The sequence below is a fragment of the Manihot esculenta genome, chromosome 18, assembly GCF_001659605.2.
Source record: "Manihot esculenta cultivar AM560-2 chromosome 18, M.esculenta_v8, whole genome shotgun sequence".
Lineage (NCBI taxonomy): Eukaryota > Viridiplantae > Streptophyta > Magnoliopsida > Malpighiales > Euphorbiaceae > Manihot > Manihot esculenta.
The window spans coordinates 3,617,410-3,672,277 of NC_035178.2; the positions used below are offsets into that span (position 1 = coordinate 3,617,410).

Sequence of the window (54,868 nt, forward strand, 5' to 3'; positions counted from 1 at the left end):
TATCTTCTACTCGATTATAATAGCATCCATTAATCATTTGAGTGCTTCGATCCACCAACTCTTTCCATATATGGCGAGTCCAGAGGTGCCGTACCATTCTTGAACGCAAACCACCGGGAAGTACAGCTTTAGTTCGGTGTAGACAAGTAATAGTGGTAGATTTGCTATAGTCTCTTTATGTGCTAGACGTTTACTTTTTACCCTACTCCACATTATTATTATTATTATTTTGCAAGCTTCACCTTCATTGTATTAAATTTTAAAAATCCAAGCATGTCAAAAATTTTTAGAGATAGGAATTTTTCGAACCAACTGTATTCCATCATATGGATAAGGAGTCTTGATTGGGAGGAATTGGAAAAAGCTTGAACCCAATGATGAATACAAGGTAACATTCATCACACAATGCAAACAGTGGAAGCTAGCTCGATGGCTAAGCACTTCATCCATTTGGTTTGAGATGAAGAAATGGCTAGTATTTTGAGCAAGCTTTAGAAAAAATTCAAATTATCCATAAATACCTGAAGATTGTATATAAGCATTCCAAAAAAAAATTATATATATACTATCTTTCCAGGATGAATTTTGCTTGCTCTACTCCGAAATATAATGCAATCTCGTCTTGATTTAAACAAAAGACGGAAGGAGCAATGTCAACTGGGTTATAGCCATGGACCTCTTCTTAATCCTATCTCTCTTCAAAATGTGATGAAAAGGGAGAGAGACTCTTGTTGCTTGAAAGCACAATCTACATACAGACTCCCATTTGGAAGTTATTACCAATGTGTAGTAAAAAAAATTAAAATATTAATGGAAAAAGAAAAACATGGATTTAAAGATGAATACAAGGTTACACACAACTACAGTAATCTGATCCATGTTAAGTATCTTATTACTTAGATTCTTCTATGAAACCACTACAACAATGCGAGCATTCTATTAACTATTGCAACAAGGAAGCATTTTTTTTTCCACCCTCCAATTTTTTACCAACATCTTTTCAAGCAGTTGAAGTTTTTGATTGGAGATGACCACATCTGGTATACTGGATGATGAAATACCCTTGAATCTAGGGCATTACTATGTCGAAGTAGGGCAACTGTAAGCTAATCAAGCATGTCAAGCACTGCATGGATAGGCTCATTCTACATTCCTGAACATCACAGTTGGCAACACCAGTAGGCATAGTGCTCATCTTTGCGATGGTTACTAACAAGACCTCCACATTGTAGACAGATGAAGCTGCTGCCATCTGAAAATGCGTCCAACACAATTTGCATCCTGCCAGTTTCCGCAAGTATAGAGTTTCCATGAGCATCTGACGATCCACCTACATGAAGAGATGATTGTTCCACTTTACAAGGCTGGACTTCAGCAATTGCACACTCAGCAAACAAAGTAGAAAGTTGATCCACAGCAGTGTTCTGTTGCAGCCTGTTTCTATACAGTTCACGAGCACGGTGCAGGGACTGAAAGACAGCCTCATCCCCACCTCTGGTCCGCATTGCCATGACAACCTGTTCCAATCAATAGGTCTGTAATACGTTCTGAGGATTTCTATTCAAAATTTCAAGCCCCAAATATGAAAGTCAACATCCTCTGCATGCTTCATGGAGACCTTTGAACTATGTGTATATGCACCTTCATTTTAAATCTCCTCAAAAAAGTCATTGAACGTTCTATAGATAGTGAAATGAAGAACAAAAATTTAATTAAAATATGGTTGAAAGCACTGGCTAAAAATATCCTGAAGAAAAGCACAAAATAGACAAGAAGAAGGAAAAGAGTTCAAATGCTTTGCCATTAAAAATCATTTTGCTACCCCATACTTTACTGTTCAAGCCGCAAGAAAGAGCAGCAGTTCATAGTTTTTCACCATGATTTCGAGATAGACATATATTGCCACTCCAAATCTCGAGCAATCAGATACGGTGAAAGCCTTAAAAGAAGAAACTATAATCCTACGACCAAGGGACTCACCATTGCCCATGGATATCCCTACTAAGGCTTTTCTGTTCTCCGGCTTTCAGAGATTCCAGAAATGGCAGGATTCTTTTCATACTACAACGTGATCATACTGAAAGTCTGAAATCGAGAGCCTTCTTTAAGAAGCTTACTAGTATAACAAATATACACGATCCCATAGTCACATGCTGTAGTAGCCAAACCTCCATAGAAAGCCAATTTACTCCATAAGCAATACTTTTCAAGCTAGTTCCGATAAAGAAACAAGCTTTTCAAGCACATGCATACTAGCACAATCAAATTATCTTGCGATATCTAATCTTATATACAATTACCCGGCGAAATAATAGTGAAGCGAAGTGATTACGAAAATGGGGATTGGGGCATTGGATAACAAGATTTACCATACGAATGGGTTGTTTCAAAATACGGGAAGCTAGCACAACCAAGTGCTTTTTTGGCCTCCACATTGAAGGAAAGTATATATTTAGGCATCCAGACTAAAACTCTATCAAATTACTTTTCATTTCACTTTCCTCTTATGCGTTGATTAGCTACGGATAAATTTCAGCGCCACTACCCAATTAAAAAAGAAACAAAAGGACCTCCAACAATAAGCATACTAACCAACTCCTTTTTATCTTGGCGATTGAAGAAATTCAAAAGAAGATTGATTCAATCAGAAAAACACCATAAATTAGTCATGACCACTTAATCAAAAGATCAGGGAAAAAAAAACTGATATATCATTAGAAAATTACAGAAAGAAAGAAAAACCGGAAAGGGGGGAAAAGAAAAGAGGAGTTACCGCTTGGAGAGCCTGAGAAGGTTTCCCCTGGTTCATGAGCCGACGAGCCAATGTGATCAGCTCTTTCACTATATCATTAGCGTCTTGCTGAGGCACCGCCGTCGAAGCATCTCTCTCTGTCATCTCGGTATCAGCGTCCATAGCATCTGGCATTTGAAATGCCCTTCTCTTTAGAATTCAGTTATCAACGTTTTATAAGTTGGACAAGTGCATGTCTCTTTCAGGTCTCTCTGCTTCACCTTCGTCTCCTTCCTCCTCTTCTGTTGAATTAATGGCTAAAAATCCAGAAATGCCTCATAAATATTTAGGTTTTTGATAATTGATCCTCACTCCTGATAACCAGAAGATTCTACTAAATTCCTCTCTTCTAAAACTTCTACTCTCTTGGAAAGGCTCCTGAATACTGGGCCCTCCTTCCTTAATGGGCTTAATTTAGAATGGGCTTCTCCTCACAACTCAAAGCTTTGTGTTTTTTTTTTTCAAATTATTATTTTGCATCAAATAAATTATTCAGACAGCAGTTTAAGATTCTAATTGTTAATTAAGAGAGTTTCCTCGACGATCACAATATGAAAAAAAGATTAATTCAATTGAAAGAATGCATTTTTAGAATCGCTGAAAGAAATTATGTCAATATAAGAAAATTGTGTTAAGAATGTAAGAAACTAGAAAAGAAAATTGCAAAATCAGGAATAAATTTTGCTTGTTTTGGCATAAGATTGCAAAGAAACACAATTGTCCATCATGATGCTGCTCCTGGATGCAACACTATTATTTGAAGTTGAACTAATTTGATCATTTTCCATGTGACTTTCACGTGGCATGACCTCATTCATTTACACGTATAAAAGTTAGAAACTATTCTCCGTCTTCAATTTTTTTTTTTTTTATAATCGCCAAGATGGCTATGCAATAATAAGAATTCATCACTTCTCAAGGGTAAAAACATGGAGATATAAAACCCAAAGAAATAAATATACTCACAACCAACTTCAATTACTAAACTGTAGAAAGTCCTACAGTGGTCCAGGGGAGCAACTGCCCTTCCTGAACCTATCTTCACATAAAAAGCCTGGGCCTTGGTCCAGCCATTGACAGATTGCACATCACACACCCATGAGTCCATCACCTTCATAATTACAAGTGTGTATATCTGCGTTAGGTATAACTAATAATGGAAAGAAATGAAACTTTTTCCAGGCCCACAAGTAAAATGCTAGATTGTACAACACAGACAAATGCGACCAAGCTGTGAACTTTCTTGTTTGAACAAAATAAATCAGGTGGAATCGTTCAATTCTACTTGCTAAAATCTACCCTTGCCTTACTCTCTTTGTGAAAGTTTAAACAGTTGGATTAACTAACTGAGAAGGGTAGCTTCTCTTTAATTTGTTCCCACATTAATGTGGCAGCCAAGGACCCCACTGGTTATTACAGCTTACAGGCCAAGGGCAGTGGCACTATTTGGCAGCACAATGATGGATGCATGACTGTTGATAGTTGTCAACATCTCATTGTGATGCGGAATCGTGCTTACATCACATTGTAGCTTTAAATGTTGCCAATTCGCAAACTCTGAACAAAGTAAGATAGTGATACTTAAGTTCATTTTCAATTTATGCTTCTAACTGGTTCAAGGATTATCAATCTACTAGCTGAAGAGGTCACACCAGAGAGAGACTCATATGGATAGGGAAACTCCATGTTTTCATTTTCAGGCTATCCAGTGGACATGAAAATTTCAGTATCTTAGCTGGGCAGTTTGATATTATGCAAGAATTATATCAGCATCTATCTAACTGCAACGCCACAAGTAATGTAGCAGAGTTGCTAGGGAAAAAAGGCAGCATCGCATTTATATCACCTATTTCTTTACTCTATGCATTAGTAAAACTTGTGGTACAATTATGATAACTAGGAGATGCCCATATGCTGGTCCAATTCACTATCCTCCATTAATACACTCTCTTTGATCTCCTGTAACATTTTCAACACCTGCCACATAGTGGGTCTCTGCTCCGGTGAGGTCAAGCTACAAGATATAGCTACTTCAAGAAGCATCTCCAGCCTATTGTCTTCTCCACCATCATCTTCCCTCGTGGACCTAACCCAATTCACCATTTCATTTGGCACTAAAAAAGGAAGCTGTGATGGAGACTTTCCGGTTAAAAGCTCAAGCAACAGAATTCCAAACGAAAACACATCAGATTTAGAGGTGGGTTGGTGATTTGAATTGCGACTTTCTGGAGCTTTATACGCCAAGGCCTCTGGATCATCCTCCGGTAATGAAGTGGCGAGAAGAGCGAGGCAGTAGTCCCCAATACATGCCTCGAAATCGGGCCCGAGAAGGACATTAGAGGACTTGAGATTGCCGTGGACGAGCCTCCATGCTTGGTGGATGTAGGAGAGCCCTTGAGCTACGTCCTCTGCTATCTTTAAGCACGAGGTCCAGTGGAGTGGTTTCGCTCTCGACGATTTTGAACCTGCAAATGCCAACAGAAAAATTCGTAAGGTAAAAATCAAAGCCGTTGAAAAAGGTCGGGTCCAGCAAAATCCAAGCCGTTCATTAAAATTTTGACTTTCCAGTCAATTCAGTTGAAGACGGTCTCATCAGCAGATGGGGCCCATCCGAATCCAATAAATCAACAGACAATTTTCTGCTAGTGAGCTCATCGCTAGGCCAGTAAATTCAGCACACTTATTACAACGGACAAGAGTACAGGTGGGTCCTTTTGGACATATGCTCACCGGAGGATCCGCGATGCCTGAGAAATCAAGCAATCGACGTCGGGCTCACGTCTTATCAGTGAGTTCGCCACATGCAATGGAATTATATCAGGTGGTGCTTTCCACGCGCTCTAACCTCACAGCTAACAGGATTCTATTTCGCTTATTAAAAAGAAAAACCCTTTCTTAATGCGCAACCAAGGAATAAGGTTTATGCAATCGGAAGTGCATTCCACGCGCTATAATTTCAGAGATAACAAGATTCTATTAGGTTTATAAACAGGAAAATGCTTTGCTTTAATTATTAATCAAGTAATCAGGAATTTAAAGCCAATTCCCAATGTCGTCAGCAGCGAGATTCTCGCTTCTTGGTGTTCGTGGGTGGAAAACTAAGATACTGCCAAATCGAGTAACTTTAAATACATACGACGACGCATATTTTTTGGACTAATGTGATAATCATCGACTTAAATTAATCAATTGTGTTAATATTTCGGTAAGCAACGTCAAGCACAGATCCCGGTTGGACTCATTGAGTTAATAGGCGTAATTGAACTCGCTCACCGAGTCAGATGGGAACAGAAATGCCAGAGAAAAAATAGAAGCTTACCGTGAATGAGAGAGAAAAGGCTACCGTTGGGCTGGTAATCATAGATGAGAAGTCTTTCTTCCCTGGCTTGAAAATATGCCCTGAGCGGAACTAAATTTGGATGCCTGAGTCCACCCACTGATTCCATGTGCTGCTCATAGACATCTTTGCTTGTGCCCGCCAATTTAGCACCATCAAGCCTCTTTACGCAAACAATCAGACGGTTATCTAACACGGCCTTGTAAGTGGTCCCCATGGTGCCTCTCCCCAGCAACTCAGCTGAAGCTCTCATCAGCTGATCCAGCGTGTAAAGTTGTGCCTCACCCGCACAGAATACCAAACTCCCACTCTTGCCTACATGCATCCCTTGCACCCTCTTCACCTTCTCTTCCAACTCATTTTCTTGCAGGTCTATTTGCATCACTGTGGCAGCTTCTGTCGCGGCCGCAACGGCAGCGGCACCATCAGACGCAACGGCAGCCGTTGATGGCTTTTGGTTTCTCTGTTTCCTCGTAGCCATCACAAAGCAAATAAGCGAACCAATGAGAACAAATACTGCTGATGAGAAACCAATGATCACTGCGGTTTTCTTGTGCTTGGTTTTGGGGCTCGGTTCTGACAAGTCTACGCCGTGCAATTCTTCACTTTGGCCTAGCGCAACAGCGGGCGGTGGCGATACTGGTTGTAAAGACGATGATGGACCGAAAAATGGGGGACTGGGATGGCATTCTTTGTGTATAATCTCTCCACAAAGACTTGGATTAGATAAAAATGAAGAGAGTTCAAAACGAAGTAACGTGGGGGTAACTGGGATTGCACCAGTGAAGTTGTTATATGAAATGTTGAAGGTTCGGAGAGATGACTGGTTTAATGGAGGTACAGTGCCATTGAATCTGTTCCAGTCGAGGCGCAGGTAGTACAAGCGGTCCAGAGAAGTTAGCCAGGTGGGTATTGGTCCAGTTAGATTGTTGTGGGAGAGATCGAGAGTGCGGAGTCTATGAAGGGAATGGAGTGAAGGAGGAAAAGAGCCAGTAAAATAGTTATGATCGAGAAAGAGGGATTTAAGATTGAGAAGCTTGGACAAATCGGGAATGGGTCCGTTGAGCGAGTTGTTCTGGAGACTGAGGACGCGAAGCTGATCAAGCCGAGTCAAAGAGTTGGGGACAAAAACACCGCCGAGATCTAAGCCTTGGAGAACAAAGTGCACCACTTTTTGCTGGAAGCATTTCACTCCTGGCCATTGACAGAAATGGAAGCTTGTATTTTGAGAGTACGGAAGATGGTCGTTCAAATCAGCTTTGGACTTGAAATCTAGAAGTGCAGAGGCATCAGATGGCTGCAGTAAGTTCACAACCGAACCAGAAGAGCTAGAAGCCCCTAGTATGGCGATGAACGACAGTAGAAAAAGAGCATTTGATAGAAGAGGATGAATCATTTTCACAAATATTTGAGGGGGTGAAATGGCGAAACTCAAGTAAACGGCTTCCTCACTGTTTCTGTTGCGTCTCCTGTTCAACAGAATAAGGGTGATTGGTCCATTTCATTCCCCCATAGGTAAGAGCCAAGGAATCGAGAGTGTGAGAGAGAGAGGATGATAATGGGAGAGACGAGGGAGCGCTTCATGACAAAGCAGGTAAGAACTGAGAAGCAGCTGTCAGGGCTTCATGGTCAGAGTCACGTGAAGTAAAGAGAAAAGAAGGGCTAAAACGCTATGGTTACTAGTTTAGTTTTATGTGTAAAAAAATGCAGTAATTTGATGAAGGGTTACCATCTTTAAATTTGGAAGATAGGTTTGTCTCCCACCAAGCAAATCGCCTCTTTAACGACTTACGAGGTTAACCTACAAATACCCTCGCATCACTTTAACATTTTCTGAACGCACTCGGTAAAAAAAAAAAAAACCCGTTCTCCAAGGCATTCACTTGTGGGAGTGGGCTTTTTTCTCTTGGTTACTGTTAATTTGACATTGGGCTTCTTGTAACACTTACCCATCTAGGTTTTAATGCAACCATTTTTTAAAAAATTTGAATGCTACATGTATTGCAGTTCAAAAAAATTACATTACTTGGGACAGGCAAAGCTTGGAGAATGGACATCCCTTTTGCTTCTAATTAGCGAGTCCCGTGCGATTCGTCACGTAGATTGCTTTTAGTGTGAAAATAGACGGTGGCATGTGAGTTTACAGGTAGTGAATGGTAAATTTTTTATAAAAAGAAACATTGATCTGTAATGCTTTCTCGGTCCTTTTCCCAATGCTTGTAATGGGTTTAGACTTTTTCTAGTAATGAATTTTCTTTAAAAAAAAAAAAAATTGCTTATGAAGAATGGATTTGTTGATTAATTTTTGAGGCTAATAGGTAATTTGGTTAACAGTTCAGAGTGAAAGGTATACAGTCAGTGTTCTTATTTTAGATGTCACCTAAAATTATTGCCATTGCCTATCATCGACGAAAGGCACTTTACTATTTTCGACCCAAAAAAAAGGCAACGCAGCTAAGATAATAATGATTGCCTTTTCTTTTTTTATTTTTTTTTCTTGATAAAGAATAAGGAGAAGGCCGAAGAAGATGACTAATTTAAAAGACGAAGGCTGAAGAAATGGTATGGTGAAGAAGATAAATAGTATATTAAGGTTTTTTATAAACCAAATGAATTTTTGTTAAATCATATTCTCTATAATTTTTATTTATTTTAACTTTTATATGTATTAATAAATATAACTTTTTTATTAACTTTATAATTATATTAATTTTAAATATATTAAATTTTATTAAAATTAAGAGATATTTTTAAAAAAAATTAAAAATAAAATAAAATTATAATAATTAATTTATATATTATTATAGTTTAAAAAAGAAGAGTGGATAATAATTTTAAAATATTAAAAAAATAATGAAAATATAGGATAATAAAGTGATTTTTTATTTTTTAGTATGAATTTTTAAATTTAAAAAATATAATTTTTTATTTTTAATAATAAAATTAATAAAAAAAATATTTTAAATTATAGAATTTTTAATTACGAACAGATAAATTATCAAAACATATCACATGCCATTAATTTAGTATTATTATTACTTTTCCTCTCTTTAAAGCAATACATAGGGGTGAGCATTCGGTCGGTTCGGTTCAAAACCGAACCGAACCGAATAAACCGAAAACCGAAATTTGAGTGTTTATGAAAATCGAACCGAACCGATTTTGGTCAGAAACCGAATCGAACCGAACCGGTCTGATTCGGTTCGGTTCGATTCGGTTTGATCGGTTTCGATTTTTAATATTTTTTTATTTTTTACACTTTATTTTTAATATTTTAAAATTTAATTAAAATATTTTAATTTTAATATGATTTAATTTCTATATATTATTGAAAAAACATATTATTATTACTAATCGGTTCGGTTCGGTTTTTTCGGTTTTTTTCTGATCAAAACTGAACCAAACCGAAATAATCGAAATTTTTAAAATTGAAAACCGAACCGAACCGAAATATATAAAAAACCGAACTAAATTTTTAAATCAATTCGATTCGATTTATTTTTTTAATTTGAACCGAATACTGCTCACCCCGAAATACATTAATGCGATATCTTTATTACTACCGCATTATTATTAAATCAGAAGGCAGAGAGTGAATTGGCAAGAAATATTAGTAAGGGCGAAATTGGGTGCGTACGGTATCGTCCAAAGTCCCATCACATGTGATCGCATACTAATTTTAGGCACTATTCCATCACGGAGTACTAGTACTACCCTTATAATTGTTAGATGATGGCTTCCGTGACTCCCACACACACACCAAAAATTCTACCTCCACCACTTGCAAAGTTGCCCCTTATTGCGGCTGTTTATTTTATGCCAATTACCCAAAAAATTCCAACGTTTGTATTGATTTACTTCTTAATTTAAACCTTTAAATTTTAAGTTAATTGACTCAATTTTTTTATTATAATTTTATTAAAAAATATAAAAAATACTTTTTACTTTAGTTCATTTTATATTTAAATAGTAATTCATAATTTATTTTTATTAATAAATAATTGTAAAATACTAATACTATCAAATATTATTAACGTGACAAATATTTTTATTATTTTTAATTTATAAAATATTTTAAAAAATAAAAAATCATATATAAATTACTACATTAATATTGATTTAATAGTGTCAAGAAGTTAATAATTTGTTTTTTTATTAATTAAAATATTAAAAAATAATAATTAAAAATTATATATAAATTATTATATTAGCAATATTTAAAAATATTAAGATTTCATAGTCGTTTACTAATGAAGGTAAAACACTATGTACTATTTTAACACAAAAAATTACGTTATATTTTTTATATTTTCTCTTAATTTTATAAATTATAATTTTTTATAAACTTTTTTAATTAAAAATAGAAAAATAAGATTCAAATTTAAATTTTAGAAGAATTTCTTAACATGGTTTCGATTCCCTGATTAAATAGTAGATTTGGTTCTATTTTCAATCTAAAATCACACATCTAGAATCAAACTAGCGCAGCTAATTTAATTGTTTTTTTTATTTTTTCTTCAAAGGTAAATAAACACAAACAGGTTAGAAATAGAACAAGGTTTGGATTAATAGTTATGGGGCGGTGCCGTAGAGCTTCGGCCATCCTTTCATTCCATTCTGGGTTTGAATTAATAGTTATGATACTAGAGCTCAGGATCCACGGCCCAACCTCGATCACTGGAGAGTCTCATATACCCAATCCCCACGAACGGTAAAGAAGTCTTACAAATGATTATATTTTTGAAACTAGACCATGAATGATTAATGCAATATATAAAAATCAGTTGGCGTGCAAGAAACCAATTTATTAAAATAAAATAATTACATTGAAAGAATTAATGCCATTAATTTGACACGTAAGGCTAACATCATGCCCATCCTAGAATTAGTTTATTACCAAAGCAGTGCTCTGTGGATTCTCCTACTTTCCAAGGCACGATGATTATGGTCAATACATGGGGGCCATACATGTATGGCCTCTCCTGTTCCTTCCTCTGACAGGTTTTCAAGCATCAGGATTTAGGACCTAGCATCGCATGTTTGGATGTTCCTGCTCTGCTGCAGCTGCCATTAGGTTTCCTAGATAATTTCTTATTTGTTTATATAATCACATTTTGATTAAGCAATTGAGTAGATTAAAAGTCAATAAGAGTGAAGCCAAGTTGGCCATGACGATTCTAGATTTCATAAAGTGATCACGAGTAGCACTGCATATAAATTATGCCAACATTCTTTACATTCTTATTAGTTTATGAAGCTGCTTATCAAAGCACAAACCCCAAGCCATAATCCAATGAAACATCCTTAAAGCTTATCGCGAAACACAGAGACTTCCACCCACTTAGCATCAGCACTACTCCATTAGCATTAAAAACATATAATAAAATCAACAAGTGACCCACGATAAGGCCGGTGCATCATTCAACAGACTTTTCAATGATATCTTATTGTTTGAATGGACTTCTTTTTGAGCTGGAACACATGGTTGCTCGCAGTAGGAGACAGTAAGGTGGGTTATCTCAGTATCTTTCTAGCTTTCCCTAAACTTATATGGGACCTTCAAAAGTCTCAAACACCAATCATCATTTGGATTGCGGAATGGATTCAGATAGTGTCCCAATTGAAAGTAACTTTCAGTAGCCAAAGGCAAAATGGGCAGTAGAAAGTAGTTGCTCTCAATCCCATTCTCAATGTGCACACAGTTTGGGACCATACCCTTTGAAAAAAGCAAATTCTTTCTTTAACCTATGGCGTGCATGATATATTGATTCCCCATTATTTGCTGCAGCTTGAATTATCCTTTCTTTTGGTTCATAAATGGAATGTAATTAATACTCAACATAATTGGATGCTAATTGCATAATGCTGAGTTTTCTACTACTAAACATACAGATAGTCGTTCAAAGGGGACAGTACACTAAAATTTTCCATATAGTTTTTCCTAACTTGAGCATAGAATTGCGAGATTTTTCCATAACTTGAACTAAGTGAAGAGCATGACTAAACATGCAAACAAAATCTTAATTAAAGAATTCGAAATACGTAGTAGACATACAGGTGCATTGGTCATGGTGAAGGAGCCATTTCAGGAATCATAGAACCTGAAATAAAAGGATGCTTACAAGGAATATATCTGTAAGACCACATTCTGGGGCAGAACTTGGGATGTGCAAAGAAATTTGCACATTCCATTACCGATCTTTGGAAGGGAAGATCAGGGATACAATTGTTTCTAACATCAAGCACTCCTTTCTCTATTAAAATTCTACACAATGGCCCGACCGCTGTAAAATAATTATCAGACAAAGAAAAGTTAACCAAATTTTCCAGCTCGCAGACCAACTCCGGCACCATTCCAAATAACAGATTACCAGCAAAATTCAGCTGTTCCACCTTCTCTAGACAAGCAAGAGAAAAGGGTAATGGACCAGTCAACTGATTGTTGCCAGCGTCGAACACTATGGCCTCTTTCAGATTGCCTATCTCATATGGTAAACAACCGGTTAGCCGGTTGTTTAAGAGTAGGACCTCAGTTAGAGAGGAAAACGCCTTGAAAATGCTTCTTGGAAGTGGACCGATGAATTTATTGTTGGCTAAGGTGAGAAAAAGAATATGGGTGCTTCCTAAATTGTCAGGCAAACTCGTCATGAAATTGTTGTCATTGAGAAAGAGAGCATCGAATGGTTGTGTAAATAATTGAGGAGGTACTGACCCAGAAAAGAAATTGAACCGAATGTCCAAGAACGTTAGACTATTCATGCCAAGAACCGCCGAGGGAAATGAACCAGAGAATAGATTATTACTTATATCAAGTTCGTAGAGATAGGGAAGCGTAGCAATATTTGGGGAGATAGTACCAGAAAAGAAGTTGGAATTCGCATGAAAGAGTGCAATATCAGGAAGCTGATCAAGGAATCCATTGAGAGTGGGAGCAGCAAGTTGGAATCCATTGAAGTCTATGGAGGCAACAGCTATCGCTGACTTGTTGTCTGGAGGGTTGTCGCAGAAGAAACCTTTATAGCTGCATATGTCTGAGCCTACCCAGGTCTTAGTGATACCAAAAGGATCTGAGGTGATTATAGACTTAAACTTTTGGACGACAGGGAACACCACAGCTAGCCTTTGATCAGCAAATACTAAGACTTCTGCTTTGAGAGGTAGAGATGGGGTTGGGGGTAGAGGAACTGCCACTTTTGGACACTCTAGTGGAATGGGTATTTTGTTATTCTTATGATTTTCATTCTTGCAGCTTTTGTTTACGCCTCTTCCTCTAGTACCAATGACAAATTCTAGAGTTTCTCTGCTGGTGCTAATTGCTATGGTGTTTACAATGAGAGAAATGAGGATTATGCAGAGGCATGAAAGTAGCAATTCTGTGGACATATTGCTCATAGTTTGTTTCTGTGCTGAACTTTACGCTGCTTTTCTATCTGCTCGAGAGCAGGCGAGAAGACCAGGAGAAACCAACTTTAGAAAGGAAAGAAGTATATAAGAGACTACCACATCTAGAATCGTCTCTAGTTGTTCTTCACCTACTTAATTTTTATTTATCGCTTGAATTTTGAATATGAATTATGTTAAATATTTTATTTATTTATTTATTTATTTTCTCTCCACTATTATGATTATTGATTGTGTGTGTTTAGATTTATTAGTCTATTTCAACATGTGGTTTTTTTTTTTTTTAACATTTACAAAATTTCATTTACTAGTGGTGATGCCATCCTCACCATGGTGCCATAAACAGAGTAGGCATTAATATCAAATCAGACTATATTTTTTCTGTCAATCCTTAAATTTAAAATTGACAAAGAATTAGATGGAAGCATTTTCTTTTAAAACTGAATTTAAATGGATAACTTAAGATTGGCCTTCTAAATACTCTTTTATAGTAATTTCCCTTTAATCTTTTATTCGTTAGTTTGTGTAACAGGCCTAAGTTAATATGAAGATTGGTATAAAGATGTGATCACAAGAGCCTGGTTTGGCCCATTGATGGCTTGGATTCGTCTAGAAATTTTCCTTGGCTGTTTTGAGCGGCCCATTAATCGATTCTGTTCTGTTGTGCTTTTGTTATTTTAGATATCACAACTTTCTTCGAAACCCGATTTGCATGAATTAAAAATAAAAAATCAATTTAAGTAATTTTTAGGTACAGACAATTAAATTGCTAAAAATATGTGCATTGGATTTGAAACTAATGTCGAATCTAGGAAATCAATTTGATAGAATTAAAAATGCATATAAGGGTTTGATTTGTGTGCTTTAATTATCGCTCTCTACTCGAGGCGTCGTGGATCGAAACTGAACCATTCCCACATCATCTCGCAAAAACAAATTCAATGCCGTATAGAAACGGCAAAAGGAATAGTTGAATATGGGGCCACTTCAAACACACTGACAATGCAAAATGAAACAGAAACGTTTTTTTTTTTTTTTTCTTTCCTTTTAGGGGAGAGAGAGGGAGGGGAACATTTCCCATAGCCCCGACCGACCACTTTGACTTGGCATTGTATTCCCGAATTTGGCGTAAAAATATGCACACAAAGCAAGTGGAAAATGGAACAATTTCAAGTGGGCAACCTTGCAAGATCCACCACCATATATTTTATCCCTCAAAATGCACACTTCTTCGTTCATCCTACATTTGACTTTACTTGGATTTCAAAATTTCATAATTTTTAATATTACTCTAATAGATTTTTAAATTATTATTATAATAGTTGGTATATAAGCATCATTTTTTCTTAAAAAGAAATAATAAATAAACAAATAAAATCCTCCACTACTTGCATGATTCAACTCCCACCAAATCCACGATATCTACCCTTTTCTTTCTTTTCATTTGTAAACAAAGTCAGGGAGGAAAAATAAAAAAGACAAAGCACAGAGAATCCTATGCATCTTTTCTTCTTAGGCAGATAACATACCCACTAGGGCTAGGCCCTCTGCGTTGACTATTGTCTCACAGTTGTCATGAAGAGCTATGATTTAAACAAGGACTGAACTCTGCTCAGCCCTTAATGAGTTGACTTCTTATGATGATTCATGAACCTGAACGGCAGCAGGTGCATCGTTGTCGTTGATGGAGTTGGAGTGATTGTGATCACCTTCGTATGTGACTATGAGCATCATTGGATCATCTACAGCTCTCTCCACATGTTTCCTAGCTGGGCATCCTCTCATGCTACTGCACTTGTAATATCCTCTGAAACAATTGTGCATATCAGTGAACTCAGTACTCGGTTCTTGTGACTCGCTTAATGAACAACTTTTAAATCCAAACAAGGTTAATAAATAATTTACACACACCTTGGATGAGGAGATCCTTTTATGGGCTTTTGACCGTATTTTCTCCAGGAATAGTCATCATGTGGAATATCAGCCAACTTATTGCTTATTGCAGGGACTCTGATCACTCGCTTCACTCTTGATTTCCTGCTCAATTAGAAGCTTACAATATTCAAAATGTAATCACTGATTATTTAAATAATCCCACAAAAAACTATCAGTTTTAATTTATGAGTTATGACTTCTTCGAAATTTAGACAACGGACCTTTTCTTGGAGCAATGGCATCGCCCTGAAGTGGAACCGCACTTGAGAGCAGCATCGTCCATGGAATTGCACTTTCTTTTAAGGGAAGATGAGGATAAAGGAGGTTTCCCAGCGGATGAAACATGTGAGGGTTCGGCAAACTGAAACCCAGAGGACATAGAGCGCTTTACGCTATCGGTTTCCCCTGTTAAAGAAGACATGAAAGAAGTAGAGGCAGAGATTGAAGGTGAATTAGAGAAATTAATGGAACGCATCTCGTTCCTCTCGGAAAAACCATTCTTTGCAACTAAACTTGGAGTCTTCTGCTGCTGATGGTGACTATTAGGCAAGGGAGGGAGCCGATGAACTGGTGTCGGTTGGTAAACTCTAAAGGCAGAAACTGGCTCTGTTGGGTGAGAACTAATAGGTCGAACAGAAGCGCCTAGATCTTGAGCTTGCTGCTGCTGCTCTTGATTAGCAGAAGCAGGAGATACAGGGGCTCTCCGAAAGCGAGCATGGCCAGTTCTCGTCGTGCGACCCAGCAAAGAAATAACCTTCTTGAAGCTGTTCACAGCCGCATCCGTAACAGCCATAATATTATCTGTCCCGGGCGGATTATTAGTGGGCGAAGAAGTGAAATCAGGGTAGTATTGTGGCTGCTGCAGCTGATTTTGTTTGAGCATCTTTATGACCTCCTCAACGTTCTGGATCCCAGCAGTCGCCGCTTCTCTCACAGCAAGCTCTTCCATTTTAGCTGCAAAACTATCCCCAGAAAAGCCCATCATCAGTTCCACAGCCATGTCTTCACCACCATCCAAAGATGTGTAATCCCACAAACAGGAAAAGAAAGAGGGAGTCAAATAGGTATAAAGACCTAATAGAATATATTGAAGAGAGAGAACTTGAAACAAAAGAAAATGATGGAAATTGTCAAAAAGCAAAAGGGGAATGTGAAAGATGAAGATTAAAAAAAAGAGAAAAAAGAAAAAGGAGGGATTCTGAGTCAAACTGATGCCCTCTCAATGCAAGCCATGGGATGAGTGACCTGTCGCCTTCTGTATTCCTTGCCGTCAAAGGCTTTAGCAAATGGATATGCTCCACGTGGCGAATTTTGTCAGGATATTGACCGCCTCTCTGTTAGCGGGGCCAAGAAGGCGATGGGAAGTAATCGGAGACCGTGACAGTGATGGAAGAAAAAACGCATGATCATTTTTATTCCATGTATATTAATTACATTTTGTAAATTTGCGTGAAAATGGGACAGAAAAATATAATAATATTTCATTAGATTGTTTTTAGAATACTAAGTTATAAATTTAAGATAAAAAAATTAAAAGATAAAAAAGTTAAATTTGCTCCTAATTACAGAATAAAACTAAAAATGTAAAATTTCATTTGTTAATTTAAATTTTAGGATAAATTCAATATTTCAACCAAATTAAAAATAAGAATAAGGTGAAATGAACGTGATTAACCGTTGGAATAGGGAAAGGGGAAAAAAGGATTGCAGACAGTGAGGTAGAGTTGACCATTAGCGTTAGAAGCTTTTAATGCAAAAGTCATGACCTGCCAAAGCAAAGGGTAAGGGAGAAAGGGAAGGGAGTGGGGGCCGTTGATTTCCTCTTTTACTATGACACTAGAAGCAGCACCAAAGTCTCATGGGATTCTTTCTTCAACAATTTTTAATTTTCTTTTTTCAAATTACGACTATTTTTACCGTTGATGTGTCAAATTTCAACGTTGGAGTTGAAACTGGTAACTGATGGGTCCACACCATGCATGGACATGGACCATCCGTTTCCACCTAATTTTGAACTAAAATCCATTATCCTCGCTGAAAAAAAAAATACTTTTGAATACTTAGATATAGCCTAATTAATAAACTTTTTTTATTTTTAAAATTAAATATTTTAATATTTAAATTTTAATTCCATTCAAAAAGACAATTCCTCTATTTATTTTTCATTAAATTAATGGGTCTATATAGTTAAAGGTGAGAGATTATATTTAATTTCCCCAAATACTCTTATTTGATTTCCCTTCTCTCTTTTTTTTTTTTTTCTGTCTTCTTCTCCTTTTCATATTAAAATCCATGATACTTCAATTGCTTCTTCATTTTTCCTTTTTTCTATTTTTTTACTCTAAACCATGACCGACAAAAAGTAGTAGTAAATCCATAGTTTAAGATGATATACAGATTCACTGTGGATTTCATCGTGTGCCTTCATCATTGATTGGCTTCTTCAATTGGCTTCTTACCTTACTCATCATCTACTTGCTTTATTACTCTGTCTAATGCCTCATGATTTTATTGCCATAATTTGAGATCGTCTTTTACAAATCTGCCATCGCATATCTTTTATTGTCCATATCTTATTATATATCTATTGAGAATGAAAATCTCTGGTCTATGATTGATTGTAGAGCTTGTTTGAAGGAATCGCCGGCGGTGAAGTGCTTGATGCTTGATTCATGTGGAATTGATTTTTTGTTCTTTTGATTTTTGTGAAATTATTATCTTTTTATTTTTTTTATTGTGATTATTTAATGTTGTAGCATATGAAGGAATTATTGGTCTTATAATAATTACTATTTGTAGTGTTTTGTGTTAATAATAAAATAAAAGGGTAGATATATTGTGAGAAAAATTATAAACTTTTTCATGGAAATTGAGTTTGCATTTAGTTTTTCACAATTTTTTTTAAAAAATTTATAATTTAGTATTTGAATATTGCCATTATTAATAAATCAGTCCCTATATTTTTAGAAATCTATTAAAACGTTTTTATGTTTTCTTTCTGTCAATAAAATAATCATTTCGTTCTCTTTTCCGTTAAAATTAGATAAAGGAGGAAAGAGAAAATTTTTAAAATCCAATTTTACCCTCAAATAAAACTCATTATTTAGTTATTGGATATTGTTATTATTAACAAGTCAATTCCTACATTTTCAAAAATTTATTAAAACGTTCTTATCGTTTCTTTCCGTCAATGAAATAGTTCATATATTTTTTCATATCTATTAAAACGTCTTTATCGTTATTTTTATCAACAAAATAGTCCATGCTCATCGTTTATTTCCGTCAACGAAATTATCCCTCCCTATATTTTCAGAAATCTATTAAAATGTCCTTATCTTTTTTCATATCTATTAAAACGTCCTTATCGTTTTTTTTTTATCAACGAGTCCTTATCTTTTCTCACATCTATTAAAACGTCCTTATCGTTTGTTTTCGCCAACGAAATAGTCCCTCCTCATCGTTTTTTTCTGTGAACGAAATCGTCCCTCCCTATATTTTCAGAAATCTATTAAAACGTCCTTATCTTTTTTCATATCTATTAAAATGTCTTTATCGTTTCTTTTTGTCAATTAAATAATTCCTATCTTTTCTCGCATCTATTAAAATATCATTATCGTTTCTTTCCGTCAACGAAATAGTCCATCCTCCTCCACCACAAAAATGAAGAAGAAGATGATGATGATGAAGGAGAAGAAGAAGAAGAAGAAGAAGAAGAAGAAGGAGAAGAAGAAGAAGCAGAAGCAGAAAAAGCAGAAGAAGAAGAAGCAGAAGCAAAAGCAAAAGAAGAAGAAGCAGAAATAGAAGCAGAAGAAGAAGTATAAGCATAAGCATAAGAAGAAGTAGAAGAAATAGAAGGAATTGATGAAGAAGAAAAGGAAGGAAGAAGAGGAGGAAAATAATGGGTAATTTAATTTTTTACTATATTTTTAATGGCAAAAATAGACGGAAAGACTATTTCGTTGACGGAGAGAAAAGATAAATACATTTTGATAGGTTTTTAAAAATATAAGGACTAACTTATTAATAATGGCAATACTCAGAAATTAAATTATAAATCTCTCTTTTTTTTTTTTTTTAACCTGTAACGCTTCCTTCTTTGTTATGTTAAAAAATTTGTGAAAAATGGTTATATAGATATGTGGCTCTTTGATAATGCATTCTTAGCTTTCTTTGCTAGGAAGATGGAGAAGTTCGCGACTCCAGTCATGGGCTTGAGAGTAAAAAGAAGTGGTGGTTCAATTCAGACTATTTTACAGCACTTACTAGATATTCCTTTTTAGATGCATGGGTCAGCAAGTCCAAGCCTTTATTGTAAGAAATTTGGCGATCCTGACTCGCGCAGCCTCTCGATCGCAGTGAAATTATAAATAAAATTCTCCAAAGAAGGAGATTAAAGTGTGATTTTAGGGCATTCACAAAAGCTTTTTTTAGGAAACAATTCATTTTCAAGATTGACAGTTCTTGGTCCATAATCCATCTGGTGATTAAAAAAAAACATCCTTAAGTGAGAACAAAAATGCCATCCCTGCTTTTTGGGGAAGGAGGGGCGGGAGAGTTTTGTAGACGACCCCAAGAGAGTAATGCAGGGAAGAAATCTGCGGCAATAGCAAGTAGTTCATGAGTTGCTCTTGTTAAATGTTTAATGGAATAATTGGTTTTCTAAAAATTAACTAAGTTAATGAAGGGTATTATGATTATTTTATATTTTTTAACAGTAATTTTAATGAAAAAATCTCAATTTTAATGAAATTAAAATTTAAAAATAAAGTGTTAAATTTTAAAAATAAAAAAATAAATTCATTCATTATACTATACATAGAATTAAAAAGTAATTCTTTTAAAATAAAATAAAAATATTAAAATAAATTTAAAAATATTTTTTTCGGTTAAATTAATTCAAGTGTATAGAATTAAAATATTGACAAAAACTTTAAACAATATATTAATTTATATTTTGTATATTAAAAATTTTATCGTTTATCTTAACAAAATCAAATATCAAACTAACTCCACAAACTCAAATTAACAGAACCCATATCTATAAAATCACAAATTAGCAGCAGCAACAACATCTTCTTATTATTAAGCTAGCTTGTAGATATTCTATCTCCACTTCCTTTTTATCCTTCAACTCTCCTTGTGCAATATGCTCTGTGGGTTTGCTATTCAATAATGGATTAAAAATATTATTTTATCTCTTCATACGCAATTTGAATATTAAGATTTTTTTTTTTGCAAGCATGAAAACTTGTAAGATTTAAACTTCAACTATTGAAAGTATTTGAATCTTTATGGAGAAACTACTCTGATATATGTTTTTTAAGAAATATTTATAGCTTTGATTGAAATTTTATTTTGAAAAATTATTCTTCAACTATTAGTTAAATATTAGAAAATTGTGAAGTTATTTTCTTATTTGGAAAATTGGTAATTTATGAATATGAAATTTGATTTTTTTTTTTTATAAAAACATATGACTTCAAATTTCTGTGGACATAGAAAAATTATTAGATATTTTTAATATACCACTCTATTATATTGAGATAATACATCAAATTAATAGTATTTAAATAAATAATTAAAATAATTAAATTTTAATAAATATAAATCGAAGCTCCGTTTATTTTATACAAAATATTTTTAAAAATATATTATGTATTTTTTAATATTTGAAACACTTAAAAAATTTAGTTAATAAAAAATATTTTTAAATATAAATTATTTTTAACAAAAAATAATTTTAATCATAACTTATATTTTAAATGGTGTGGTTCATTTTTAAATAAATTCTAACTCAATTACTATGTTTATGTGTGTGAATGAAATTGATTCAATTATGGACCTAAACTGGGCTGATGGGCAGACCTGTGCGGAACACACACTCTAAAGAATGGGCTTGTAATACTCTTGGCCCAATAAATTGCACAAATAAGATAGTCGGGCCAATTTGGAGAAAATGAGAAGAATTTTCTGTTTTCTGGTTTTTATGAATTGAATAAATATATTAATTATAATTATAATTTAATATATTTTATTTATAACAACATAAAAAATAACTAAATAATTATCCATAGCATTTTTTTTAAAAAACAAACTGTCATAATCTCCAACACAAAGAACACCCCCTTTGTCTATAATTTAGTTAATTTAGTTAACGTGTTGTAAAAAAGTGACGTCAAAGCATACGCATAGTTGATACTGCTGTTATTCTAAAATAGTGAAGTTGCTAATCTAAGTAGCTAACCGATTATCAAAAGCGTACAGACGAAGAAATCGACAAGGATCAACGGCTAATTGGCGATTACTTCTTTAACCATCAATTGCGAGTGGGCTCCACTCACAAAATGTTAAAGTACCAAGTGGGGGTCTTGTGGGTCCAGCACACACAGAGAGAACCCCACAAGAAGATGAATCATTGTCAAGAAGAGTAGAAGAATCTGCCCACTTGAACGGAGTTGGCTTGGAGCGTTGGAGATATAACAGAAATGAATCAGAGGGCGCAACACAGTTCCATGTGCAACTGTGTTCAGAGATTCTGAAAGGCCTTCCTTTGCTGGTTGCCTCAACTGTTTTTGAATGTTCAATGATCCTAGTTAATGGGCTGTGGGTCCAAAGCCCCTCCACTGTGTGTGACGGCTCAATTTATGGGTTCACATGGCCTCAGTTCTCGCCCATACTGATTTTGCACTTTTTGAAGAAGAGAAGAGATTCAGTTGCGCAGTGAGAGAGTATCAGAGCTCCTGTCTGCTTCCCCGAAAACGATATAAAAAAAGAATCAACTTGCTTCTTCTCTATGGACCCATTTTGCATCTGGATGGAATCTTTGCGTTTCATTCATCTTGTAGATAAGATAAATATATTTGTTTGATTATTATATAGAGATCCCATTTCCTCCTTTCTAATATAAATTCAATGCCAATGAATGTTTTTCAATTTTAAATACGAAAAATAAATAAATAAATTTTGCCTTACGTTCCAAGAAAAGCCAAGAATGTCTTTACTGTCGTGAAAGGAACTACCATCAATAATTTAAGCATGGTTTCAAAAGTTCCTTTACCTAACAGAGAAAAATGAACGTATTTAAATTATGAAATACTTTATAAAATTCGTTGTAATTCACTCTTTTGAATCGTAGAAAACTCTGATTTACAAACTTAGAAAACCCATAATCGTTTAAAGAGTACTTTTGGATTATTTTCATTATTATTATTACATAGTCACCCATATTTTAATATGGCATTAATTATATTATATATATGTGTTTTTTGAAGCAGGGCTAGAAATGGGCAAGTAGAAATAATTGAAAGGATTTTAAGAAAGTACAGCAAATGTACAATTTTTATGATAATCTCTCAATCAAATGTTGATATCAGAAATAAATGGGGTTCACAATTTTGTCTATTATTAACTAATGGTGTTGGATATTCAAATTTCAAAGGGACGCTCCATCTTTTATATGGCCCATATGTAAACACGATGCAGTCTAAAACTACGACCACATTCAAAATTAGTATAAATTAAAACTGTTCTACTAATAAAAAAAAATCACAAAGATAATTAAAAAGATCCATCAATAATTCAACCAGTGCCCACAACTTGATTGAAAATACATAAACAAATAAAAAAAAATCTCAAAGGGTTAGGAAAAGGGCTAGAAGGTCATTTACACATCCTACAAATTCAATGTGATTTGGCGGTGCATGTACTGAAAACGAAACGTGGCCTTACTTGGACAAGAAAGATTATGAAATACTACCAATTAAACCTCTGTTTTCTTATTTATAAATGCTCATGGCACTTCCTTCATCATATATCCATATTTAAAAAAAAAAGGAAATTCAACTAATAATAATAAGGTTGTCTCTGTCAGATTCCAAATACTTTATCATATACCCATTTTTGAAGTTATTATATTCAATACGTAATCACAGCTTCCACTGCTAAACTTACTAATCACCATTGGTGGTGATTAGGGACCAATGGTGATTAGCGAAAACAAAAATTAAAAATATATAATAAAAAAAAAAAAAAAAGGGAAAGAGAGAGGCAGTAGTTGGTAAAAGTCATCAAGTGGGCACGCCATGAAGGTTACTGTGACAGCGAAAGGCAGAAATTATTGCTGCAAAACGCTAAAAAAAGAGATAATATTACAGCTTCGTGTTGGGTCCCACTAATTGATGAAAAAGCTGTCCCACTCTTCCACTTGTTTCGAGCCCTCACGGCACTTCCATAAAAGTCAGGTGACGTGGTCAATTCCAACTCCGCAACCCATTTTAACCGGATTTGGCGGTAAAAGCAAAGCCATTTAACCATTGTACTGAAATTTTTACCCGCGCGTGGACATCACCTGCCATTACCACTGCTCCTACTTTCAGGGGAACCGGTCTTCGGCCTCTCCTTCACAGCCAATCAAATCATATCCACATGCTCTCATTTGTCACTTTCTCATTACTCGTTACAGAATTTAATTTACATTTCCAAATATACGAATAATTAAAAATAATATTAAATTAATTTTCGAATTATCTTATGGATTTTATATGTATTAATAATTATCTCTCTCTCTCTCTTTTGCCTTTATAAAACCCACCACCAGTCCTCCATTTTCACAGACCCCGTTCATTGCAAATCCACCTCCTTCGAAATAACCAAAGCAGAAAAATGATGGGCCTGTTTGGATCATCAGCAGCCATGTTCGTCCTCTTGTTTCTCTCTTTCACCTTGTCCTCAGCTTCTGACATGTCGATCATATCTTATGATCAAACTCATGCTACCAAATCTAGCTGGAGGACCGATGACGAGGTCATGGCTATATACGAAGAGTGGCTGGTGAAGCAAGGCAAGGTCTACAACGCTTTGGGAGAGAGGGAGAAGAGGTTTCAGGTTTTCAAAGACAATCTGAGGTTCATCGATGAACATAACTCGGAGAATCGGACTTACAAGCTCGGGTTGAACGGGTTTGCTGACCTTACCAACGAGGAGTACCGCTCCACGTACCTAGGTGCCCGTGGTGGTATGAAAAGGAACAGATTGCGTAAAACCAGTGATCGTTACGCTCCACGCGTTGGCGAATCTTTGCCGGATTCCGTCGATTGGAGGAAGGAAGGTGCCGTCGCAGAGGTCAAAGACCAAGGAAGTTGCGGTGAGTCTCTTTAGCTTCATCACATAGCTTATTATAATTTTTATGAGTCTTTAGCTTTGATCGGATAGTTGATGAATAATTCTTTAAACCAAACATCAAGTGGCCCTTAATTAGTCGAGCTGAAGAATCCATTCCAGTGAAGTATAAATCAAATGAAATTTCGATTCTCAACAGGGAAATTCTGCACAATTATGAATTTTACTTTAACATCGAATATTTTGCATATAATATTATTTCAATTATTTGTTAGAGAATTCTGCTCTAAAATAAATAAATGAATTTGGCCATCAAATGCTATGTTTTGTCCATTTTATCCCCAACGCTTTTTGCAGTTGGCTTCCCCACGCGCGGGTGACTAGTTTTTTAAAAAATAAATAGAAAATGAAAAGAAGATATATTTTATGTGGGCATTGGAATAAATGTCTTTTTACCTTCCATTGGTGGAGGGGTCTCTTTAGCTTTTTTTTTTTTCTTTCCCCAAAGTCTCTAGCTTTGAGTAATAAAAAGAAGCGCCGAGGGTTGATGGAACCCACACTTCCGACATAGGGCAGGAGTTGCGCCTGACACCATCACGCCTATGCCCAAATGTTGGGGTGTAAGAGGTTTGGCATTTATTTAGAAGTTTGTCTGTGGCCAGCTCGCATCCGTATGCTTTGGGTAGCAAATAACTAACTAATTAGAAATTATTCACTACATTTGGAGTGATTTGAGCGTCGGATCGGGCGCCTTCGACCCTCCTCCCTATGGACCTCACCTTAAATTTAAAAATTAAAAATAAATAATTTTAACAATTTTCGAAATTTTTTTTAAGGTCTAAATATAATATAAATATTGACAAATTATTACATACTCTTAAAATGCTAACTTATTTGGTTGAGATGGTATATGTACTATCAATAATAACTTAACGAATAATCCACATCACTATTAAGCTAAATTTAAATTTATTAATTTTTTACTACTTATATATTTTTATTATTATTGATTGAACACACAACCTCAGCTTGATCCGTTGTATTTCATATTTCATGAAATAATGCTTCCTAATGAAGAATAATAATGTAATTTATTTCTTAATAATACGGGTGTCTCAATTGCTTTATGGTTTATGTTATTTGACTTAGAATAAATTGACATATTTTGTTAAGTTGTAATATTATTAACTCAAATTTAAGGAATTTTGAGTTAATTGTAAGGTAAATGGACCTTTATTTGTTTAATAAGCTATTTTTGCTAATCCCAATAGATATAAATACAATCATCTTTCAATTAGTTCTTACTCCTAAGTCAAACCTTTGTACATTGGGGAATAACAATGGCTGATATTGAATTTCATGTGAAGGGAGTTGCTGGGCTTTCTCAACAATTGCTGCTGTAGAAGGAATCAACAAGATCGTTACCGGTGACCTCATCTCTCTATCGGAGCAGGAATTGGTGGATTGTGATACCTCTTATAATGAAGGATGTAATGGAGGTCTAATGGACTATGCCTTTGAGTTCATCATCAACAATGGTGGAATTGACACTGAAGAGGATTATCCATACCTTGCTCGTGATGGCAGATGCGATACATACAGGGTCGGTGTTCACTGAAAATGCAAAATCAAGTAGTAAAATATACTATTATTTGAAAATCATGTCTTCTCACCTTTTATTTCTTTTGCTCTCGCAGAAAAACGCCAAGGTTGTTACAATTGATGATTATGAAGATGTTCCTGTGAACAGTGAGACAGCACTACAAAAGGCTGTCGCAAATCAGCCCGTTAGCGTTGCAATTGAAGCAGGTGGCAGGGATTTCCAGTTTTACGCATCGGTAACAACTTTCCTTCCTTTGCCCCATCATGGATGATTTACATATTACACATGAAGTAAACAACATAGTATATCTGGATTTATGTCTTTCGATAATCTGAGCATTTGAGTTTGTATTTCACTAAGGTATATTTTCCTTTTTCACTTCATCTTTCAGGGTATTTTTTCTGGAAGATGTGGGACTCAGTTGGACCATGGTGTTGCTGCAGTGGGCTATGGCACAGAAAATGGTAAAGATTATTGGATTGTCAGGAACTCGTGGGGGAAAAGCTGGGGAGAAAATGGATATCTCAGGATGGCGCGAAGTATTAATAGCCCTACAGGGATATGTGGAATTGCGATGGAAGCTTCTTACCCCATCAAGAAAGGCCAAAATCCCCCCAACCCTGGCCCCTCTCCTCCATCTCCAGTAACGCCTCCCACTGTCTGCGACAATTACTACAGCTGTCCTGACAGCAATACTTGTTGCTGCCTCTTTGAGTATGGCAACTTCTGCTTTGAGTGGGGATGCTGCCCACTTGAGGGTGCTACCTGCTGTGAAGACCATTATAGCTGCTGCCCACATGACTATCCCATCTGCAACATTAACCAGGGAACCTGCTTAATGGTAAGAGCATCTCAACTTTTCTTTAATAATATGGACATTATTTCATAATTTTGCCAATTTGGCTCCGGAAAGTATTTGGGCTTTTGCTTTTGTTGTTTGTTTCATATTGAAAGTGCTATGTGGGATTTGCACATTCTATCTGCTTTGCTAATTTAAGTTCCTCCAACAGAGCAAGGACAACCCATTAGCAGTGAAGGCAATGATACGCATTCCTGCTAAGCCTCACTGGGCTCTTGGAGCTGCAGCCAAGAAGAGCAGTGCTTAGGCGAAGTTAGGTCTTTGAGGCAGTGGATGAAAGAATGAGAAAGGGATGGAAGAGTCATACGTGTTGTTGATGCTTCCTTCTTGGTTTATGAAGCTGCTCAACTTTATTCAACCATCAAAATCAGTATTAGACAGCTGCTGATTGCGTACATACTTCCTATTTATCATGTTGCATTGAAGACCAGATATATTGATCAGCTTGCTATGTCCACTGTAAATGTTTTCATCATTAGCAAATATGGATTTCATGATTTGGTTTGTCATTCCAATGGTGTACTCGCAGTTCCCAAACCATAAAAAACTTTTAGCTTTACATCTGCATATTTCAGCTTCAATGATATTTAACCGCCAAATATATCCTGATAAGTTCCAATTTCAGGCCATTTTCTTTTCTGACTTGGATAAAATTCCATCTGTTGATAAGTAATTGTTTATGCTTGATTTTCAATATAGCTTCAAGTGCAGTTGATTTGATGATTTTTCAGGGAAAAGAAAAATCATCCGTTACATAGAAGGTTCAAACATAACCTCAAGTTGATCTTAAAATTCCCATATGTCATCATATCAGTAGCAGATAGAGCAGCATAAGGTAAATAAATGTCGTCACACCACTCCACTTGGGCATTCAGTTCAAATTCATGACGATAAATATATGCGATGCTTTTTGCTGAACTTAAATTTTCTGGAGATATGCATATATTGACTTGCAATCACAACCAGATATTTTTGAGCTGATTGAGTTCCTTTCTTAAAAGAAGGAACTGTTTGATAAGAAAAATAAGACAATTACAAGAATAGAATTATTAGGAACTGCCAACGAAAATGTCTTGATCAATCCATCTAAGCATCCTACTAGAAGAACAGACAGTCGATGGACGCAAGCAAACATGTGGAAGTTTGTCCCATGTTGGTCCATGCTCAATGGATATTGATATATCTTTGCCGATGGTTAACAGCACACTAAAAGAACTAAGAATAGTGGAAACTTCTTTATTCTTCTTGCACAGGTTATTGTAAGAAATTCCAAGAACATAGGCCTCGGTCTGTTTTGTCCTGAGATATCGTTTGCCTTTTGAATTTGCTTCTTCCTGAGGGAAGGAATAAAAGTAGGAGTGTAGTGGGGATTTGGACGGGCCTCGCTTTGTACCACCCAAAATACAAAGAAAAAGATGTAAAATTTGAGCCCAACTCGGCAACAAAGTAAATTTACAAAATTTTGTTAACGGAGATACAAATTAGTTCAGTAATAACATCTTCAAGTAACAGAAATTAATATGGCGTTCAAATTCCTAAACGCAAACTAAACGGGATTATCCAATACAACATGATTGCTCAATAGCACTTTTTGGAGGGGAAAATTCATAAGAAAATAAGAAAATTAATTCTCGATTGAGTTCATCTCAAACCGATAATTTTATTTTTATAAAAGAAAATATTAATACTTCACTAAAATGCCCTTCACATATTCTATTATTTTTAAATATATTGAAAATGATATTGGATCATAATAAAATTTTAAAAATAATTAATACATTCTTAATTTTTTTAAATGATAAATAAAGTAGATAAAAGATTTTCTAGAACTAACACTTGAAATTGACCGGAGAAAATATGAAATTCTGATGACGTATAAAAATAATTATAATTATAATAATTATTAATTAATTCAATTTAAAATTAACATCAAAATCAAATTTTATAACAAATTACTTTATAAAAAAGTAATATACACACCCACATATATAATTTAATAAATGTATCTGAATAAATTTAAAAAATTTTATATTTTATTCCTTTAATTTTTAATTTTTATTTTTTTTAAAAAAAGTATTTTAACTCTTGAATTAATCAATTAAAATGATAAGAAATTAATTAGAATTTAAAAATTAATAATTTAAGAATAATGGTATAAGAATGCATATTAATATCTGTGATTATTAATTTTTATAAATAAAATAATTATAATTTTTTTTAAAAAATTAAATTATTATATTTAATTGATTATAGATGGGATGAAAATTTATTAGGTTATATATTAAAAGATTATTTTAAATGAAAATTTAATTTATTTAAAAGAGCACCAGTATTGATAAAAAACTGTCCGATTATTTTTTTTCACTTGTGTGACTCGTATAGAAAATATGCACTTTGTTGGATAAATTTCACTTGCCATTTTTTTTTACATTCAAAAGTTCTTTTTCTTTTGATTTTATATTTCTATCCTGAAATAATAGTAGGCATGAGGGAACTAAATAAATTTTTTTTATATGTATGTTTATAAAGCAAAAGTATTTTTTTAAATTAAATTTTTTAAAAAATAAAAAATACGAGAATAAATAAAAATATCAAATGAAAAACTAAGTTCAATTGAGAATTTTTTTTTATTTTATTTATCAATCAGTATCATTATAGATTATAGACGACACTAATAAAATAGACTGATACTGGTAAAAAAAAATTCGAATGCGTTAAACGGGTCGTATCGGACAGCCAGGCCTGCAGATGGTGTCGTAGTTCGGGAATTTAATTTAGATCTCCAGGACGCGGCTTGTGAGCTGCAGCTGAGCTGAGGAATTACAAGAAGAAATGGAGTTTTTAGGGATTGACTTCAGCTGCGCACTCGGATCTCTCCGCCACGGTAGCTTTCCTGACAAGGACTGTTTGCTTCCTCTCATCTCCAAACTCCTTGGCTATTGTATCGTCGCCGCCTCCACCACCGTCAAAGTCCCTCAGGTTAAATAATTCATTTCTATGATCTATTTTATGGTTACCTAATAATTGATTTTGGCACAATTCTTAATTATTTGATCTTTGTTTTTTCTTTTAGATATTGAAAATTTTGAAGCATAGAAGTGTCAGAGGTCTTAGCATTGTCGCCTTTGAGCTAGAAACCATAGGTTATACAATAGCTCTCGCATATTGTCTCCACAAAGGCCTTCCCTTCTCGGCCTATGGGGAATTGGCGTTCCTATTGATCCAAGGTTCGTTTAGGTTATTTTTCATTTTCCTTTCAATTCTCATTTCTACCGTTGATGTAATTAGGAATTGGGAGAGGCTAATTGATTTTGGCGGGAAATGAAATAGAGTTAAACAATTAGTGCAACTTTCATCATTACATGACGGATATTCTATGTATTATAGACCAGTGAATCCAAGGAGATTAGTTTGATGAAATTGGTTATATCGAGGTTAGTTTGATAATAAAATGTAGAATTTCCTGCAATAAACTTTTCTTAAGTTCTCCTTGCTTGAGGGTAGTTGGGCCATTTTGATGAGATTAAACTGGATGATTGAAAGTTATAATATATGTTGAAAGCTCCTAATACAGTTCCTCTTTTGCTTATCTTACAGCTATAGTTTTAGTTGCCACTATCTACTACTTCTCACAACCTGTGCCTATTGTGACATGGATAAGGCCATTACTGTATCCTGAATGCTTCTTGTTTTGGGAGTACTTGTACGAGTATTACAAATTTTTCCTTACATGAGTATTTCAGATATTGTGCTGTAGCACCAACTATTTTGGCAGGTCAAATTGATCCTTTTCTCTTTGAAGCTCTCTATGTAAGTAGTCATTTTAGTATCCAGTTATGCGTTGTATTTATTGGAATTTAATAGTTGTCCTAACCTTGCCTCCCCCCCCCCTCTCCTCCTTTTGGATGATTTTTACTCTTTTAGTTTTAGTGTGTTATTTTAGCATATGTAATGTTATCTAATACCACAACGATTTATTACAGGCATCCCAGCATGCAATCTTTCTCTTTGCTAGGATTCCACAGATATGGAAAAACTTTTCTGTAAGTTCGAACTTGGGATTACATTTTGCTGTTAAATTTAGTATATTTTGAATGAGCTATCTTTGAAATTGTTTACTGCACATCTAGTTTTCAGTAATGTAATGACTTAGGAATTAGTCTAAATCACTTCCTATGGGAAGTGAATTTTTCACTCTGTTTTTAAGGATACTATTTTATCATATGGCCTTGAATCTTTATGCATTATACTTTTCAAAATTTTTATGTGTATTTTGGAAATTTTAAATAAGTCCTAGTTCTTTCAATGCTTGTATTGTCAGTTAGGCTTTTTCCATCTTGGGGGAAAAATTTTGCTTATATTTTATTTGGGGACAGTATGGAATGATTGGTGTAGAGGGCATGTTCTCTTTGGACTTTGATAATGTTTTGCAAGCACAAGTCATTTATTATCAGTAGCTACCATGGTTTAATTAAAGGCCATTGCGTCCATTATTTTAGGTCTTTTGCCCTCCCATTACTATTATACCCATTGTTTAAAGGCAAAAGAAATTTTGTTTCTACCACAGCTGTTACACCTGTTATTTAACAGTAATTGCATTATTTTCCAGCAACAGAAACAGTCATTATATCACTTTTTTTTAAAAGCCAGATGAGGCAACGACTTATCCTCATTCTATTTATCTAATCTGTGGAGTTTTAAGCTGTTGTGTCTCACTTCCTCTCTTAAATTTTCATCAAAAGTTTTTCTCCCTCTTTACAAAGTTTTTGCTTCTACCCTATTTAACTAAGATCATCATCTTTTTAGTTCCACACATCTATATCTTGCAAAAGCTGAGTTTTCTTGGGTGTGTGTTTGATGCTAGTTTTTTTTTAAATTTATAGTATGACGCATTGTTCTTTACTACCCACATAATTGTTTTAACTTTAAATTGATTAATGCAAATGATATCTAAAATGGATGGATTTAATATCTTTATTTAATATATTTATGCTTATTATTTGGTTGTGTGTCTTAGTTTACTCATATGTTTTATATATCTAATCATTCATAAGTTTTGCAAATTTTTCAAAACATTTGTGCATAACATAGACCGTTATAGCCATTATGGGCCTATTCCTGTTACCTGCAACAGTGACTGTGAACAGGGCCCTCGACCATGACTTAAATTCATGATAGCTGTGGACGTGTAAAATGTCCCTGGATAAGGTACTCAAGGAAACCTTCCGATAATTACTGTAGAAGCAGATATCAGCAGATTTCAGCCGAATTGTGCTATTTATGATACTGATTTTTCATAAGTAGCTCAAAATTGGTATGCAATATAACGGTGAGGTGATTGGGTTGTTAAATCATACTTGTCTTCTTATCCTTGAGAAGAATTAAGCGTGCGGTGAGAAAAATAGTGTACATATATTGCCTATATATCTCAATGGATTTTTATCATTAATAAATAATTAAATTGTTCTTTTTTGTAGAGCAAAAGCACTGGGGAGCTCAGCTTCTTAACCTGTTTTATGAATTTTGCTGGTTCTATCGGTGAGTTGTATGGTCAATTGAACTAGTCTCTGCATGTATATAGAGCACAAATGTATAATATTATGATTTTTTATTTACGTTTTCTGGACGCTTAGCTTCTTAACATGTTTCATGATTTTGCTGGTTCTACGGGTTAATTGACTGGTCTTGGTACGCTTGTAGAAGCATAAATGTATGGCATTATGATTGTTTTCTATGTTTTTTGCAGTGAGAGTTTTTACTAGCATGCAAGAAAAAGCACCAAATAGTGGTATCCTTGACAATTTTCTTTGCTCTTTTCTCTCTTCTTCTTCTTTTTTGAAGTATTTGTACTATGTTATTTGAATGCTAAAAGTATGCATGTGAACTTTGGGAAAATCACCATCGGTAGCTATTCTAATTAAATATAAGTATTATCGTCAATCCAGAAATCAGGCTGCTATATCATTGCTAGGTGACCCCTCATAGTCCTTCCTCTTGTAAGCCATATACAAGTTATTTTACTCAGCTTTATTTACAAAGTAAATACTTCTGAGCCTTGCAAGATTATTTTATTATTATTATTATTATTTTGTGTTGCTTTCCTTGACACTTTTTTAGTTGTCTTGGGCTCCACCCTTGGTGTCATCACTAATGGTACCATTCTCAGTCAGATTCTCTTGTACCAAAAGCATGAAGCCAAAAAAGAGAAGAAAGATAAGTGAAAGGATACCAGGTCTTTAGCTAGCTTTGCTTCAATTAATGGTTCAACAATGACTGCAAGTTGGCTAGTATTTCAGCTTTCAAGACTCTGAATGTTTCAGCATTTAAAATCGAGGAATTAACGTTTATATTGGTGTTTGTATGGGGGGCCAGGCCAGCTTGCTCCACTCATGGATGCATAAGCAAGAGGTTATTCTTAATTCAAGCACTCTGTTATAGTTTCCTTAGGATCTGTTTCATTTCATCAAGTTTGCATCCCATAGATCTATTCTGGCTGTATTGATTACTATTGTATACTCAGATGCCATTGGGGGATAATCATATCATAGTTAATTTTTCTATTTGGGAACAATTACTAGAACACTCCTTAATTCCTTAATTTTAGCGTGGTTAACATTTAGATAGCATTCTGTTTTTCAAGAATGCATTGTGCTTGCTTGGTTATCTATTAAAATTATAACATTTTAGCACGTAAGATACAGTATTTCTACTTGTATAATTTGAATACATTTATATGCCATATTTTGAAAACGAAATGAAATGTACTTTTGGAAATATGTTGTGTTCTGATTTTCTCTGGTACATAGTAATACATAATTCTTTTGTGATATTTCAATATTTAATGACTTTAGGGTTGAATTGTATATAGGTATCATTATTAGGGAAATTTTTGTTTATATCCAACGGATTAAGGGACAATGACATGTGGAATTTATGTTAAAATTAAATAGGATTTATTTATTTCTGTCTTGGCTTTGTCATGCATCATATTTAGGCAAGGATTACCCATAATTATTAAGCTAGAAGATAGGCCAATAAATTTAGAATATAAATCGAAAAAATGATAGTTGTTTTAGTTTGTTTTCTTATTTATTTTTTTTTTAACTGCAGATAAACATTGCATTACAAGGCTGATTGAATATCAACATCTAAACACTTTAGAAAAGAGATTGGTTGACAGGCTAACCAGTTACATGAAAGAGAGCCAGAAAGACACAGCTTAGCAATATTGTTTGCTGCATGATTTGCTACTCTACTAACAAAAACAAAATCTATAAAGACAAAGTCTTGACTTAATAAAAGGATAGCACAGTCAGTGGCCTTGATATTCCATTGGCATTCATTTTGCTTCGTCTTAAGCAAGTCACCTTTCTTCTTGGCTAGATTCAATGCCTCCAAAACTGCTAAAACCTCTCCAGCTACCACAGACAAGCACGAACAAGATTTAGCAACTCTATCGACAACTCTGGTTCTATGGTTTCTTACAATCACTGCAATTGCAGCCTGATTTGAGCCACTCTTTTTTGCCACATCATAATTGAATTTAAGGATTCCTTGAGGAGGAAGGCACCAGAATTGCTGCACACAACTACTATAGGGACAAGCTGGCGTAAAGCATAAGATCGGGGATAACTCTTGCAGCTCCCCTAAACTCTTGTGTAGCCATTGAGAGTTTCTAACAGGATCGGGCACCAACAGTAAAAAACAGCTTTATTTCTTGCTTGTCAAATAGTCCAAACTGTGATACCGATGGATTGAAAAACCTCATCTAAGTTCACTAAGTTATGAAAGTTTTGCCATGGCTTCACCCACCATCTCCCAAAGGAACTGAAACCAATAGAGTCTGGTCTGTAAGGGCATGGGGGGCTTAGCATCCAAGTAGCTCTCGCATGACTGCACCAGAAAATTGCATGCTCTACAGATATTCCACTTCTTCACGGCAAATGGATTTGTGCAGAAGGTAGGCTTTTATGAGCAGTCCACTTCAGGCCCAGCATTTACTCTAGGCGCCCAGCTTTTCATCTTCAAACATAGAGTCCCTAATCCCTATCCCCCTTCATATAAATACCTAAACCTAAATTTTATATCTCCATATCTAAACCTAAATTTACATTTCCTTTTTCTCCTTTTCCTTTCTTTTGAGGCTTTCATATCGTTTTCCATTCTCTCTCTCTCTCAAATTTCCATCTCTGCATGCGACTGCGTTTCTTTTTTGATTATCACCATCTTTTCAACTTCTTCTTTTTTAGACAAAATGGTCCCTTCATTCAAATTAATAAATTTCTTTTCACTTGTTTAAATAAATTAATTATTTTATTAACACAATGGAAGTTGAGAAACGTAAAATGGAGGAACTAATATGCGAACTTTAACTAATATGCGAACTTTTTATACTTCAAAAATGAAAATATAACTTATGTTATTATTTCAGTATATTTTCACTTTGATTAATAGTCATCGGCTTCTAATGAAACAGATCTTAACAGAATAAAATTAATAAATTTAGTAATTTCAACTTTAAAAACGTAAAAATTTATTTCAAATTTAAAACATAAAAATTGACATATAATTTCCTCTGAGCTTAATTTATAATTTATCCCAAAAAAAAACACCAACTAAATTACTACCATTGAAACTCTTCTGCGTTTCTCTTTTTCGCTACAGATTCAGCCGAGGGACAAGGGCTGCCAGTGTCCCTCCATGGCCGGTGGGAACTCGTTTTCCTCCTTTTTACTTTCGGTGTTTTTTCATGCTTTAACCCCCAGTAAATGAAACAGAATTTAGTTTAAATTAAAATAACAAATTAAATTAAATTAAATTTTAATTTTAGTTCACTTTATTAATAAATTTGATTCGGTATGATTTTTATTTTTAAAAAAATAATTTAATCAATTTGATTTTAAAAAGTAAAAAATAGATTTAATCAACCTGAACTGATAATTATTATATATTAACTATATACTAATAAATAATAGGCCTTTAGCATAGTAGTTGAATCTCTTGCTTGATTCTTAATTGGTTAAGGTTTTGATTCTTGATTCTTTCTCTTTTATTATTATTTTTTAACTTAAATTAATAAGAACATGTTTTTCAAGAGACCTTAACCATTCAAAAGTTACTATAAGTTTATACTTGATCAATTACAAACCCTAAAGTTATTCTTTCTCTTCCTACTGTCGTTCTTATTCTCTATTGCTCTCCCTTTTCTGCTGCCGTCGCTCTCTCTCTTTCGCGATCATCGCTGTCTCTTACTCGCAGCCGTCGCGCGACCGTTACTCTTGCATGACATTGTTCTCAGTCGTCACTCTCCCTCTCCTGCTGTTGTCACTGCTGATCATTGTGGGCGGCGCAACTGTTGCTCTTGCATAATATTATTCTCGGTTGTCGCTCTCCCTCTTCCGCGACCGTCACTGCTGATCAACGTGGGCGTTGCGGCCGCTGATCTTCATAATATTGCATAAAATTTTTTAATAATTTATTAATTTCTAATTATTTATTTAATTAACTAATGAAATGAATGCTAGTAGAAAGGAAAAATTTTGTTAGAAGTAGTTTAGTCCACAAAATATTGTTACGTTAATTCAGTGAAATTCATTTTAAATTTTATTAAAATTTAAACAAATTAATTTAGTTATAATCAATTTCATGGAATTCAATTCTTAAAATTAAATTCTTTTTTTTTTCAAACCAAACACATAAAATATAAAATTTAATTAAATTTTACAAAATTTTAAGAATTAAAATTAAATCAAACATCGTGTTAACGAGGACGCTTATTTCTTTTGTTTTTCAGTTGGACCTACTATTTGGGTAAGATAGGACTGATTTGATCTTCATCCACTTTATGTTACAAAGAGTTGATCTAGATTCAAAAGAGATTTAAGTCTTCTGTGTAACGACCCGGAAATCCGACCCGTTACCGGCGCTAGGATCCAGATCGGCTTAAGGCCGCCGGGACCCGTAGCAAGCCTACATACCTCCTGTAAACCTGTGGAATCCCATACACAACAACATATATATGATTTGTAAAAATTTTTCTTTTCTCTTATCCAAGCAAAACCTGTGCATGCACAAAATCATACATAAACCCCACACTGGAGTCCTCATCAAATACTCCAATGGGGCATCATCATCATACATATCAGCTTGGATAATCATGGTCATTAACATCATTACTCATTAAATACTCTGTACATAATGGGGATTCACACACCTCTAGGTCAAGCACTACTATAATCCTCAATACATCATCATTACATATCATAATTGTATAAGACATTACATTACAATTTAATCATGTCCACTGCTAGCTATTACATAACCATGACTTTACTCTATCCGACTTCCTGCTCTATCCTGTACCTGCAACTCTGGGGATAAAGGGAGTGGGGTGAGCTACTAGAGCCCAGTGAGCAGAATAATAAAACATCAATTTAAATCATGCTTTCATGTATGCGCCATAACACAAACATTTCACAACAAGGATGAACTTGTCACCATTTAGCCCCTATCTTTCTTACTTATACATGCCGGGGGCGTAGAGCCGTAGCAGGCACACCCGGACTTCCATAATCCGTCATAGTGCCAGGGGCGTAGAGCCGTAGCAGGCACACCTGGACTCACATAGGCTATCATGACATACAAGGGCTAATGGATCATTCAACATTCATCCGCATCAACAACAACAAAGTATGCAATGCGACATATTCGTGAATTCTAATGCAAATATCCTAATATATCTCATGGCATTCATGATGCGTGAATCATGCTAAAACATTTCATTAATTTGCTTTAAAACTTAAAGTTTATTCCACTCACCTCTGGCTAGCTCTGAAGAGACTCTGAAGCAGCTGGCTCACTGCTGGGGGTCTCGGTTCCTCGGGTCCGAACCTACACAGGTGGACTCAAATGAGGGACCAAACATACATGAATATGACTCTAAAATACTCCCCAAAAACCCCCTAAAACATCCTGAAAACATCACATGAAAACATGCAAGAAATGGCTGAACAGGGCACCTTCGGCGGCAGGTTCGGCGGCCGAAAGTCCCTCTGCAACCGAAAGTCATGCAGGTTCGGCGGCACTTTCGGCGGCCGAACCTCCCAGACAGAGACGAAACTTGAGTTTCGGGGGCAGGCTTCGGCAGCCGAAACTGTCTCCACAAGGGGGTTCGGCGGCCGAAAGTCACTTCGGCGGCCGAACCTGAGTTTCTGCCGAAGGGCAGAAACTTGGCTCCCTTGTGTCCACAGCCTCCAAAACGCCTCAAAACATGCATAAGCTTGTTTCTACACATGCATACACATCATACGTCACACCTAGGGGTCTCAAACTATAATATACCCCAACTACAACACTTCAAACAACACATTTTCAACATACATTGTTCAAATCACAACATAAACCTAACAACAAGCCTAGACATGCATTCTACCCCATCAACTTGCATAAAACTTTCATAAAACATAAAAGAAGCATAGATCGAAGCTTACCTCTTGAAGATCGAGAGGAAGAACGACCCTAGCTCGGAAAATGGAGGGATTTAGCTCCAAGATTTCCAAGCTCCAAACTTGCTTAAAAACACTCAAAAACTTTTGTGGAACCTTAAAACTCAAAGAAAATGGTGGGGATTGAAGGAAAAACACAAGATTTGGGAGAGGGAGGTCGGAAGTTTGCTGCGGCTGAAAATGGGAGAAAACTCTCCCATTTCGGCTAAATGCCCCTTTTATAAGTGGCTGGCCAGGCCACGTTCGGGGGCCGAAAGTGCCTCCGCACGCATGCAAGGTTCGGCGGCCGAACTTGGAGTTCGGCGGCCGAACCTGCATTTCCCTCACTCAAAATTTTCGGGCGCCTAAAGTCCCTCCGAAAGCATGCATGTTCGGCGGCCGAACCTCGGAGTTCGGCGGCCGAACCTGGGTTTTCCTCCAAAGATTTTTCATGCAAAAACTCATTTAATTTCTTACTTAAAAACATGAAATACATGAAAACATTTCATAAAATCATAGTTTTACCCTTCTAGAGGTTTCCGACATCCGAGGTCCCACCGGACGGTAGGGATTCCGATACCGGAGTCTAGCCGGGTATTACATTCTGTTTCCACACTCTTAGTTCAGCATCAGGACGACCAAACCTCAACTCAGATTTATTGCGAGCACGTACGTTTTGTCCTCATGAACTATTGTGCATTTGATAGCGACATTAAAATAATGAAATAAATCCACATTTATCTGTAGTAAGGTTATATTTTATTGCAAGATTTCTAAATTAGAATTCATTTGCTTTTATTCATGCACTTTTCTATTTTTAATTAAATGCAAACTTTATGTTAAAAGAATAGAAGAAGAAGAAGAGGACGTTCACACTCACACTCACACTCACACTCACACATAATATTAAGAACCAAAAAAAACGTAAGTACTCTCCAACTCCCCATTTATCATTCACATCTAAGGAGTGAATCCACGCCTCGATGGATACACAAGCGCCTAGCATTTTCAAGCACTGCAATCTCCATACCAATTAGCAAGAAGAAAGCAACACTGCTTTCAAATACAACAAATGAGTTTCCTTCGGATTATTAAGCTCCAAAAATAAGTTTTTGAAGTTTCGAAATCTCTAACACTGGAAAGAACGAATTGCTTTAGAAGATAACAGCTAAGTTGCCCCTTGATTAAAAAAGATGAACCATCATCTTTCCATTCCATTCAATGAATAACGAGTATTGACCAAACGAAATAGGCCTTCCCCTGGAAGGCATTATTCAATGAACCACTTGATTCACCTGTTAGCTCAGGCAGTTGAAGTTTTCAGGGTAGATACCACCCTAAATCATCACGCACGCAGAGCTACCTACTTGCACCACATGGTAAAGTATGCTATTCTTTCACTTCACTGCAAATAAAACTGCAGGGATCAAACCCTAGCTAGGCCATCAATCCTTAACAGATAATGCATGGACACACCAACTCATTATCAGAGTACAGCTATGGGAGCTACTGCAAGTAACGGTTATTTCAAGTCTAATCATGGATGTTAAGACATATATAAGTATAAACATACAAGAAAACAATGGCATTTGCAAATTAAGATGGCAACAAAGTCCAACAGTCAGAATAATCCGGCTAGATGCGTACAGTGTCAGGCCAGAAATAATCATCAGAATCTTTCATAAAGTGAGCGGAATTATTACCATCTTTCACGTGTTTCGTGTCGATGGTGTTTATCATGCTTTTGTGCAACTTTCAGCATATGCACACTATGGCAGAGGACATTCCAAGAGAATCAGTCATAAGTTGCTGACTTTGGATGCATCAATTTCACCTGGATATTGATCAAGAAAGCTATCCAAGATCCAAGGATGATTCAGTATTCGCAATTCAAAAGCAGTTCAATTATGAAATCAGTAGAAAGCTCATTTCAACGATATGACAATGTTTCGACAAGCTGAGTCAGAAGCCTAGCATGCCAACTATCCAGTTTAATTTCAAATAGTAAAATGCCAGACTCGACAGTCTAAACTCATCACAATACAAATATCTCATATCAACAGGAATTTGATACAGATGCTCATGCAGCCCCTGCAAATTGTAACTTCACTCAAAATATAACATTTTACATCCACACCCAGAAGGTGCCACGGTGCATTATCGAAAAAAAGAACAGAATGACATATTAAACTGCAATCGCATGCCAGTATTGAACTGCACCATATCAAAGAACCACCCGCAAAATTTAATAGACTAGAACATAACCATGCCACCATTTCAGATGCTGCGGAACTTGCAATAAACAACAACAAAATAAACAGCAGTATAGGCAAGTAGAAAGGATCACTTTTGCAAATGAAGATTCAGTTGAAAAGGCAATAAACAGCACGCGGATATCAAATTCAATACATCAAATGGAATCAGATACAATGCAAAATAATGCAAACAGACCAAGAGCAAGGACCCATTTTTCTGCTCTGCAACCTCTATTAGTCCTCTGTCTAAATTAACTTCGAGAACTACTATTACCGCTAGACCACCTTCTCAAAGTGCAAGCCACCAAACTCCTTCCACTCAATAGCCCTAATCTTGATTTGAAAGTCGTTGATCGCCCAGTGTTGCTTGAAGCAACAGGTGGCAGCGGTATTTGGCTAGGTACCGGTGGAAATTCAAATCCATTTTCCTGCAGCCCACCGTCACTAGCACTTGCATCCAGATGCTCAGCTTCGCCGCTGTCTAAATTCACGGCTAGCGATCCCCTACTTGCTCTTAACCGGTCAGCACCCTCATAAGTTACCCCTCGACACTTCTTCACCTTCACTTTAACCAAATTCGGGCATCCACTAGCAAGCGCTTCCATTCCATGATCTGAAACCGGGCAACTTTTAATGCACAGTTTTTTCAACGCTACACATTTGGCAGCGATACAAGAAATCTCTGCATCACCTACAGAATCGCTACCGCAGAGTGCTAATCGCTCAAGACTTTGGCAATTTGAAGCCAACAATTCTATGCTAATTTTTGTAGGATTGACTCCAATCAACACCAATTCTTGCAAATTAGGGCAATTCTTCCCTACTGCTACTAATCCATCATCGCCTATTCGATTCGCCTTCCATCCATCAATATGAAGCTTTCTTAGGAGCTTACAATGCTCAGCAACAGAAACCAGCCCTACATTAGTGCACTCTGGAGTTTTGACAAGGTGCAAAATCTCCAGACTCAAACAATGAGAGATTGCCACGAGGCCTACATCGCTTACCTGGAGCCTCTCAAGATGGATCTCGATCATACAGGTAACTTGATCCGCAATAACTTGAAGAAGCTTGTCCCAATCGCCAGAGCATCTGAAAAGCTTCAAGGTTCTGAGATTCTTTGATCCAATTATAAGCGGACCAAAGCACTGTCCATTATAAAGCTCCTTTAAGCATATTGTTTTCAGCGAAGATGCGGCTAAACCTGGTCCAATCGGTTCAGCAGCGGCTCCATCGGTGATTCCTCGAAGCCTCTTCACCGACAATTCTTCAAGAGATGCACAGTTATCGAGGATTGCGTTCATACCTTTAGCTCCAAACGTGCATGAGCCACACGAGAGCTTCTTCAAACCTCTACAGTTCTTTGCAAAAGCTTCCATGCCGGCGTCAGTAACATCACGGCACGAACGGAGCTTGAGCCGCGTGAGATTTCGGCACCGAAATGAGATCGCTTCAAGCGCTTCATCGCCGATGCTCGCGGATCTGCGGTCACATTTAAGAGCGAGTTTTGTCACAGCGTCGAAGCGAGAGAAGAGAGCAGGTACCATGGGGAGGAGATCTGACTGAGCGTTGAGAGAAAGCCGGTGACGGCTTTGACCCTCGATTCTCAGCCATCGGCGGCATACCAAAGAACAACGTTTGCGATCGCCAGAGCTAAGCGACTGGAAAATACAAGCCAAACACTCGTCAGGTAGATTGGAGATGTAGTCCAGTTCTACATCGTTCATGAAAAAGTCGCTTGGTTCTTCAGCTTGCATAGGGGAGATCAGAGCCGTTGATTTGGCTTTGGAACGGTGGCTAAGGTTAGATTCCCGGCGGCTCAATACTGCAGCCGTCGAAGATGACTGGCCCATCCACGTAGACTGGAGATCGAAAGGTTGCGATTTGCAGCCTCGGATTTCAACCTCTCTTCCTGGCCGTCTCCACAGTTGAGCTTGGAGATGCTTTCTCAGATACGTCGATCGGTCTTTCTTCTTCCAGATGTTCAACGACGGACCTGAAAGCCGATTTCATGTCCCCCTTTTCACCCTTTTTTCGGTTTCTTTTTTTTTTTAATTCTTTTTATTATAATAGTCTCCTCATCCACCACTGTGTCTATGGGTTTATATATCTATGGAGCGCGTTCTCCCGTGCTTGGCCTGCACCTAGTGTATCTTCCCTTGCTTTTCCATCACCAGCTCTTTGATTTTGAGTGAGCGGCCCATAAACAATCATCCCTGATGTGGACATCACAAGACTTAGGATTTAACTATAGCATCGACCTCTTACAATCATCCTCTTTGCATCCGTTTTTTGTTTTTTTTTTTCTCTAGAACTATAAACAATTTCGATCTTTCCATTTCGTCCACGAATTCCTTTTGAATAATCTGTTGTCGTGAATCGCTCCGCACGTTAAACCAAGTTCAAATCCACAGCAATACTTTCCTTGTATAAATTTTGAAACTTAATGAAAACTTATCCTCATAGTAATAAATAAATTAAAATATTATTTTATTTTATTGGTTAACTTAGAATATTAACTCCAGAATTTGTTTTTTAAAAAAGTAGAAATTAATAATATAATTTTAAAAGATAATAATTTGATTCCTAAGTGGTAAGAAACCCTTTTTATTCAAAAGTCTACTGAGTGCAAAAGCATGGATATCTATAAAAATACAAATTATAATTGTTTACATAAAATCTTAAAAATACATTTTAACGGCATCCTAAAGTTATGAAAAATAAAAATAAAAGTAAACCAGTAAAATAAAGAAGCAAAAAGTACAACTATAGTTTTTAAAATTTATGAAAATTGATAGTTAAGGATTTAAGATTAAATCAAAACTTAAATAAATATTATAAAATTAATATTTTATATTGTAGTTAATACTTTTACATAATTTGCAAATCATTATTAAACTAAATTTAGAGAAATTTTTAATTATTTAATTTATGTAATTTAGTGAAATTAATTATTTAATTTTTGTATTTTTTAAAAAATACTATATAGTTTTTATCTTTTTATTTTATCCATTAAATTAAATTAGTAAAATTGACTGATGTTTTTTTTAAAAAAAAAAAAACTCAGATAAATATAATTTTTTTTAATAATATAAGGATTTATTATATTAAGAGGCTTCAACGGGCTCAAAATAAAATAAAAAAAAGACCAAACACATACTCAATAATACAAAATCTAATTCGGAAAACTAATCCAACCCTATCTAGATTTGACAATGCAACTACATACGGAAAATAACGTGGCAAACATATGTACATCCAAACTAACAGGCCAGTTGATCCATGCCTCATCATCATCCACTCCCAACCATGTCATATATACTAAAAGACGTGAAAACGGAGAAGAGCACAGCAAGAAGAGGCACACCCAAAAAGATGAGAGCCACAATTGAAAGGCATAACTCGTCTATTATACAAACTGTGTTATATAATTAATAATAAATTATATTAAATTAATTTTATATTATATAATAACGAGAGTTAATTTACTTAAAGAAAACCAGTTCATTTAATACAGTTTTAACAAATAAGTGAAAATTAATTTATTAAATATAATTATATAGTCGTACACGATTTCTAGATAAATAGTTGTCAACGATAGAAAAGTTACGTGAGTTTAATTAATTTCTCAAGTTAACTAGAATAAAATTATAATTAATGAACAAATTTTATCAATTTCAATTTATATTTGTCTAAGTCCGGGGCTTATTCTACAAAGAGCAACAGTGACTTCTTTTTGTCCGTAGATGAATTTCCATTATTCAAATTTGAAATGATAAAATAATAATAGCATGTAAGAATATGATAAACATTTGCTTAAGTTGCAACTTGCAACAAGGTCAAGCTCTAATTATCATGGCATTGATTTGTAGCTGTAAATAAGAATTAAAAGAGTGAGTCAATACTGCAAGATGGAAGAAGATAATGCTTAGCAATGGCCAACAATAAGATAACTCCATAATCCTTTTCTTTTATCATTTTATTTTCTGTAAACTATATAGGCTCCTTTTTTTTTTTTTTTTTTATCTAATAGACTCTTAATTGACAAAGAAAAAGGCTATAAAATTTATAGCCACAATTATTTAAATTTGAATTTATAAACTGTGTTTCAAAATTTGTATTTTTTTTGTGTCAATTTTAAATAAATTGGTGATTTTATATATATATATATATATATATAAAGGAAAAAAGTAAGATTATTTTGAGTATGTTTAGCTCATTATTATTGGCAATTTGTACTTAATGTAGCATATGAAATGGTACTTTTATTTACACAATAAATTTAAGGATTAAATTATTTTTTTAAAAAAATATATAATTAACTGAATTATAATTTTTATGAAATATTAAGAGAGATTATAATTTTATCATAAAAGTAAAATGCAGTAATATTTTTGCCAAAAAAAAAACGATGATTAGTGAAATCACTATAGGGCCCAAGCCTACAGTTGAATCAAATGGGCCGAAACGAACTAGCACCCCGACGCAGTAACCAATCATTCCCAAACTAGGCCGAAACGGAAAACCCCACGCGACCAACGATAGACCCGGACCAAAATGGCTGCGCTTCTACTTCTCAGGGGTATCCCATTAATTCGCGTCCGGCTTGGCCGCCAACGCCTAGCCGCCGGAACACTCTCGCCACTTTGGTACCCGTGGAGCTCCACAGCCGACCCAACTAGGCTGGACCAGGAAGTTTGCGATGCCGAAAAGACCACGGCAGTGTTGAGCGCAAGGGACTCGCCCAAGTACCCCAGGTGGGATGATCCTGATTACCGGAAGTGGAAAGACAAGGAAGAAGAGATTATGAGAGATATAGAGACCATTATTTCCCTCACCAAGGAAATTCTCCACTCTGACAGGTTTCTGTCTCTACATCTCGCTTAAGCGTAACAAAATTGTATTTCCAGTGTTTAGAGCATTCTCTACTTCCTTTCAAGTGCTTGTTTTGTCTACTTGCTTCCTCAATTTTACGTTTCTGCCGGGTTGAGTAGTAGTGCTTTGGTTCTATCAGTAACTGTGTAGTAGCCTGCCACAGTGGGAATAGAGGAGTAAATGCTGTTATTTTGGAAACCGATCACTATGCATTCATGAATTAACAAGTGTTTACTTTTCTATGTAATTGATCGGACGATGGACTTTACCATCAACTGATATATACACAAGGCATGTGTTTGTTCATGCGTATACTGCCTGTGCTAAGATCACTAGAGAATTGTGATATTATTAAAAGCTATCATTAGTAAGTTATTTTGTACAGTGTAAGCATGGTTGATGCCAGTAATCCACTATCATAGCCACTGAAAATATAAGCAAGCAGTGACAGTTAGAAATTTAAGTTATTGAAAGTAGACCTGACGGGGAATGAAAAATTTGAGGGAGATTGAATTTTTATAGAGAGATTCAGGGAAACCCTCTCCTTTAAGCTTTTAACCTCACAATCAAAGGGGAAAAAAACTTTTGGGTGTTAAATTTAGAATAACAAGGAGAAAGGAGAAAATAATAAGAGAAGATTAGGAGGTTCAATTACGGGAGCCTATGTCCTCGGATGTAAAAAAAAAAAAAAAAAAAAAAATTAGAGGACATAGTTGTATTCTGTGTCTCATAACTTTTAAGCTTCTCTATAAATATTTGTAATGAAATATCTAAGACGCATACGGTATGATAGCATAAATTAAGATATTATCCTACTAAATAGGAATATATATATAAAAAAAATTACTGCACTTATTTGAAAATACAAACCATACACTGTATAGTAATAACTTTCTATAACATTCCCCCTTAAGTCGGAGCACAGAATCTTCATCAATTCAATTCACTCCTTGATGAGATTTTATATGGAAGCTAAAAACTCCTTCACAAAGGAAAACAAGAACTTTGTTTTTTGAATAACCCTAAGAACTCGATAGCCGACTTCTACAAAACTTCCATTAAAACACTACAATAGTCCAACAATTCTCAAGACAGAAGTAAACATAAGCAACAGTATTAAAGTACTAGCTGCAAGACACCAAGTTAAAAAGCACCCCAAGGTCCCTAACATAAGAATGCATAGTAGCTTCAAAGTAACAGTACTGTACTAGGTTCAAAAACACTTGCACAAAGACACAACAAATAAAGCAACTCAACTCCATGCCAAAGCGACGCCAGTGAGGAAATATAATACAAACAGACTCACAGGTTTCACATCCCTCTTAGAAAGCAATGCCAGCAAGGGAAAAAAGATGTAACAGTAGGTGAATTTTTAGCCAAACAGCTCATAGTCCCTCAAAATAAATTATTGTGAATGCTACCCGTGAACAATATTGGTGGAATGTAGCCCTAATGAATTGAATGCTTTGATCCCATGTTAAAGTTAAAATAATAAAGAAGAAATAAGAAAGTAACGTGAGAATGTTTACGTGGTTTGGCAATAAGAGTCTTCGTCCATGGACACAAAGCCTCAAGGGATTACATGTTTATTTAATTATATTCTACATTTCATAATACAAAATCTTCTTTATTTATAATGAAAGACGGAAGACATATATGACATAATATCTTAAATTGACTGTCTGAGTAAATAAGAATATTATAAAAATAATTGAAAACGTTACCCATTGGGGAATACAAATCCTAGATAAATAGTGATACTCTCCATAACATTCTCAAGTTGGAGCATAAGATTTTCATCAATTCCAACAGGGATTATTAAGTAGATGCCGACAAGACCTTGTAGAGAAGCTTATTGAACTTTTTCTCTTCCTGTTTCTTTAGTTTCAGTCCTTTTTAATGTTGAAAAGCCACAATAAAGTTGCCATCATATGCTAAATGTGTTGTTAGAGCCCAACTCCAAGTATAATAAGCTATGATAAATCAGTTGAAGTGCATTCAACAAAACCTAAGCTGTTAATTATGTTTACATGATGAAATGACCAATGCCTTTTTGAAAAAGTCAAAGACCTCTCTTTGTTGGATTTTTGGACTATATTAGTCAAGTTTGAGGTCTATGATTTCATTTGGCCAATTCTCTTGCCCTCAGGTATTTGGATGGAGAACGTCTAACAGCTGAAGATGAGAAAGCTGTGGTGGAGAAACTTCTTACTTACCATCCAAGTTCTGAAGATAAAATTGGATGTGGGCTTGACTCAATCATGGTAAGCATCAGATTTGAATTATTATAAAACAAGTATCAGTGTTTCATTCAATCTATTTTACTTTGTTTTTTGTGTTTTAAGCATTTCTCTATACACATAATTTCGATATGCTAAAAACTTTGTGAAGATAAGATGTCTAATGGAGTATGTTCGCAGTTATAATTGGCTACTCAAAATTTCATGTCGCATTTGTTGTCACCATGGTGGGTACCCATGCTGGTTGTTAAATGGATCAGGCGTGGGAAATGAGTTCAGATTTCAGAAGCTGTTTGTGTTTGTATGTGTGTGTGTGTGATGGTGATATCATTGTGTTACTGAAGACTGAACTGAAGATCTTATAATTCTAGCATGACCAAAATTGCCAAATACATCAAATTTTGGTTACAGTGCTCAGGGATTTTTACTATTTAGATGTTATTTGTGTAGTTTATTAGATTGAAGGTTTTGACTTCTAATAACATTTTTTTTGTACTGGAAAATGGTATGCAAGCATTCATTTGGTGGAGTCTGAAATTTTCTTACACATAAATTAACTGAATTTCTTAAGTATATTTGATGAACCAGATTACCATATCATAGTAGGGAAACAAAGTGAAACATGTTTTTAATGTGGTTTGACGTGACTGGTTTATTCAGCTTTTTGGTTTCTTGGATTGCACTTTTCATTTTGGTGTCTTTTGAGCTTGACTTCCAGTTTTACTCCTCAAAATAATTGACAACCTAAAATTTATGTAAAATTATTAAGAAATAATTTCAGATAATAGATTCACTTAATTTGGTTTTAAATTTCATATACTGAATCAAAATCAAAATTATTAAGAAATGGTTTTAGATAATAAATTAACTTAATTTGGTTGTAACCCACTTGCTTTTCTAAAAAATTTGCTTTGTCAAACTCACAATTTCAGCACAAATGTGCGTGTTAGACGTGTCCAACATAGCATTAAGAGTTAAATCAGCTTATGAGATGATGGTTTTGGGTCAGCATTTCACAGGCAACTGCAGGACAGCTAGCACTTCTGGTTAATAACTCAGTTCACTTGACTTTTGTGGTTCTTTGTTTTTGAATTTCCCAGGGCAGTCCTTGTTTTTCCCCCTTTATACTTTCAACTAAAATGAAGCACTAGACAGAATAGACAGATTATGATCTCATAGATTTTGTTGCTTTCCTTCACATGCACCCCCTTGTCTGGGAGATTTGGTGGGTTTTTGGCCCACAGATGCTTAGTATATAGATTGGTAGATGAAGTCTTTTGACTGGTGCTACCCTCATCTACTTTGTGCTCTCCTTTTAGATTTGTTGTTAGAATGTGAAAAGAACTGATAGTTGACTTTTTTGTCGCTAAATATAAATTCCTAATTACCACTAGAATTTAAATACTAGATATGACGTAGTTTCTTTACACGTTTGAACAGTGTGCAAGGTATGAACAAATGATGTGGTAATTGCTAGCTGTTTGTCTATTTCTGTTAGTTTATGATAAAACTAATACATCGCATAACTTCTTCTGCAAAGGTTGATCGCCACCCCCAGTTTAAATATTCAAGATGCCTTTTTGTTGTGAGAACTGATGGTGGATGGATAGATTTTTCCTATCAAAAGTGCCTGAGAGCATATATTCGATATAAGTACCCAAAGCATGAAGAAAGATTCATTCGAGAACATTTTAAGCATGGCAGTTGATGATGTGTATCGACACTGATGCCTACATTTGAACGCAGTTACAGTTTTGGCATTGGTAACATGGTTGTGATGCAAATATTTTAACTATATGTTTATGTGTTATTATTAAAGGGTATCATTGTGATATTATTGACAACTGAGAGTTAATATTACTTTGAAAAATTAGTTTCTGCAGACTTGTTTCTTACTTTGTATCATGAAAATCTGTTTCACTTGATCTTTAGTTTCTCCATTTTTCTATTGGTATTAGTGGTCAATATACCCCCTAGATTCCTAACAAAATGTCAATGTAGTAGATAATCCTTGACTAACTCTTACCATTTTGTTAGCAAATGACTGAATGAGGACAAAGAAAATGATTGAAGTGAAACTCTACTTTGTTGACTTCCATTTCCTTTTATTGGCTTTGCTTATAGTGATCATTAGGCAGATTAATATTTTCCCAAAGCCTAGGACCTCATTTTATTTATTTGTGGGAACCTTGGCATCAAATAGTTTTGCGTCAAACTTGAACATGCTAAGGACTTGTTTACGCACCCGTAGAAGATGTGGGTTAAGAAAAAGGACAATGCTTATACAGATAAGTGTTGCATCAGATAGTTAAAAGTCTTGGTTGCCTGTAAGACTGGAAGCGTGGAACCACCTATATGATTGAATGATAAAGCTTGTGAGTTTGAACCAATTAGGTCTTCAACAGTGAGAGTAACCTTGTAGTGGTTGAGGATGGAGTTGAGGAAGTCAAAAGAATGAAGCCCAGCTGGAGCAGGGCGAGTTTGGCAGGTTGTGTGTTCTGGGCATGTATTGGTCAAAAACGGTGGAGAGCCATGATTAGCCATCTGTGAAATGCCTACAGAGTGTGCTTGATTTGGTGAACATTGATGTCTATCTTTTATGTAGGTTGGTGTCAAGTGGTCAAAGCACGCGTGGTGCAGGTGACAACAGCGAGTAGCTCGTGAAGTTTGCATGCCAAGTACTGCTGTGAAGTTGAGAGTATGCATATGTGGTCTAGAGCAGGAGGTTCATTGGGCTCTAACTTTACTTGGGAGGAACTTTGCAGGGAGTGATTAACTCCTCTTCCTCTATGCATGCATCGGCTTTTATAAAAAAGTACGTCAATTGGCATTTCATGTCAAAATATCCCTCTATTATTGGTTTGTTTTTTTTTTTCTTCTTTAAAAAAAGTTAAAGAGGATGCATACGTCATCTATAGCTTCATTGGGCTGAAGCTTTCTTAAGAGAGTAACTTCATGGGAAATTATCTCTTCCTGTATGCGTTGGGTAGTAATTTACATCAATTGGCTCTCAACTTAAAAAAATTTGTTACCATAACAATTTTTATATTAGAATTAAGGGATTAAAGCGTAACAATTTTCAAAGAGGAAGGATGACTAATATAAATCATTAGTATGCATTTGACAATTAACTTGTAAGCTTCGAAAAAGGATTTTTCGAAAACTTTATTTTTGAAGTTAAAAAGTAAAATTATTATGAAATGTATGATTAAAATATATTAAATTTTATTTTTAATTATTTCCTTCCTCCTATACTTTTTTAATTTACTTTTTAACACATATTAAAAATTAATTTTTTTTATTAATATTTCAAGTATATTTATTTTAAAGACATTAAATTTTATTAAATATTAAGAGACTTTTAATATTTATTTAAAAAAAGTCAATCAATGAAATGCTATATTAAAAATAAAGTAAAATTAAATAGAATTATAAAAATTAATTTATATGTTAATAATAATATAAAAAAGAAAAAGATAATAATTTTAAAATAAAATAAAAATAAAAATTATAAATTGAATATCTTTAGTATGATCTAATTAGTAAATTTAAAAAAATAAAAAATAATAACTTTAAAAGAAATACCCCTTCCATTCTATAATTTTTATATATCTTTTTATTTTTTGGTTCATCCAAAATTATTATTATTTAATTTCCTTTTTAAACTATATTAATATATAATTGACTATTTAATTTTATTTTATTTCAAAGAAATCTCTTAAAATATTTATTTAATTTTTAATAAAATTTAATATATTTAAAATAGATATAATTAAAAAGTTAATAAAAAATTATATTTTTAATATATATAAAAAATAAAATAAATAAAAAATTATAGAACATAGAAAATATCAAAAATAAATTATAAGTGGTTATGGGTGGTCTGCATGATTCTTGGGAGTCAAAATGAGTCGTACTGTTTATGAATGATGCTTAATTACATATCCATCTTGAAGTTAAAAAAATGTAATAAATACCTGAAAAAATATATCATATGAAACTTAAACTGAAATTTGAATTCTTTTAAGTAGACGCCAAAATAAAAACAGGCGCACACAGCTTTACCCCTCATCGACAAATGTTAGAAAAATTAAAATTCAGTTTGGGAACTGCAAAGCCCACTAATTGGCCTGCCAGAAGGATCGTGTTAGATGGCCATAAATTATCTGCACAACACCAACAGTACATATGCTATTTATGATGCTGATATTTTTGTGGAATTTACAACTCTCCTTAAAAGTCAGCCGGTAACTTGCCTGAATCTGCCTGCACAGTATTCTACTGTCCTAACAATTGCAAATATTATCAACATCATAACTATACAAACGTAGCTGCTCAGGCAAATTGAAATGTTTTAGCTTTGCTCTGCTTGAATCCTTGAAGGGGTTGGCCAATTAACCAAGAAGCTAGCCATATCATAATGCGTGGATCTGTGAGGACGAGAAGAAATTAAAAGGTGGGGCAACCCAAAAAACATAATAAGAATTGTTGCAAATCGAGGGTACCTTATAAAAAAGGTCAACTCCTCGTTATCATGTTATTACAACCTTATTATAATATGTGGTAGTTACCTGCTTCTTACCATGCATCAACAATGAAAAGGGTTATGTAAGGTATGCTATGATTACGGGACAAACATGATCATTAGACAGAGACTATAGAGAAAAGTGGGCCCAAAGCATTGCGGGGGGTCCTCCACACAGCTGGACCAAGAAAACCATGTGGACCCTAACTCTGCTGTCCATCATCTATGATGAACTTTCCTAATAAGCACAGATTGGGCCAAAGATTGGTGATCAAGGTCTTGCCTGTTTGAAGGGTCGTGATCCTTTTATAGCTCGGTCCCACCGAGCTAAAATGTACGGGCCTAAAGATAGGTATCAGTGTTCATGCAATGGGGGGTTGTTGAACTCGAAGAGTTCCAATAAAGGGTCCCTTGTACGTCTTTGCTTTCTGTTGTTTTTGAGACTGAAAAATTTATAGCCATTAGCCACAGGACATTGGTGGCTCTGAAGGAGAAGAAGAAGAAGAAGAAAAGTGTAGGCTTAAATAGTATCTGGCATTTGACCAGAATGATGAAACAGCTACTATATTTTTAGAAACTAGAGATATATAAAATTTTGAGATGATCATGTAAAAAGTAAAAGGAAACACAAACAAGAAAGTATGGAGTCCTTTAAGTGGGTGCATTATTATTAGAGCTACGTTATGCAAATTGTTAAAAATTGAGAAGTGAACTGGAAAGCAGCACAACCACCTCCAGTTCCATGGATTGATTTTATTCACCTGCATGCACCACCACCAACCCTTTTTTTACGTCCTCTATCTGTACCAATCTCTACACCTCTAGCTTCATTTCTCGGAGGTCGAGCCTAGAAAAGAAGAAGAAGAAGAAGAAGAAAATACAGAAAAGAAAGCAACGTATCAGAGAGAGAGAGAGAGAGAGAGAGAGAGAGAGGAGTAGGGCTACAAGCTCCATACGCACAGTTGCAGTACGTAGCATGAAGATTGCAGCGTTTGTATTATATATGGTGGGTAGATAAGAGGAAAAGGCTTGGGAACAAAGCTTGGAGACAAACATACACATACAGATACAGTTCTCTTCTGCGTTTTACTCTCTTGTAACTTTATTACAGGGAGAGGGACATTTCTTTACGTACAAAAGAAGAAAATTCAGTTGTCTTCTGCCATCACCATAATAAATCTCTTTGCAGTACTTGCTTCTTTTTTTTTTTTTTTTTATTAAATGAGTCTTTATTTGTTTGCCTAATCGCATACATTTATTAAAGAGCAATACTCCTAATTAATGAGAAGCATCAAATAGGTGCGTCTAATAGTCCAAGCTGTAAATATGAAACATTGTTAATTAGAATGTAGAGATTATTGTAGGTCTAGTGCAGTCTGCACATCGCACCAGAAATTTAAAGATGTAATTCAATGAAAATTACTCTTTTTACTTTGAGTAAATAGTAATCACTGTATGAGAATTAATTTTTTAATTATATTTATTTTAATAAAAATTATGAGACGAGAAGTGTAATGATAATTCAAATGCTATTATATTTATTTATATTATTGCAGTATAAAATAATAATTTAATTAGATATTTATAATAAATAAAATTGTTATTAAAATTATAGACTTATTAAATATAAAATTAATTATATATTATTATATATAATATTTAAAATTACTATTAAACAATGCTTTAATAATATTAAGAAAATCAATTGATACTTACAAAATATGAATGAATGGACGCAATAACTGGAGGATGCAGCAGAACTTTTTTAAGAAGTAATAAATGTAAATTATGGGAAGAAGCCGTGTGCTGTTGATGAGACTATAAATTCCCATCCCTAAAGAAAAGAATATTCAATTTCTGTTTTCTTTTATGTATATCAATTTTGATTTTATAAAAGTATGAAAAAAATTTTATATACTATTCCGTATTTAAAATATATTAATTCAACTAATATGAATTTATATAAAAAAAATTATTAAATGAGTAAAGTGATTTTTTAAAATTTTAAAAATATTTTATTTTTAAATATAAAAATTTTAATTTAAAAAAAAATTATATCATCCCATTTGTACTTGTTAAAGATAAATATAAATTTTTTTACTATGTGAATTATGGTACATATGAGACAAAACGTACATATACCAAGTATTTATACCATATACAATTCCTCGTGTGTATCGCCAAGTGGGGAAAATTCTGTTTTAGAAGAACTAATCAAATTTGACAGTAATTAATTATATATATTACTTTTAAAATTTAAAAAAAATCATTCTTTAAAAATAATATTTTAATAATTATTTTCCAAATTAATTAACAACTCTTCTCAATAAAACTTAATGAAATGATTTCGAAAATTTTATATTTTATAAATTATTCAAGCATAATAATAATAATAATAAAGACTTAACATTTATGTTCATTCACACCTTTTAATATAAAATATTATC

At 34.7% G+C, this 54,868-nt stretch overlaps 8 protein-coding genes across 10 annotated transcripts; 3 read left to right on the forward strand and 5 right to left on the reverse strand.

Moving 5' to 3' along the window:
- Positions 1–807: 807 nt before the first annotated feature.
- Positions 808–3,132, reverse strand: LOC110605888. The gene is made up of 2 exons (XM_021744561.2): positions 2,774–3,132; positions 808–1,517 (listed from the first exon to the last, which is right to left on the reverse strand). The coding sequence occupies exons 1-2, from the start codon at positions 2,924–2,926 to the stop codon at positions 1,161–1,163; spliced, it is 510 nt and encodes a 169-aa protein (XP_021600253.1). The 5' UTR covers positions 2,927–3,132; the 3' UTR covers positions 808–1,160.
- Positions 3,133–4,459: 1,327 nt separating this feature from the next.
- Positions 4,460–7,872, reverse strand: LOC110605800 (probable inactive receptor kinase At5g67200). The gene is made up of 2 exons (XM_021744438.2): positions 6,111–7,872; positions 4,460–5,256 (listed from the first exon to the last, which is right to left on the reverse strand). The coding sequence occupies exons 1-2, from the start codon at positions 7,522–7,524 to the stop codon at positions 4,688–4,690; spliced, it is 1,983 nt and encodes a 660-aa protein (XP_021600130.1). The 5' UTR covers positions 7,525–7,872; the 3' UTR covers positions 4,460–4,687.
- Positions 7,873–11,925: 4,053 nt separating this feature from the next.
- Positions 11,926–13,656, reverse strand: LOC110606436 (uncharacterized protein At4g06744). Its single transcript, XM_021745238.2, has one exon. It carries the CDS (start codon positions 13,518–13,520, stop codon positions 12,195–12,197), a length of 1,326 nt encoding a protein of 441 aa, XP_021600930.1. The 5' UTR covers positions 13,521–13,656; the 3' UTR covers positions 11,926–12,194.
- A 1,195-nt stretch (positions 13,657–14,851) lies between these two features.
- LOC110605859 (probable WRKY transcription factor 7) lies at positions 14,852–16,595 on the reverse strand. Its single transcript, XM_021744525.2, has 3 exons — positions 15,686–16,595; positions 15,441–15,566; positions 14,852–15,336 (listed from the first exon to the last, which is right to left on the reverse strand). Exons 1-3 carry the CDS (start codon positions 16,462–16,464, stop codon positions 15,165–15,167), a joined length of 1,077 nt encoding a protein of 358 aa, XP_021600217.1. The 5' UTR covers positions 16,465–16,595; the 3' UTR covers positions 14,852–15,164.
- A 7,453-nt stretch (positions 16,596–24,048) lies between these two features.
- Positions 24,049–27,672, forward strand: LOC110606381 (low-temperature-induced cysteine proteinase). The gene is made up of 5 exons (XM_021745165.2): positions 24,049–24,606; positions 25,949–26,184; positions 26,279–26,419; positions 26,576–27,025; positions 27,195–27,672. Exons 1-5 carry the CDS (start codon positions 24,126–24,128, stop codon positions 27,288–27,290), a joined length of 1,404 nt encoding a protein of 467 aa, XP_021600857.1. The 5' UTR covers positions 24,049–24,125; the 3' UTR covers positions 27,291–27,672.
- Positions 27,673–29,720: 2,048 nt separating this feature from the next.
- LOC110606864 (mannose-P-dolichol utilization defect 1 protein homolog 2) lies at positions 29,721–34,373 on the forward strand. 2 transcript variants are annotated; one of them, XR_002486572.2, is made up of 9 exons: positions 29,721–30,022; positions 30,117–30,270; positions 30,641–30,713; positions 30,787–30,853; positions 31,027–31,086; positions 32,521–32,581; positions 32,790–32,831; positions 33,161–33,451; positions 34,154–34,373. XR_002486572.2 is itself a non-coding variant. In XM_021745848.2 (8 exons), the coding sequence occupies exons 1-8, from the start codon at positions 29,876–29,878 to the stop codon at positions 33,262–33,264; spliced, it is 708 nt and encodes a 235-aa protein (XP_021601540.1). In that variant the 5' UTR covers positions 29,721–29,875; the 3' UTR covers positions 33,265–33,603. The 2 variants fall into 2 exon arrangements, 1 of the variants encoding a protein (XP_021601540.1); XM_021745848.2 differs by lacking the exon at positions 34,154–34,373 and having other exon boundaries at positions 33,161–33,603.
- Positions 34,374–40,854: 6,481 nt separating this feature from the next.
- On the reverse strand, positions 40,855–42,992 carry LOC110606597 (F-box protein At1g47056). The gene has a single exon (XM_021745473.2). It carries the CDS (start codon positions 42,632–42,634, stop codon positions 41,033–41,035), a length of 1,602 nt encoding a protein of 533 aa, XP_021601165.1. The 5' UTR covers positions 42,635–42,992; the 3' UTR covers positions 40,855–41,032.
- A 2,291-nt stretch (positions 42,993–45,283) lies between these two features.
- LOC110605864 (protein DCL homolog, chloroplastic) lies at positions 45,284–50,966 on the forward strand. 2 transcript variants are annotated; one of them, XM_021744532.2, is made up of 3 exons: positions 45,284–45,643; positions 47,806–47,920; positions 50,502–50,966. In XM_021744532.2, the coding sequence occupies exons 1-3, from the start codon at positions 45,339–45,341 to the stop codon at positions 50,538–50,540; spliced, it is 459 nt and encodes a 152-aa protein (XP_021600224.1). In that variant the 5' UTR covers positions 45,284–45,338; the 3' UTR covers positions 50,541–50,966. The 2 variants fall into 2 exon arrangements, with proteins under 2 accessions (XP_021600224.1, XP_021600223.1); XM_021744531.2 differs by lacking the exon at positions 50,502–50,966 and adding an exon at positions 49,437–49,834 and having other exon boundaries at positions 45,288–45,643.
- The last annotated feature ends 3,902 nt before the right edge of the window (positions 50,967–54,868 follow it).

Excerpts from the sequence above, each read along its gene's own strand:
- LOC110605888 (XM_021744561.2), bottom strand. The coding sequence starts at position 2,926 with ATGCCAGATGCTATGGACGCTGATACCGAGATGACAGAGAGAGATGCT. Across the intron at positions 1,518-2,773 it reads CTTCTCAGGCTCTCCAAGCG|GTTGTCATGGCAATGCGGAC; the intron begins GTAACTCCTCTT and ends TGATTGGAACAG.
- LOC110605800 (XM_021744438.2), bottom strand. The coding sequence starts at position 7,524 with ATGATTCATCCTCTTCTATCAAATGCTCTTTTTCTACTGTCGTTCATC. Across the intron at positions 5,257-6,110 it reads CCTTTTCTCTCTCATTCACG|GTTCAAAATCGTCGAGAGCG; the intron begins GTAAGCTTCTAT and ends TGGCATTTGCAG.
- LOC110606436 (XM_021745238.2), bottom strand. The coding sequence starts at position 13,520 with ATGAGCAATATGTCCACAGAATTGCTACTTTCATGCCTCTGCATAATC.
- LOC110605859 (XM_021744525.2), bottom strand. The coding sequence starts at position 16,464 with ATGGCTGTGGAACTGATGATGGGCTTTTCTGGGGATAGTTTTGCAGCT. Across the intron at positions 15,567-15,685 it reads TGCCATTGCTCCAAGAAAAG|GAAATCAAGAGTGAAGCGAG; the intron begins GTCCGTTGTCTA and ends CTAATTGAGCAG. Across the intron at positions 15,337-15,440 it reads AAAGGATCTCCTCATCCAAG|AGGATATTACAAGTGCAGTA; the intron begins GTGTGTGTAAAT and ends CAATTGTTTCAG.
- LOC110606381 (XM_021745165.2), top strand. The coding sequence starts at position 24,126 with ATGATGGGCCTGTTTGGATCATCAGCAGCCATGTTCGTCCTCTTGTTT. Across the intron at positions 24,607-25,948 it reads CAAAGACCAAGGAAGTTGCG|GGAGTTGCTGGGCTTTCTCA; the intron begins GTGAGTCTCTTT and ends TTTCATGTGAAG. Across the intron at positions 26,420-26,575 it reads ATTTCCAGTTTTACGCATCG|GGTATTTTTTCTGGAAGATG; the intron begins GTAACAACTTTC and ends TTCATCTTTCAG.
- LOC110606864 (XM_021745848.2), top strand. The coding sequence starts at position 29,876 with ATGGAGTTTTTAGGGATTGACTTCAGCTGCGCACTCGGATCTCTCCGC. Across the intron at positions 30,714-30,786 it reads ACATGGATAAGGCCATTACT|ATATTGTGCTGTAGCACCAA; the intron begins GTATCCTGAATG and ends TGAGTATTTCAG. Across the intron at positions 31,087-32,520 it reads AGATATGGAAAAACTTTTCT|AGCAAAAGCACTGGGGAGCT; the intron begins GTAAGTTCGAAC and ends TCTTTTTTGTAG.
- LOC110606597 (XM_021745473.2), bottom strand. The coding sequence starts at position 42,634 with ATGGGCCAGTCATCTTCGACGGCTGCAGTATTGAGCCGCCGGGAATCT.
- LOC110605864 (XM_021744531.2), top strand. The coding sequence starts at position 45,339 with ATGGCTGCGCTTCTACTTCTCAGGGGTATCCCATTAATTCGCGTCCGG. Across the intron at positions 45,644-47,805 it reads GAAATTCTCCACTCTGACAG|GTATTTGGATGGAGAACGTC; the intron begins GTTTCTGTCTCT and ends TCTTGCCCTCAG. Across the intron at positions 47,921-49,436 it reads GTGGGCTTGACTCAATCATG|GTTGATCGCCACCCCCAGTT; the intron begins GTAAGCATCAGA and ends TCTTCTGCAAAG.